General features: G+C 39.8%; 2 protein-coding genes across 2 annotated transcripts in view; both read right to left on the bottom strand.

Moving 5' to 3' along the window:
• Nucleotides 1–4,160: 4,160 nt before the first annotated feature.
• On the bottom strand, nt 4,161–44,221 carry GPR63 (G protein-coupled receptor 63). Its single transcript, XM_004455430.4, has 2 exons — nt 43,570–44,221; nt 4,161–9,763 (listed from the first exon to the last, which is right to left on the bottom strand). Exon 2 carries the CDS (start codon nt 9,611–9,613, stop codon nt 8,354–8,356), a length of 1,260 nt encoding a protein of 419 aa, XP_004455487.2. The 5' UTR covers nt 9,614–9,763; nt 43,570–44,221; the 3' UTR covers nt 4,161–8,353.
• Nucleotides 44,222–70,585: 26,364 nt separating this feature from the next.
• Nucleotides 70,586–72,089, bottom strand: part of LOC139439948 (endogenous retrovirus group K member 6 Gag polyprotein-like) — a 1,614-nt gene continuing 110 nt past the window's right edge. The window contains exon 1 of the mRNA XM_071218382.1: nt 70,586–72,089. This exon is cut by the window's right edge and continues 110 nt beyond it. Within this exon, the coding sequence (XP_071074483.1) occupies nt 70,586–72,089 (1,504 nt within the window).

The raw sequence follows: 72,089 nt of genomic DNA on the forward strand, positions 1-72,089 counted from the left end.
TAGGGAGGAGAGATACATGTATGAGATCAAGGGGAAGGTATGGGGTTTTGATCAAGATCTGATGTTATTTTTTTTTTTTTTGTCATTGTCATTGCTTCTCTAAGATTATGTTTCTATATTTTCATCCAATATGCACCTTATTTTACTTTATATTTGTTTTCATGAGAAGCCTTTTGCCCTTGAGAGATATCAAATAGACCCCATTGCTTGGCAATAGTCACCTTTATACAGATAAACATAAACTACTATGATATCTTGCAATCAAAGTTAATCATAGCTTTTGAGACTATGAATGCCTTTGGGGAAGTTGTACAAGAAAAATCCATCTTTCTTCTTGTCAGAGAGAGAAGTCTTCTGAGCCATGTGGGGTGGCATCTATTTACTTAGCTCATTTAATGGGTCCAGGAAGAGGTGAGAGCAGAAAGGACTTCTCTGGCTACTAACAGCTTCCCAAGGAGTCCCCAGCATCCATGAAGGAAAAGTTCTTCCAGTACCATTTCATAGGGGAGAGAAGAGATAGCAATACTGTCCAGAACAAGTAGCCTAGGTAGGTCCAGCATATGATCCTGTGGAGGTTTAAGTCCAGACTAAGAACAAACTGCTGGTTACGCTTTGGGAAGCAGTAATTTCCAGCCATGACACAATGACCTGCTCATATGCCTTTCTCCATGAGCTCAGCTTTTTCTTAGTAGTTCAGCTTGAGTGATGAACTCATAAGAATTTTCATTTTCTTAAAAATGCTCTCAAAATTCCATTATTTCTTCTTTCTACTTTTAAAAATGCTCATTATATTAAGATACTTTCCAGGCTCATGTATCTGTCCTCTGCTTCCTTGGTTACTGGCTTTTCCAAACCTTGCATCTTCACTATCCAGCCCCTTTTACTCTGACAGTAATATCTCACTGACTAAAGAAAGGTAAGGTGGAAAGAGCTCTTAAATTGGGAGCTGGCAAGCTGCGTTTGAATTGCAGCTCTGCTTCCTAATCGCTGTGAAAATTTGAGCAAGACATATAATTGCTCCAAAACTTTTTCCTCATTTGTTCATTAGTATATAATGCAGTCGAAATCTTCTAATAAATATACTGTCACAGAACAGGTGGTCAATAAGATAAATAATGCTATTTAAAAATACTGTTTCATTATTTTAAAAAATATACAATAACAAACTACAACAAAAATTTTTGGTACAGATTTTGTGTGTGTGCAAATGTTTCAGTTGAATAATAAGTCTAATTATTATACTGTGGTAGTTTGAAACTCTTTTATGAAGACCAAAAAGAGAACTAATCCGTTTCTGTGTGTATAAGACCCTTTTGACTAGATTATGCTGGTGACGCATGACTCAAGTTGAGTCTCCACCCTCTTGCTGGGTCTGATTAAAACTGAGACACAGAGAGACACACACAGGAAAGAGAAGCCGCCATTTTTTACCCTGCCATGTGACAGAAGATCACTTAAGCACGAAGCTCCCAAGAGGCTGGACCCACCGAGCAACTCAACAGGAGATGAGCCCTGCTATGCGTGACAGCTTACAGATGAACTCGGGGATGAAAGCGGAGGAGCCGACACTGATAAAGGAGGCGGGGAAAGAGACCAGCCCTATGCCTGGCTGCTCACAGCTAAGCTCAGGGACTGGACTCTGAGAAACAGTGCGCCCAGAACAGAAGGCTGAAACTTCAGCAGAAATCAGTGGCCTTGCTCTGTCACATGCCCAGACAATGGGATCAATAGTAGCTGACTTTGGTGAGAAAGCACCTTTTATGATGCCTCAGTTTGGACTTTTCATGGCTTTGGAACTGTAAGCTTTTACCACCAAATAAATCTCCTTTATAAAAGCCAACCCATTTTCTGGTACTTTGCATCTGCTGTCATTTGGCAAACTAAAACATATACCAATCATGAGTTGACAGTTGTCTTACAGCATTGCCATTTCCTGTCTGGCTAGAAGTGGTTTCAAGACACAACAGAGGCGTCAGACTTGGCTCAGTGGTTAGGGCGTTGGTCTACCACATAGGAGGTTCACAGTTCAAACCCCAGGCCTCCTTGACCTGTGTGGAGCTGGCCCATGCACAGTGCTGATGCACGCAATGAGTGCCCTGCCACGCAGGGGTGTCCCCCGCGTGGGGGAGCCCCATGCACCAGGAGTGCACCCCATAAGGAGAGCCGCCCAGCACGAAAGAAAGTGCAGCCTGCCCAGGAATGGCACCGCACACACAGAGAGCTGACACAACAAGATGATGCAACAAAAAGAAATACAGATTCCCGTGCCGCTGACAACAACAGAAGCGGGCAAAGAAGATGCAGCGAATAGACAACTGGGGTGGGGGTGGGTGAAGGGAAGGGAAATAAATAAATAAATCTTAAAAAAAAAAAAAAAGACACAACAGAAGCGTCAGAGCTGGTGCAAGGACCCCTGACACCCAGCTCAGTGCTCTAGGCTTAACTATCATCTTTGACAGTTAAACACTGATATTATTTATATTAATTTGTTTAATCAGTCTTATTTAGATAGATTAATTGTATACACACCAGTCCCTACTTATTACAAATTCCAAGTGGATGGTTTGTTACTATACTTAAATATAATAGGGATAGGTATTTATTGACAGAAAAGTCCCACTCGGTTAGCTTAGGTATAAAGATAACCTCATTTTGATTACCAAACATTGGTATCCTCTTAATGTCCAAATGCTGGTCTTCTCCTTCTCTCCAGCTATTGTTTAACAAAACAAGAGTTTCTTTACAATTATCGACTGAGTTCCTACCAAAGACCAGCATTGAGCTACACACTGGGTCTGTAGCAGTGTGCCTGCCGCAAGGGCTAGCTGTCAAAGTATTTTGAAGTTGTGCTAAAAGTCTATGATCAGTCCACTGTTAGGAGAGGAAATTATAGATAATCTTGGTGGGCCTGATTCAATCAATTGAAAGGCCTTAAAAGCAGAAGTGAGGCTTCCCTGATGAAGAAATTCCATCTTTGGAATTTCAGCTTGCTTTCTGAGTTCTAGCTTCCCCTTACTGATAGCATATCCTATGAATTTCAGATGTGTCTAGCCAGGCCCCACAATCACAAAAGCCAATTCTCTGCAGTAAATTCCTTTAACATATATATCTCCTACTGGTTCTGCTGCTCTGATTAAACCCTTACTGATACAGCCATGAAATTTTTACTTTTTGCATTATATCTGGTTGGCGGTACTTTAATATTTAAGGCTGAAATTGCTCCATAATGGTTCTCTTTATCATAGATGAGTTGAGTGGGGTCCATTATTTTCATGATAGATATGAAAGTGCATTTAATTCAACACATCCCTCTATTTTCCTTTATCTTTCATACCTTTACATTTCAGAAGGAAACATCAAATCATCAAATGTGGATTCAATGACAACTTTCTTTTGTAAATCAACCTTCTGTAACTTAAAGAATTATATTTTGCTACTGCGTGCATATGAAAAGGAAGAAGGAAAAAACCATGTCTATTTGACACAAAGTTGAAATCTTTGTATATGTATATGTATATGTAAATGTAAATCCTATGGATTTATAAGGGGATTTAAGATCTTAGATTTTAGAAATGGAAGTGCAGTATGAAAACATTTCATCAAAATAGAAGCAATGTGGCAGTCTAATCTTAAATGTATCAGCACTAAAAATCTTCATAACTCTCCTAGACAGAATGTCTTAAAATTGTTTCCTAATAGTCTTTTGCTAGGTTTCATTTCATCTAGAGCTACACCAAGAATCTCTAATACTAGACCGTAGTTAAGTTTTACTAGGCTTTGAGCACAAATCTGAAAATAAGAATCCAAAGAAAGCAGGATATGAAATTAAACTCACATTCTAATTTAACAGAAAGTATTATTCATGGCAAACTTTTCCAAGGCAAGACGCGATGTAAGAAAGAGAGAGAGAGAAGGAGGGAGGGAGGAAAGGAGGAAGAGGTGGAGGGAAGGAAGAAAGTCCACTGTAGAAATATTTACACAATTATTCACTTTCTTATTGGGAATTATTTTTCTGGTTGTAATAAGAATATGCATAAGTTACCATACTTTTGAAATTTAAACATTACAACCCAAAACTCAAGATTCTTTTTTTCCCATACAGGTCAAGTACTATTGTAAGATAAATTAATTTTAATTACAAAGGACTATTAATAACAATATGATATTTAAGAAATTTATTACAATTTACTTGCAATAACAAACATGTGCTTTGATATTTTTATTACAAAAACTGAGTTTTCAATGAAGGCAGTTTAGCAAGACCATAGTTGTGAAAATGAATTTGAATTTAGCAGTGTTTTAAACTTAAACTAAAAAGGACGGTAGAACAAAAAGTCAAGCAAGTGAAAATTTTTCTTTCATATATACATAAATATTTTTCATGTAAGCAGAAACAAAGATCAAGGAAAAATTAAATTAAATATCAAGGTCAACAACAGAAATATACAGATTTAAAAAGTCATTTTATTTTACTCATGCTTCCATTAAACATGACTGGTATAAGCAGAGCAAAAAGAATCAGATCAATCTTTACATTCTCCGCACACGCATTTCAGGAAATTACACACGATAAAGACATCTCTCTCTAGGAGAAAAGAAAATATTAGAGTAGTTAGGCTCCTGAAAGTTATGACCTTCAAATTTTAAGTCACTCTTTTTGCTCTATTATGAAACTATATGGTTTATCAGAATTTTGCCAGTCAAAAGAAGGTAAAGCTAACACTGGTGAAATCCAGCCCTATCACACTTGGCAGCAAATTAGGCACAATGATGAACAGATTTTCCTCTCAATGTGGATTAACCATGCTTTCAAAATAATCACTTCCAATGTGAAATATACCAGTTAAGTTAAAAGAGACAATATTTAAATGGCTATTCAAGGGTATTTCCTGACATGTGTCCCAAGGACTACCTGAACCAGAATCAGGCAGAGTACTTAAAACAACAAAAATGTGCATTCCTGGCTCAACCACAGACTCTGTGGGAAATGAATCATGGCCCCCATAAAAGGTATTTCAGGCCCCAGCCCCAGCCCTGTGAGGTTGACCCATCTTTCAAATATTACTTCAGTTAAGGCCTAACTGAATCAGGTTGCACTTTAATCTAGATTACTGGAGTCCTTTATAAACATAATGAAATTTAGACAGAGAGAGAAGCACAAGAGCAGCTTCTAAGCTGTAGGTCAATGGAACCCAGAAGAGAAAGAGACGATGCTGCCATGTGCATTGCCATGCGACAGAAAAGCCAAGGAATCTAAGGAATGCCAGGCAGACAGAAGATATCAACCCCAGGAAGAAGCAAGGCTTCTGGCCTCTGAAACCGTGAGCCAAAACTTCCTGTTATTAAATCAAACCATTGTTATGTTATTTGTTTTAGCAGGCAAGAAACTAAAAACTCTGGGAGCCCAGGAATCTGTATTATTAACAAGGGCCCCTGGGGATATTTATACTTATTAAAGTTTTAAAATTTACCATTCCCAACTATTTGGGATTTCTTTTGACCCTTTTTGTTTGATCACAAATATTTCATTATCTCTTTCATGCTTCTTCCTTATTAGCAAGAAGAAGAAAAAAAAAATCTGATTATGTCAGTCAGCAGTGATACGTAGCAGTGGTACTTTTTTCCCTCAAGAAAAATAGGCAACAGCTAAAGATTCTGCACCTAAACTGTCAAAGGTGCACCAAAGTAATTTCTTTAAAGCTCTCAAAATGTATACATAGTAAAAATATTTAAAACAATTTGTAAACTGTCATCTGATCAAGATTATCCAGTGTAATAAGAACAGCTGTTCGGTGTTGTTGCTGAATTCTCAGAAAGGCCCCACATGGTCTTCTTTCACAAACACCGAGCATCTCAGCAGGCAGTTCAGAGCTCTCACCAAATAATGCACTGCCTACTAAGTAGCACAAGAGTACCTAAGCAATGCTCATAAAAAAAAACAACAAAAAATCAACTCAATTTCAACTCCAACCACAAAAAGAGTTTAAGGTCTAGCCCCAATATGTAAGATGAATACAGATCATGCTGACTTTCCTTATAGAAAGTCTTAATTTCAAATATACATATTAGTATCTCCTTGAAATCAACTTTATATTGATAATGGAAAGCATGATACATTTCAATGTGACTGCTACTGGTATACACAACAGTGTTTATGTTCATAAGGTCCTATGGACAATAACAGCAGTACCTGTGAATAATATCAATTAGAAATTAAAGAGGTAGGTGAACTATCATCTTTAGATGATCCCAAAACAACATGCTGATTAATATGCTTGATTCCCAAAAGAATTCTTAAACTAGACAATGAGTTTCAACACCATCACAACTGCCTTAACTCGTTTACCCCAGTTTTTCCTGATGTTATCAACCCTTCAAATCCTAAATGCTGATACTGTAACATTCGGTTTTAAGAAAAGTTAATGAAGTCAATGTAAAGAAGTAATACTGGAGACCAAGGAGTGATGCTGGAGTCAGCTGGGCTCTTCAAAACTCTACCCTCTTCTAAGAAGGAAAGCACATGAGAGCTGGACAGGACCTCAGGGATTCATCTAATCCAACTCTGATTTTACCACTACAAAAATAGAGGCCCCTTCTTCCATTGGCTCACAAAGCATTACAATTCTGAAGAGATGCTATAAATCCAAAAGATATTCATGGTAAACTCACCACAAGGTATACTTTTAGCTCACATGGCCCTACCAGGTCGCACGGTCCTATCCCTGTGGGCTGTTGTATGAAGTGTGCCGGTGGTTACAAAGAGAAGCTGACCAGAGACCCTGGATGCACTAAGGGCAGATCATCAGTAAGAGAAAGATAATTTGAAAACTCAGACCTGCCCTATTAAAGTTTGCTCTGGCTCAGACCATGGCTTAACTTCCCTTATCAGTAAGAGCCACACCTCTAAGCACATTCAGGAACTCCAGCTTTGCTACTGGGGCAACGATGTTGTTCTGTCTAGCACATGTAGAAACAACACAGTTGGCCTATTAAAACATCCAAACCTATAAGGCCAAAACCTACATACTGTTGGATTGAACTTCTCAATAATTGCCGGTCACGTAAAACAAGTTTTGCCAATCAAAAATTTCCCTATTCCGTGATAGCCTAATTTACCTAAAACTTTTAAGTTTCTACTTTAAAAGGGTAGTACAGTTGTGAGAGGTTTTATTTTTTCTTTTCTATTTTCCAGACTCAGAAATGCTTTCATGTTTCTTTTGGTAGATAAAAATAATGATGCTATTTTAATATAAAAAAAAGGTTTTAGTCTGGAAAAGTTAAAGAGCACACAGAGTTCTTTCACCAATCAAACTTGAATGAGGTGTCTGTGTGGCACAGTGGAACAGCACAGTCTCAGGAATCTGACAGATTTTTGGATCCCAGGTAACCGTGGGTGGATTTTAACCTGAGACTTTTTCCCTTCATCTTTAAAAGAGGAAAAAATAATAACTACCTCAAAGATGCGGTGAGAATAAAATGATGCAAAATGCTGGCACATGGCAGGCGTCCAATAAATGCTAGCCCCTTCTCCCCACTACACTCAGTGAGCATCCTTGAGTGAAAATAATCCCCACAACCTGTACCAGCCACCCCCTTACTCCTTTCCCCTTTTAGATTTGCAAAGGTACTTTGCAGCCTTGATTGCTATTGTGCTTAGAAAAATTTTTACATTTTTATGTTCTCTCCTTTAAAACTGTACATGCATTTTTTAAAAAACTATCTTCCTAAAAATAATGCCAGTTTCCTAAAGCACATCATGTATAAAAACAATTCTGAAAAAACAAGACTGAATTTATACATTGTTTCTTAAAGTGCACCAAAGTAAATATTAATGACCTTTAAAATGTCACTGACCCCTTGGGTTATTTTTTTTAAGTAAAACTAAATATTTATCTATTGAGATATATGAGGTTTTGGCTCCAATGTGATGGCAAAAGCAGCAGTTTCTTCCAGAAAAAACAAGGATTGATAAACTCAATTAAGCATACCTTAGCAGCATACAAAATACCTACAATTAATTCAATGCAACTGTAGGTTCAATAAAACACAATCCTGATTCCTATTACAAAAATAAAATCAATCAAACAAAAAAAGCCCCATCTCCCTATCCTAAATGGAGGATTTCTCTTGAACCCTGGAGGTAACATTTGTGGTCATTTTCCTATTGCGTATCCTTGGTAACAGAATTATAACCAATAACCATTCTTTATTTGTACACTAATTATTCATTTTCACACTGCACACACATACCAATCCTATAAAAAACAAAGTGTATATAAGGAAGCCATGGGAAAGAAAACTGAAAGTCAGATAAAGAACAACCATAGGCCAAAATGTCAGACAGTCCCAATATTCACACCACCGTCCGATGTTCCCCACACACATAGACAGCACTGGGGCGTATTCGTCTCTTTGTATGACCCGGAAGCCGTGGTAAAAACTTGAAGGACTTAGGCATCATGTCCAGGCAGGCGTCGTGGAATTTCTTAATCCTCCAGTAGTAAATCAATGGGTTCAACGCAGACTTGAGGTAGCAGAGCCAGAGTAGCCAGGTGCTAATCTCAAAAAAGTTGTGCTTATAGTAAAAGTGCTGACTGAACGTTGCCACAAGGCTGTACGTGGTAAATGGGGCCCAGCAGACAATGAAGACCGCAAAAAGAATCAAAATGGTGGTGAAGGCACGCGTTTTAAAGCCCATGTCAATGCTCATCTGGAAGGGTCTCTGTAGACTCATGAGACCCAGTTTGCTGGCCTGCCTGAGGCATATTCCCTCAGGGTAGCTATGGATCCTCAAGGCATTGTGCCGAAGGGTATTGAGTATGCCCATAAAAGAATACAGTATCACTAGGAAGGGTATAAAGAAAGAAATGAGAGAAATCAAGACCACATAAGCCTGGTAACCAGGATTGGTTGTATACCCGAAGACACACTGGGGGGCTCGGGAGGGTATCTGCAGGTCAGGGTTTCCCACAGCCAAAGGAAAAGCTACACAAAAGGAAGTTGCCCAAGAAACAGCAATCAGAACCTTAGCCCTATATGGATTTAGTTTATCCTGCCTCTGGACTATAATAAGGAACCTATCAATACTAATGATAAGTAAAATGGCTACTCCCTCTATCACAAACAGCCAGAAAAACATAGCAGAAACCCTACAGAAGAATTTCCCAAAAATCCACCTTGTAGTAAGAATAGTGACCAGGGCAAAAGGCATGTTCAGCACTGCAAGCAACATGTCTGCAAATGCGAGGCTAGCAAGGAGGATGTTAATTGCAGATCGCATGGCAGCTTTTTGGTAAACCATGAGGCAAACAACCAAGTTCCCAAGAAAAGACACAAATAGAATAAATATCATTATAGCAGAAAGAATGATCTGGAGAGGCAAGTTTAGGCTCTTAAAATCTGCTGGTGTTGAGGGCACAGCTGTGCTATTCACTGTCAAAGAATTCATCCCAGTGGGAGCCATGGTTTCAAAGGTATACCTAAGAGGCAGATCGATGCCAGGATGCTGGAATAGTGGAGGAACCGTAACATTCATGTAGGTATTCTCATAGACTACAAACGTCGTATTGGATGCCCCAGTATGGGATGCAGTCAACACTGCCGAGAAAACCATGGTTTCGGTAGGATGGAAGGTGCAGGCAGAGAGGCAGGTGTTCTTCAAGCATTTCAACAGAGAGCAGCAGTATCACGTTCCATTGATGGGCTGGGAAGCACACTCTGGAAAACGGACAAAGTGTTCCATCTTCCAAAGGAGTTCTTCTGCCTGAGAACAAGTCCAAAACACAAAAAGGAAATGAGAAATGAACTTCATAAATAACATCTGACCGCTTAACTTTCATCATCAAGGACCAAGGTTTGCTCTTTTTAGCCCTTTAAAAATACTTTAGGCCCTTCCCGAGTCAACCCTAAAATATTGTGGGGCTGTTTTGTTTTGTTTTAGTCAAGCCTGGTGAAAATTTTACGGCATTCATATATAAAAGGAAAGTGAAAAGAATCTCAAAATGTATTTCCATCCTAAAGGTAAAATTTATAACCTGTTGTTAATATATATTATTTTTTTCAGTAGCATTATGGTCTTTTTTACAGTTACTATTAAAATCCCAGACTTTATTATCCCTTGAGAGGACTATTTTTTTCTAAGAGCTCTTTAACAGAAGGTGATATTCCATTTTTATATTAACATGAAACTGGTTGGTAAAGAACCCAGAACTTACAATATACTTTTTAACATATAATAAATACAACATTTCAATTCTAATATTCTTTTAAGTAGGTACCAGGTTATTTTCAATAAAAGTCTGAGCTATTATCCTTTCTTCTTAAGTATTTTCTCTTCAGATTCTACTACTATCCATACTAGAGAAGCCATTCAGAACAAGAATAATTACAAATAAAGTCTAGGTCATAATTTCATGATTTCTTTCCTATTCTTTTTCTAAATCCCTCTTTGCTTTACGTGCTCTCTTGTCTTCTAAGCCCACACACCTCCATGCTTTCTTTTCTGATATACTTCTATCTTCTCAATGTTTTCTCACTTAAAACCTACCTTATCTTGTGTTAGCAAGATTGACAGAAGTTGGGAACCAAATAATAAAGATAAGGATGATAAAGGGGTCTGCTAGAAAAATATTCAGGTACAAAGAATCTATTCCAGAAAACTTAAATATATTTTAGTACCTTGCTCCAAAGAGTTTATCACCTTTCTCTTACCCTTACCACCACAATCTTCTTAGTAATTTCTGCAACCCTAGAGTTATATGGAAGGGGCTTTCCTAATCTCTTAATTTACTATCTACTTTTGTAGAGTAAGTTCTTGCTTCTATGGTTTTTTACCAAAGTAACACCTTCAGTTACAAAGAACTCTCTGGATTTCTGAGTAAATTCCTTAAATAAATCCCTAAAGATTAGAAAATTTAAAACAGAGAAGCTTAAAACAACAATGTCATTTATTCACTATTTGGATGTAAATTAGTTATTGGTTTTAGAGATAATTGCCAAAAATTCATTTATTCATTTCTTAGGATATGGGAGTAGGGTACAACATCCTTTTTTGCTGAGATTCATGATCTGGCACTTGGATAAATCTTGGGCTGGCTATCATACTCGTCTATCTCTACAATCCCCACTCTCTTATCCAGAGCTGAATTTATAAAGAGAATACTGATCTCTGTTTGAAATATCAACTTTTCTACCTGCTCTCATCTTTATAGCTTAATTTCTTTGTACCTGCTAGATATTATCCATCTTCAGGTATTTATTTCACAATGTAAAACACTCCTGGATAAAATGCCACACGAAGCCAATGGATCCCAACTTTAGTAACCACAAAGGGGTCAAATGTGGAGGGGGTATAGCAGTTGGAAGGCTACACCCTATGATCACTATTGGTCTTTTTAAAACCCTAAATATACATAAAATTAAGAGTAAAAACTTTGCTTGCTATAAAAATCAGCCTTAATATGTCTACCTCCAGAGAAAATTTATAAATACACAAATGTGTACACTAAACCTACTGTAACAGCTATAATTGTGCCTCACCAAATAAACAAGCATATATCTACCCTGAAGTAATAAAAAACACTTTGCTTTCTTGACCATGTTTGAGAGAAGAAAATATAAAATGGAATGGAATTTAAACAAAACCATAACTTAAGATGCTTTTCAGATAGTTATACATGCCTACATATAGATAATAATTCTTCTGACATCAAAGACTCCCATTATTACAAAAATTCTAATAAAATTCATTCAACAGGGAAGCAGACTTGGCCCAATGGATAGGGCGTCTGCCTACCACATGGGAGGTCCGCGGTTCAAACCCCAGGCCTCCTTGACCCATGTGGAGCTGGCCCAAGCGCAGTGGTTATGCACTAGGAGGGCCACGACACGCAGGGGTGTCCCCTGCATAGGGGAGCCCCACGCGCAAGGAGTACACCCTGTAAGGAGAGCCGCCTAGCGCAAAAGAAATTTCAGCCTGCCCAGGAATGGCACCACACACACGAAGGGCTGACACAACAAAAAAGATACATAGATTCCCGTGCCGCTGACAACAACAGAAGCGGACAAAAAACACGCAGCAAATGGACACAGAGAACAGACAACCAGAATGGGGGTGGGGTGGGGGGGAGGGAGAAGGGGAGAGAAATAAAGTAAATTTAAAAAAAAAAATTCATTCAACTATTGATTCATCAGCTATTTATTTAAGGATATACTATGTGCCAGGCACTAAAAACACAGTGTTAAAAATAAAAATGATTTCTAGATTTCTGGTTAAATCTAGGAATTTCTGATTTAATGAAGATGGAGATGTGGTAACTGACTTAAGAACAGAGCAGAGGGGAGCAGACTTGGTCCAATGGATAGGGCATCTGCCTACTACATGGGAGGTCTGTGGTTCAAATCCCAGGCCTCCTTGACCCGTGTGGAGCTGGCCCACGCGCAGTGCTGATGCGCACAAGGAGTGCCGTACCATACAAGGGTGTCCCCCGCGGAGGGGAGCCCCATGCGCAAGGAGTGTGCCCCATAAGGAGAGCCGCCCAGCACAAAAGAAAGTGCAGCCTGCCCAAGAATGGCGCCACACACACAGAGAGCTGACACAACAAGAAGACGCAACAAAAAGAAACAGAGATTCCTGGTGCCGCTGATAAGGATAAAAGCCATCACAGAAGAACACATAGTGAATGGACACAGAGAGCAGACAACAGGGGGGAGGAGAGGAGGGGTTGGGAGGGGATGGGGAGAAAAATAAATTTAAAAAATTAATCTTTAAAAAAAAAGAACAGAGCAGAGAACTCTATCCTCAATACTTCAGGGGAATATACTTAGAAGAGTCTGAAATGCCTAATCCCCAGAGAGGACCTGGATTAGGAGACACTGGTTACCACAGAAAGTGTGGGTGGGACTGAAAACTAGAAAGTGACTGAAAATCTATATACAGAGCCACTGGCACCTGCCCTCCCCAGATTTCCTCCTCTCTTCTGATCAAATACATGAAAGCACACATCCCCATTCGTGTAGCCCAATTCTGTGGTGCCACGGTACCTGAGAGAAGCCAAACAAGATAATATCAGTGCAGAGCTGAAAGCAGGCCTGAGGACATGGATGTGGCTCAAGCAGTTGAGCAAACGCCTTCCATACAGGAGGTCCCGGGTTCAGTTCCCGGTGCCTCCTGAAAAAAACAAAAACAACCAACAAGCAAAACATCTAAAAAAAAAAACAACTCAGGGAAGCCAATGTGTCTCAGTGGTCGAGCACCAGCTTCCCACATACAAGGTCCGGGTTCAATTCCCAGACCCCAGTACTTAAAAAAACAAACAAACCAGGACTGAGCAATTGTCTGCATATTCAACATATGAACCTGTTCTCCTCCATGCTGTCCCCAGATTACCAGAGCCAGGCATACACTACCTGTGCAGAGGACTAAAGGGCTAGTCTTTTCCAGTAATGAAATATCCCTAGAGGAAAAACCTCTAGATGGAGTTACCACATCTCCATCTTCATTAAAAACAAATCCCTTATCTACTGATGTGTCTTTCAGTCATACCCTTTGTCCTTTTGGATTTATAAATTTTGTTTAAAAATCCTTTTACAGTTATTTCACATGTGATTTTGGGATGAAATGTCTATAGTCAGTCTGGCCTGTTTAACCAGAAATCTAGGAATCATTTTTATTTTTAACACTGTGTTTTTAGTGCCCGGCACATAGTGTATCCTTAAATAAATAGCTGATGAATTCAATAGTTGAATGAATTTTATTAGAATTTTTGTAATTTCACAACACCCAAGCAATATGACTACTCAGTTATATTTCTGAGTCATTTTGTATGCCCAATCCCTTTGTACAGAAGCCCACCCACTGCTAAGCCAGTCCATACACATAGAGCTTCTCTAACCAGCTTCTCAGAGCCTATAACATATAAACCGTCAATTTCCCTAATATATAGAGTCTACAAAGAAATTATACAAAAGCAATTTTACAGTTAAACATTAAAGAAAGAGCAAGAATTTGATATCAGGGAACAAAGGATGCATACATTTAATGCCTTTGCCCTTACATTTTTACAGAGCTCCCTACACTCTATTGTATCCTGGCTCACAAGAATTCCCTGCCTTCTTCCTGATTTTACTGACAGCATAATAACCAAGGCAGTTGCTTTTGCATTCTCACAGTAACTACATCAAAAGATTATTTCCTCTCAGGACTTCTCATCAAACACTTTTGTGACTTGAAGTTTCTCTGAATTTTAAATAAGATTAAATAAAAGCTGTAGTCTTCTAATTTACATTTCCATAGGAACAGGGACAGTGACAGCATGATAGCAGAAGACAATTAGGTTAGGTTGATTATATGTACACAACAGACCTCATGTTAATTTTCATTTAGAGCAGTCTTTATTTGGCATTTGTGGAAATTCTTCCTACCTTTTCCAAGTAAGAAAAACTTAAAATTGCAGGTGAATATGTGTTTATCTGTGTGTTTGTATATATATACTCACATATATGTATATAAAATATACCATAGAATGTCCACATGTAAAACTCCTGATACTTTAGGTACATATATTCGGTGTACATATACCCACACATATACATATATATACACATACAGGCATATGGCAGAAATGATTGAATTTATGATTCTCTCTTCATATAGCACCTACAGAAACAATGTTGGGGCTGTTAGGTTGATGATATAAATAGAGAGTTTTATGTTTGAATTATGCTGGAATGTCACAGTTACTGGAGCTTCAGTAGCTGGAATGGTCAGAGTATTCTCTTGGTCTGCTTCACTTAGACTCATCTGCTACTATAGTGATTTAGATACTTGCTTTATTCTGAAAAGATTGTATTTTCCTAGAGATTGATTTTATTTCATTGTTCCCTATGAATATCATACTTTGTATACAGTCCAATAAATATTTAATAAATTAAAGTCATTTGCACGGTGTTTTGTGAGGTTAGGACTTTTGTTTACTCATTTTAATATATATTTATATTATATATGCACATAATTTTCAAAATAATCAAATGAGTTCCAAAATGACACATAAGAAAACCCTGCCCCACCCTCACCACACTATCCCTGTTTTTAGAGATAGCCATTTTCAATTTTTTAACTTTTTTAAAGCATTTACTCTTTTTTATTTCTAAATAATATAAAGAAATGGCTATTCATGATTTTTCACTTTTATAGATTAACTCTTGGTTTCTGGTTAGAAAAGATGAGAATTTAGCTATCATAGCATCTTCCATATTAATTCTCCTCCCCTCATACTACCAATATCTGTATCTGAAATGTTTGAATTAAGGCAACCTGCTCTATAGTTATAGCAATATCTGTGTTATTTTGCTGGAATCTTTTTATTCTTTGGTTTATTTGTAAACAGAATAAAAGGAAGCTTTGAAGAAACTAACCAAAAAAGAACATGTAATAATCCAGTGGAGTGGAATGAGGTAAAGGTAGGGGGATGAGTTTATTTAAAGTATTTTTATAAAAAGAAAATCACCTTTGCTTCAAAATCTCATTTATTTTCAAGGTATATATAACTTAAAACCTATAAGCAATAAAGCTAAAAAGAAAAGCTGTTTATATGCACATTTTAAATATGAACCATAAGCAGTGTTCTATTTATAACAGTTCCATTCCTAATATATTTTTAATTCCAACCAGAATATTCACCACACAAAAAAAGAATTTTCTCACAAATGTTCAAAGGAACATTTAGTTCTTCCATGGGCATTTTAAAAATTAGGTTATTAAGCATAAGGATTAGTTTACATTCATGTTACTTCTCCCCACAAATACTAAGAAGAATTAAACTAAATATCAGTAAGGGCTCTGTTTCAGAGACAGAAACCCTAAGTGACTTGTGATGACAATTAAAACTGAAATTCAAGTGGCAAGAAAGGTTAGCGTTTAATAGAAGAGTAAATTCATTATAATTAAAAACTAGGAAATTGTATTTTTTAAAGTGGCTAATAGAAGATTAACCTTCTGGAACCTTTCTAGAAATGCAAAAAACAAAAGAGATTATGGGCTCCATCAGTGATGGGTTTTGTTCCTATTCCCTTTGTTTCCTAATTCTGTTTCTTATTCTTTAGCTCACATTCATCAGGCCATTGTTCTGCTGAGAATCTAAACCTTTACCTACCTGGAAACTACCGCTGGGGAAAAATGCAGGCCAATTTCATTTCATCAGCCTTTTTGAAGTGTTCAGACATATTTCTTATCCGCCAATGACATTCTCATAATGGTATTAGACTGTAGATTCAGGAAATACTAAGTCTTATTAAATAATAAACCCCAAATCTTTTTAAAAAAAGTCATAAGCCTGCCCTGATCTATCAATGCTATAGTAAAGCTTGAATATCATCCTTTATCACTTATAAACTCTTTGCATAGAACAAGGGTGAAAACAAGTTTAGTTTTTAATTTTTTTTCACTTACATGGGCATTCAGATTTAAATTCACATCCAAATTACCAATAACTTGTCAGAGGATAGGAATTTTTGTCTGGGCTATTGACAACTGTATTCCCAACACCTAAAACTGTACCTGCCATTAGGAGGTGTTCAATAAATATTTGCTAAATAATTAATAGCTTCTCCAACCCTATTCCCCTTCACCTTGGTCATTCTTACTCCTTCATCATTATTTCCCATTATATCCTCTGACGAAGCCACCTCCCTCCCCATTCTACTGTCCTATTTCAAGGTGTACTTCTGTCATCAGCAGTCATTTTACAGTTATCTGTTTGATTCTTTGATTCATACCCATCCCCAACCCCATCCTGACTGGAGTGTGAACTCCAGGAAAGAAGTGATGTGACTTTTTTTTGTTCAGCACCATATTCTTAAACCCAGTTCAGGGTTTGGCATATAGTATACACTCAACAAAAAGCTACTAAATTATTAACTTAAAAAATTCTGTCATCACAATTGTAATCCAATGTCCCCTTTTACTTCCTGCTTATAAAATCTTTAGGAGTTACAGCATTGGCTTTAAAATTTCTCATTAATTTTCTAATTTTCTAAATTAATTTTCTCATTAGCTATTGGCCTTCTAGACTTCTTTATCTAAACATTTGGTGAATCTTGTCTCTGTGGGAAGCAAGCTGCAAAGATTAGTATAGTAATATTCAGAGAATAGATGAAATCCAGTGCCTAGTGTGATTTGACCCTTAGGGCAGTTTTCTGTCTTCTAAGTAATGAGCCAGAGAGTAAACAGAGAGATATTAAACCCATAGCCTTAAAATGATCTGATCTAAATTGAGGCATCAGATTCATGAAAACTAGAGGGACATATGATTAAAACCTGACTAGTAATAAAATAAAACAGTATAAAAGAAATCAGTGCATTATAAAACTCTTACAGACTATACATCGGAAACCAGGAAAAGAGAACAGCATTGAGCAAAGTTGGGAAAATTCTTTGGACACTATTTCTCTATCTCCCCCCATTCACTCAGCACCACTTGCTACAAGGGCCTCCATAAGTCCCCCAGACCTAAGCTGCTTGCCTGAGCCTGACCCCAAAGAGCCAACCCACAATGGTTCTGGCTCCTCCAACCACTTCTCAAATTACTTGCCACACTGTGGGGCATGGGATCTGCCTTCCCAAGGGCTGCCCAGAGTGTCTGCTTAACCCAAACCGACAATAAGGATCAATACCCATGGTGCAAACTCCTGAACTGGGACAGACAGATGGAAAGAAGCTGGCAAACAAACACCTCTTCCTTCCTTCCCCTGACTGCCCGCCAGCCTGCAGATAAGTCTGTAAAGCCTATCTGGAAGACACCCCACATGAGCAAGTTGTGGCCAGATCAGGGACCAGCCTGTGGATAAGTCTGTAAAGCCTATCTGGAAGACACCCCATCTGATCAAGTTGTGGCCAGATCAGGGACCACCCTGCGAATAAGTCTGTAAAGCCTTTCTGGAAGACACCCCATATGATCAAGTTGTGGCAAGATCAGGGACAGGTCACCTTGTATTTATTTGCTTTTCCTCTCTTCCTATCCCTCTTCCCTTTTTCCCTAACTACCACTACCCTGAGACTGCAGGTCTCAAAATAGACTACTATGTTAGCTCTGCCTCAGGCTCTGGTTTCTAGGGAACCACAGCTAAGAGAGGGAAAAAGCACCAGAAAAGAAATACTCATCTAAAATGATAACTACTACTAATCTTCTTCAGTACTCCAAATGCAGTTAATAGCCTCACCCTTCATTTACTCCAATCTGAGTCAAACATATTTCTTCTTGTTCCTCTTCCAGCACACCAAACCAGTCACTCTATCCGGCCTATTTTATCTCCTAAATAGTACTTAAACTATTTCTCTTCTGTGGCCAAAGGCCCTAGTATAGGTGACAGCTTCCTAAATGATATCCCTTCCTCAGTCTTGCCCTCCCCTTTTAAGCCCACCCACCAAACAGTAGCCAGATGATTTTTAAAAATCACAATCTTAATCATGTTACCACTTCATGGATTTCCATCAACTACAGAAATGATGGTTGATCTTTTTTCTTCTTCAACACTTGAGGGACCCAACATGCTCTCAACTGATAAGAATTCAGGGGCCAAGGAGCCTGGAAGGATGATTACCCAAAAAATGGGTAAGATTTCTGAAGGATACATGTGTAGTTGGGAAACTCTTCCCTCCTCTCCTCTGCTCCAGATTTTAATATGCCCACCTATTTGTTTTTTTCTGACCAGCACCTCTTCTCCCATCATCTGATAAGGGCAGGACTCCTTTGCCATGGAAGAAGGACTCTCCAGCATTATACCTCCCTGCAATGACAGGTCTAAGAATGGGCTGTGGCCCTTGCTTATCCCTCTACCTACAAAGTCTTCCACATCTCCATGTCGGGTCACTCAAACTTCCTTTAAGACTGCTTTCAGACATAATTCTCTCCAGAAAATTATGCAGCTCAGACTAGGCCCCCTCTCTCTGTGCTCAAATGCACTCCATGCATACCTCCAGGTTAACACCTGGAGGAAAATTCTGCAGCTCAGACTAGGCCCCCTCTCTCTGTGCTCAAATGCACTCCATGCATACCTCCAGGTTAACACCACTGATATCCCTCCAGGAGCAAGGCACCGTTAGGGAGTTTTTATTATGTCTTCAACCAAGAATGGTAAGGAGGGAAGACTGATTTTAAATACAGTCCAGCAACCTGGGACTCCTTTTGGTTAAATGCATTCTGTTAAATTTAATTATCCATCTAGTAACATACCAATTGCACTGTGAATCCCCTTCCTGAAATAACACAGCTGTCTCACACTTTAAAAGATTTAAGGATAATTTTTAAATCACATCCAAAAAAAAAAAACTAAAGCAAAATCTACTAAAAAGAACATTTCCTTTTTTCTAGTCTTCCACCTCCACTTCCTATTTCCCCATATATATTCCAAATTCTGACAGCTCTTTAGAAAGTTTCAATCTAAATGACCAATATTTAGGAATCTAGTTAAATAACTTGATATGATTCATTCACTTTAAGTGTTAATTATTAAGACTGTAAAAAACATAAAGAAATGCCTAAATGCAGTGTTAAGTAATAAAAAACAGGATAGAACTTCGCATATATTGTATAATTACAACACTGTTAAACACATGTGCATGCACAGAGAGAGAGAGAAAAAAAAGTGAGAGAGAGAGAGAGAGAGAGAAACTGAGACTCAAGGGAAATAATTACCCAAATGCTGAAAATAAGGGTGGTAGCAATATGTGATTTTTCTTCTTTTTACTTTTTTTCTATATTTAAGTGGCTTTTATTATTTTTATTATATGAGAAAATAAAATAACCAAGTTGAAACTCAAGGAATAATTTCAATGTATTGAAAAGACAGTATAATACCTTGCCTCTTTGAAAACCTAATAATAAAACCTTATATAAGAAGTATTCTTTATAGCTGAGTGACCCCAATAACACTGGGATAATTTAACTTAATTATCTTTTTTGACAGACATATTTCGACAAGTATCATTCTCTTTCTTAACCTCTTTAATTATGCTGCCGTGTGCTTAGAGATACAGATAAGATGTGTAGGGCACAGGGCTGAAGGACTTAGCTTCATGGCTGGTCTACAGGTATTTATCTTGAGTGCTCCCAAAAGACGGCAAGGAGTTCTCAAGGATTTGCTTTCCTCAGCGGAAAACACAGTTGCCTCTGGGGGTTACTGAATTATATGTGAGGACCACATTGGGGCACACATTTCAAGGAGGTTCCCAATATCTGTGATCCCATAGACTAAAGTACAGAAGAGCAGGTAGCTGCTTTACTCCAGCTACCAACACCCAGCAGAGATATTCGAACATCTGTTCTTTGATCACTCCTCTTGCTTTGAGTGCATCTTCCACCCTCACTGTGCTTCCACTTTGGCAGAACAGGCAGCTGATGCTCTCAGAAGCACTTCTCCATGGCACCAGTTATCTTTCCTTTTTTCCCGTGCCATCTTCTATCTCCTAGTATGAAATACTCTGATTTGAATGAAAGGTAATGCCTTTAATATTAAGCCATTGCTATGTTCCTTGTCTTTGGAATGCCAAATCAAAAAATATAGCAAACCTTCGGTATTATCCTAGAATTTGCTACTCAAAGTGCAGCCTGTAGACCAGAAGTATCTGCATCACCTGGGAGGGTGACAGAAATGGAGACTATCAGGCCCCAAATCTACTGAATTAGAATCTGCATTTTAACAAATCCTCAGAAAATTCCTATGCACATTAAACAGAAACACTGTTTAAGTCATTTTTAGTTGCCCAGTCTCTATGGCTCTACTTACAGATTTAAAGTCATTGTAACCTACGGGAAAATGTATAAAACATGCCCTCTGTAGCAGTTTGATATGGTTTGTGAATTCCAAAAATAAATATTGGATTATGTTTGTAAACTGGTCTGTACTGGGCATGATTAATTATGATTAGGGCTTTGACTGGACCATATCAGTAGGGTGACATGTCAGATAAAAGACATGGAAAAGAACAGAGTTAGAGTTTTGATGTTAGAGTTTTGGTGTTGGAGTTCTAATATTGGAGTTTTGAGCTGGAGCCCGGGAAATAAACACACAGGAGAAGAACACAGAGGAACAGAGACAGAGCTTAGACCCAGAAGAAGCCCAGAGGAGAGAGACAGAGCCCTTTGCCTGCTAGTCTACAGCTGACCTTGTGGAGAAAACAGAGGAGCTGAGCCTGGGAGAAAGGAAACTCAGAAAGAGAGGAACCCAGGAAGCCTGAACCCCAGAAGATGTCAGCAGCCATCTTGCTCCAAGACATGGCAACAGACTTCGGTGAGGGAAGTAACTTACACTTTATGGCCTGGTAACTGTAAGCTTCTACCCCAAATAAACACCCTTTATAAAAATCAACCAGTTTCTGGTATTACATCCTCCCTTACCAATAAATCAGAAAGCATGGTCTTTATTGATCACGAAAATCTAGCAGTAGAGAGGGAGATATGTAGGCTGTCCAAATCTGTGCTTTCAGAAGCAGTGCATTCTCCAGGGACTGCTGAGTAAAGTCTCAACTAAGTTTAAATCAGCAGGCCTCTGCACTGGCCCAAACTTGTGAAAACTTAATAATAGCTACTATTTCTTAAAATGCTAGCTGCTTTCCAAAATCCACAAAAAACAAATTTTGCTCTATGCCTTTTTCTATATTCCTGAAGTGTTTAAATATATTTATCAAAATTCAGAAATCGGAGAAATTTAGGGGAAACATAATTGGATAAGAAAAACAATATTCTCATTGATTTGTTTATTGCCTCACCAGTTCCCAGGTTAGGTCAACCTGAAGGAAAAGTAAGTATTCTCCAATTTATGGTTCTTTACTAATTGATCCTTCACAAATCATCAAACCTTTCAGGTGGCCATATTAAATTAATTTTTAAAGCAATCATGGAATCTTTTTGTTCCCCCTTAAATACATCCTTTCTGGGACTTAGGATAACATTACCATTTATATTAGAATCTCAACTAGGCACCAAATTAAGCAACATCTATTTTCCCCATAACTCTATCTACTACTAAAAGGGCCTAGATGCCATGATATCCTGAAGCAATAAGTCACTACTACTCAGGTCTTGGTTTCTAAACACGATTCACCAATAAAAGAAACCAAGGTGCCTTAAAAAATGGCATGCTCCAGGTCTGGGTCAGGAAAATAGGAGATAGGAGATAAGACCTTGTGCCAAAAAGCAAGGATGTGATTAAAAATGAATGAGTTCTTGATGACCTTGCTTTTCTCTAGAAGCTTTTAGTTTCTTTTCTTTATCTTTACTATTCTTAAATTTTACAAGAATTAGTCTGCATTAGAGTTGTTTTCATCCATGTACTGAGTTATCAGAACTCTTCATTCTGAAGATTCAGAATATTTCCTAGACCACAAGAGGAGCTTCTGTTTTTCATTTGATATTTTTAACACTCTGTTTACTCTACTGTAGCTTCTGGAATTCTAAGTATTTGGATGTTAGAACAACTTGACTGAGCCTGTCTCTTAACCCTTCTTTCAAATCTTCTGCTTCTCTTTTGACACTGTATTCTTGGAGATTTCCTTACGGTTATCTTTCAAATTTCTCATTGAATTGTTTAATTTCAGCAGTCAAATGTTTAATTTCCAAGAATTTTTCCTCTTTTATTGTTTCTATTTTACTGTATCCTGTTCTGACTTTCCAGATGCCATCTTCTAGAATCTCTGGTAAAGTTTTCTTTTCTTTTATATTATCTCCTATTCCTTAATTAATCTGTGTTTCTTCTGGGGACATTTGTTATTTATTTTGTTTCCACTCTTTCATGATACCGTTTTTTCATGTCATCTATCTAGTACATATTCTGAATAGGGGACAGGGTAGCTTTTTCTCAATGGTTGCTGTGGGTTTCTTCTGCCACTGGACACATGACTGTGTTTTTCTATCAGTCTCCTATGATAGGCAGGTGGCAGGAAGCTCTCCGCTGGAGAGGTTGGAATTGTCAATTGACAGGTGTAGATTTACAAATAACAGGAAAGGAAGGACTTTATTTGGAGCACAAGCACTCCTATTAGCTACTCCAATTCTTTCTCAGTTTCTTTAATCTCTTGATAAAAGATGTCTCTAGTTTTTAGGGGGTAAAATTCTGGGCTGCTCTATTTTACCCTATTTTACAGGGTAGGGTTGCAAGTGGATGAAAAGTAGAGGGCAAATGTGGGGTACAACTTAGTTATCTGCTCTACCTCCTTCATTCATTGAGCTCTGACATCATTGTGAATATTTTTCTTAACTTAAAATACGTACTATGGCCAATAAAAGTTTGTAAAACAGGGTGTGGTGAGCTTTTTAAAAAATTCTGTCATAAAAATATTCTTAAAATTCACAGTAAAAAATTACAAAACCAAACCATCTGTTTTTACTGTCTCTTTTTTAAAACCTCTGTAAAATTTGATAGAGAGGGGAAAATTACATTACCATGAAAAACATATTTCTTTACTCATTTTATAGATTTGTCCATATTCTTAAGTCTCCCCTACAATTTTTTCCCCTTTGCAATGTCTTCTATTCTTTGATTTCTCTTTGAGCAGTAGCTATGGTTCATTAACCTAAGCATTAACTATGAGGTTGGCAATATAAGAACATCTGCATAAATCTATCAGATATTAATTCAGATTAAAACAAAGCCTTATTTGAAAATTGGCCTTACCTGAAATGTAAGGTATAAAAAGAAATTATTATAAAAATTCAACTTTTAAAGAAAACAACTCTGATACTTTTTATGCTAATTTAAGGCAAAAGAAAAGATAAAACATTTTACGCACTTGATGGTCATTCAGAAAAAAATACATAGACCCATTCAATTTCCAACATTATATCTGAAATGTACAGTACTATGTATATATATATATTATAATATATTTATTGCTTGATAGCTATAAACCAGAAGAGAAATGGTATGGTATTCCTTTGCTAGTTGAATTCTAAATGGAAGTATATTTTCCTCCTGAGCCACCTTCCTTTTCTATTTGTCTTTTTCCTGCTAACAGAGAAACATTCTCATGAGAACATTTCTCTGCAGGTTCTCATAAGAGTTGCTTAACAGTGAAAATCTCCACCATTTTGATATTCCTACTCATCAACAGCAGTTATCTAAATTTGTACAAGTTTCAGGGTTGCCCATTTTTATCTCACTAAACTTCTTTGTACCTATTTCTCTTATCTGTGGGTCCATCTTTTAACATACAACCATGTGGCCTTGATTAACATCTCCAATTACATTACCATTATTAAAAACAATTACCAATTAATATTGACTTTGAATGTTTCCTTTAATTTATCAAATATTTACCTAGTGCTTACACATAAGCCAGACACTATTCTAAGTACTTTACAAATATTAACGCAATTAACAACTCTAGAAGGCAGGCATCACGACTGACCTCATTTAGAGATGAGGGAGCTGAAGTACAGAGAATTTAGGTAACTCGTCCAAGATCACACAACTAGTAACAGAGCTAGGATTACCAGGCACCCTAGGTCCAGAGTATGTGAATCATCATTATATGGGGAGGAAGGAAGGGGGAACAAAAAATCAGTCTTATTCCGGAATAAGATAAATGTTTTAAGATGTACAGTTACAGCTACCATTTAAACACCCATCATGTGCCAGACCTTAACATAAATTATTGCTAATCCTGACAAACCAAACCAAACGTAGAAGTTACTTTCCCCATTTTTAAGATAAGGTTACTAAAGCCCAGAAGGTGACAGGCCTCCAGTCACACAGTAGGTGGGCAATGTGGAATTGGAACCCAGGGACCACCAACTCCAAAGTCGCTGTTCTTTCTAAAATGCTTTGCTGCCTCACTCATCATCCTTTTATTCCACTTAATACAGCAATTTGCAATGGTAAAAATGCAGTCCCTAGATCTGCTCCACACCCATGCATGGTCTAACACCTCAAGGATTGTATTTTTAGGCCAGCCTTCCCCAAAGGCGTCAGTTTTTCTTGAGAACACATCCACTGAGGGCCAAAAGCAGCATGAGAGCAGACATGGTGTTTTATGCAGAGTTGATGAAAAAAAAAATTTAAGTAAAAATAGCAGGGCAGGGACTAAAACAAGGACATTTCTGGAAGTAAAATTATATTTTCACAATTAAAAGAGCCCAAGTTTGCCTAACATAATAGGGAAAAATGGCACTACCCTCATCCTTGGATGCTATTTTCATAATGCTGACTCAAAATTAAACTGTCTCGATATCTTCAAATCCAAAGACTTGGTTATAGATGAATAAACTATGTGAATGGAGAATGCTTTAGATTTTTAAAATTTCTCTAAGCATGTGTTAGAACTGTGAGTTCAGTCCAACACTTTCTTACTCTAAACTCTTTCAAGATGCAACTAGTAAGGCTACTTAACTATTCAGCATTTATAGGATACTTCCAGAAATGAGACTAATTTACTTCATTTAAGGAAGGGAAGATGTATGGATTTCCCCTTTTTATCTGTGGAGAGTTATGCGATAGGTGTTGATCTCCAACAAATGTGGCACATCACAGAAGAGAATCTGATCTTAAATTAGTGATTTAGAAAGATGTGAGAAAGAATTAAATGGCATGCCTTATGTCCACAAACTTGATGCCATGCTCCTAAGTGAAATGTAAGTCAGTGACAAAATAACTTTTCACAGTGAATAATCACTGAACACAGCATGATATAACCCCTCAAAAGGCAAAGGACACTGTCTACAAGAACTTCCTGCTCCTATCCCGACCTTATTTTTTTTTTAAATGCCATCTGCTTCATGTTAACATGGACCCTACTGTGCAGCAATTATCAAAAAAGAATACAAAAGAAAAGAAACCACAATCTTTGCCATCAAAACTTGGAACATTAAAAAGATAATGGGAAGGCTGCTGATTCCATTAAAGTTCACTAAGGTAATAACCCTTTGTCTTCATATGCATAAATTCTTAGTTACTACTTCAGGAAATGTTACACAGTTCTTAAAAAGCAATGAAAAGTAATGGATATTAACAGGTAAATCATAAACAGAACATGGAAAAAGCAATCATCATTTGAAACTGTCTCACTAGAATAAAACTAAAATAAAAATGCAATGTTATTTTTTTGCCTAGCAAGTTTTCAAAGATTTTAAAAGACGAAAATAATTCTGACAAACTGATACTCCACAAAAGGAAATGCAACCTTACTGCAATTCAGCATGCTCTATAAACAGCCTTAAAAAACGTTTCTAGGGACTTTTGCTCCTGGCAAAGAAAGACATGTTTGTGGCAGACTAAGCCTCCCACCAAGAACAACCAGAAAAGCAGGATAATTTTATATTTCTTTAAAAGTTTCTAAGTGCTACTGTGACCGGATTTTATTTAGGTTCTTGGGTATGCTGCAGAAATGAATTTCAAGAGCAGGCTGGGTGAGTTAGGTCAGTAATTTATTCAGGTAAGGAGGGAAGAGAAATGGGAGAAAATAACAGAGCAGGGGTCCCGGGTAGAGAGGAAGGGGCTGAAAAGTGATAAAACGGCTGATTTACAGGCTACAATTCCCCATTTAGATTATAAATCCTCAGGTTTACTTGAGTGGCCACATAGCAGAGGAAAAATGGCAAGAGCAGCACGCAGAGGGTAGGAACGCAGAGGGTAGGAACGGGTCCAGAGGCAAGAGAGTGCACAAGAGACAGCAGTCTTTCAGGACACTGGGCTTTTTGAAATGCTAATTATTCCACCCCTTTGTTAAAGGCAGGGGAGGGGTTCCAGCTGTTTGCTGTTTAGATTGATTACCCTACCCATCAATTCCCCATGAAGGCCCCATGGTAAAGTTCCTAGGGAACATCCACGGGGGCTTCTCCTGGCTTCCAGAAGTCTTTGTTCTGAATAGCAGAGTCTTGGGGGTGGGGATCTTCCAGCAGCCATCTTGGGGGTTACTGATGTCCATGTGAACTTCTTTCCAGATTCCAGACCCATTTACTGATTCCCTATCTTACAAGCCCATTTCACTACCAAGGCAGAGAGGATTTGAGAGGCCAAGAGCTCAGAAAGAATGTAGATCTGGAAGGCTGAGTTCTGCATCCAGTGATACTCTTCCCCTGGAGGGATCTGCCAATTCTAAATAGTTCAGAGGTTGCCTCAGGGCAGCTGAGATGCTGAGGGCCTGAAAAGTGGCAGCTGAAAAACTTAAAAACAGCTGAGAAGCTTGAAAGCTGAGTTAAAGGGGCGGCTGAGAGGCTGAGAAACTGAGTAGAGAGAGCCCCCAACAGTCTCAAAGGGGATCCTGGAAGCTGGAACTTAGAACCCACTGAAGAAGAGGGGACATGGGAAGGGAGATAAGCATGACTTCTGAAGGACTTCACTCTAGAATGTGAGAGATGGAAAATCAAAGGAAGACCAAAGACCAGCTTCTAATCAGCTCCAGTTCAAGCTTTTTTAGTTTCCAAAACAAATTTATTTCCAAGATACAAACAGGATGTCAAATCATTAGCTATAAAGGAAAGATTGGTAAGTTGACCAACAGATATCATTACAAGGATGAAAAAGCAAGCCAAAAGGTAGAAGATGATATCTGAAATCACATCAACAAAGGACTCATATCCTGAATATGATTTTTTTTAAATGCCAATAAAGTTACAAGAAAAGTACAGGCAGCCAAGTTGAAGGATGAGCAAAGAAATCAAACGAGAACTTCACAAATGAAGATATCCAAATGGCAAAAAAAAAAATAAGATATTTAAAGATAAATCTCCCTCATTACTCATCAGGGAAATGCAAATAAAAACCACAGTGAAACACAAATCAAGCAGAATGGATAAAACTAAAAAGACAGAAAACAGCAAGTGTTGAGGATGTAGAGAAAATGGAACTTTCATGCACTGCTAGTGGGAGTGAAAACAGGTAACTCTCCATAGAAAACAATTTGGCATTTATAGTAAATTTGAAATTATACCTACTCTATGACCCAGCAATGCCACTCCTAGGTATATACATGCTCAAAAGAAATGCTCACTAATATGTACCAAAAGTCAAGTACAAGTACATTCATTGCAGCGCTATTGAACATAGCTAATTTATAGAGACAAAAAGTAGATTTGTGGTTGCCTAGGACTGGGGGTTGGAATGGGGAATAACTGTAAATAGGCAAGACTGACCTTACTGGGGGACTCAAATGTTCTAATATTGGATTACGGTGATGGTTGCACAACTCTGTAAATTTACTAAAAGTCTAATTATTAAGTACACACTTGAAATGGGCAAATTTCATGGTATATAAAATATACTTCAATATGGCTGTAAAAAATTTCATGTGCATGATAGCAAGGAATTAGTACCAACTCAAATGTTCAAAACAAGGAAACAGATACGTAAATCACATGATTTATATAATAACATGTTATATTGGCATTTAACTGTTTTTGAAGAGTAATTCATGACGCAAGAAAATAATTTGCTAGCATGTTGACTAAATAAAATACTACAAAACTTAATATATAGTTTCTTTTCACTATGCTTTAAAGTTTTTTTAAAAGAACTGGAAGGAAATACATCAAAATATTAACAGATGACTCTGACTAATTATGGGTAGTACATTTTTTTCTCACGTTTTTGAAATTTCTAATTCTTGCTCATATACATAGTTCTCTTATTTTCCAGAGAACATTTTTTTTGAAGAACAGTTCCATGTATTATAAACATATATTTTAATATATTCCTTTAATGATCATAAGACATATTCTTCAAAGGTTCCTCAGGCTCCTCATCAGAAAAAGAATTAATCATAGGGCATCTTATCTCATACAGTTGTTGAAAGGATTAAATGAGGCAGCACATATAAAACACACAGCTGCTGGCACACAGTCAGTGCTCAATAGATTTGAGCTAGCATTTTAATTTCAGACAGAAAAGAAATACACATCCTCCACAACACCTTCATGTACTTCAGTGACATTCAGGATTCTACTCCTTCACCCTTTGTGGCTGTTTTCTGTACCTAACCCCAAACTGAATTTAAACATGCCTCTCACCCGCAAGATTCTGCATGGGCTTTTATGTGCTGCCTTTATTCTTCTTCCTCTGAGCCTCTCCACTCCAGCTTCTGCGTTTTTCATTTCATTTCAGAAAAAAATCACTTTTAATAATCTTTCAGAATAAAAGAGATGCAGCTTTCTTTTGTTCTCTCATCACTTTAACATGGTGGAGGTCTATACATTCCTTCCTTTCTAGAGTTTCTAAAAACAGTCCAGTACAATCTTACTCAGCTTATTCCTGTATCTCTAGGTACAACTATAATAGAGTCTACTTGTTTTTCCTAATAGGTTTTTTTGTTGACTGGAGTTGTCCCTGAAAGTTCCAACCAAGTCAATTTAACAAAAATATTTGAGACATCAATTTTGTGCCAGGCACTGTGCTAGCTGTTGCGATTCATATATGAAATACTATGTGTCTAGTAAAAGCAAGTGGGGGACACATATGTATACACCATGATCTCCTCTTTCTTCCTTCACATCCAGAGGATGTCACTGCCTGAGATGGTTCAAGCATAAACTCTCAGCATGACAGACAAGTCTGTAAACAGACTCCCTACTCCACCACCCTACCTCACCTAATCAACCTAACACATCTTCTCCTATATTAATAGAAATTTCACAGAAGGTGGAATAAAAAGACCTTCACGAAATCACCAAAGACCTCAAATAACATCATGATTGTGTATATAGTACTCAATTTTATACATATATATCTTTTTAAAAAATCAAAGGACACTAAAATCCTTGGTCTTGTGGTGTATAAAGTAATCCATTACCTTAGCAAATTCTAGTAATGAACATGAGAAAATATGTAACTACTGATTTTTTTCTTGAGTGGGAAGCTAGAAAATAACACAAGAGAAACAGCATAGAATTAAAGATCACTCTGTATTCAGTATACCATTTCAAAATAGGATTACTGAAGAGCAGTGTTGACTCATGCTCAGAAATAATGGCAAATCTGTTCTGACCCTGACTCACTGCCATGATCAAAGTAATTCTGGTTAAATTGGGAAGGTTCTGAAAAATCCAAAGGTCATACTTAATATACTCAGGGTTCAAAATATATGAAGTAAGATTAGTTTTGCTATTAAAAGTGGCCAACAGACAAAGACAAAGGAAATGTCAAAGGACAGTCTGGAGAAGAAATTACTTTCACTTGCATTTCTTACCCTGATGCTCCATCTTCTATCATGCTATCCAAGTGTATTATATAAATCTTTGACATATACTTTTCAACTTGACTTCTGGAATTCATTTCCTTCCTTTTTCTCTTTAACAGTTATTAAGCACCTGCTATAAGACAGCTTTATCTAGCACTGCATACAATGAAGAACAAAACAGGTATGTGACAGTTTAAAGCTGGGTGGACCCCAGTAGATCATGTCTTTAGAGATAATCCATTCCTGTGCATGTAAAACTATTATAGGTGAGACCTTTAGATTAAATTACCTCAATTAATGGTCTCTGATAAGATGCATAACCCAGGGTGGCTCTTAATTCTCTTACTAGCATCCTTTATAAATAGAGGAATAAAGTCATAGATACAGAAAAAAGCTACAGAGACAGAGAAGAACCCAGAAGTTGAGAGAAGCCTGCAGGGACCAGAAGTTGGAATTAACAGAACACAGAGGCTGAGAAGAAGCTACTTTAGCCAGAAGCTGAAAGAGAAGAGGCCTGGAGGAGAGGGAGACAGTGGACACATCCTGATTGCTGAGTTCAGAGAAAGCATCTCTTCATGATGCCTTGATTTGGACACTTAAACAACATCAGAACTGCAAATTTTAACCTAATAAATTCTCACTGTAAAAGCCAACCCATTTCTTGTATATTGCTTTGACAACATATAGCAAACTAAGATAAGGTTTATTTCCTTCCCTAGTGTAACCTGCAAGTTTAGTTGGGGCAGGCTAATATCAGCGGGTTACACCAGGTGGTACATGCTATGGAAAAAAAAATCCAGGATGCGTCAAGAGTAGGAAACAGGGAAACGGACTTTGGCCCAGTGGTTAGGGCGTCCGTCTACCATATGGGAGGTCCGCAGTTCAAACCCCGGGCCTCCTCGACCCGTGTGGAGCTGGCCATGCGCAGTGCTGATGCGCGCAAGGAGTGCCCTGCCACGCAGGGGTGTCCCCCACGTGGGGGAGCCCCCACGCACAAGGAGTGCGCCCGTGAGGAAAGCCGCCCAGCGTGAAAAGAAAGTGCAGCCTGCCCAGGAATGGCGCCGCCCACACTTCCTGTGCCGCTGACGACAACAGAAGCGGACAAAGAAACAAAAGCAGACAAAGAAACAAGACGCAACAAATAGACACCAAGAACAGACAACCAGGGGAGGGGGGTAAATTAAATAAATAAATAAATCTTTAAAAAAAAAAAAAAAGAGTAGGAAACAGAAAACATAATTCCTCATTTACATGTGTCCATATTTTCTTGCAACTTTCTCTAAACCCCATACTTTATTACAGTATATTATCCACTAAAATGAATCCAAAAGTACTAAGCTGAAAATGTGTGTTTTGGTTTGAAATTATAGTTTGTTTGTTTGTTTGTTTGTTTGGTGGGGGGAGTGGGAAAGTGTGAGTCATGGGGCAAATGAGGGAAAAGAAAATAAACAAAGACCAAATTCAGAAATGTTTCATTGCAAAAATAGATAAAATTTTACAAAATGCATGTGATCCTGAAAAATATCTTCTAAAATCAAATTTTTGATAAATAACTGTTTAAATTCAATTTAAATCCAAGAAATTTAATGTTTCTTGTAACCTCCCTATTTGAAGGACTCTACTAACTCTTGTAGAAAGCAGAGTTCATCTATAAAAAGAGATATCTCCTCTAACCTAATCCCATGTCTCTTACTTCTAGTTTTAATTTTCCATCATCAAGTTGCTGTGCATCCAACAATTGGGTAAGAGCTCTCCAAATGGAAAGAACTACAAATGCATCATTCTAAATCCAAAGTGCTGCATATTGCCTCCCAGCAACCATCCTGCTCCCCACAAAAAAATATCTTAGCAAAGAAATTTTGTAAAAGATAATCCTCAATACTCATTTCTAAGTTTCAGAAATGAAAAAGAATTGAGGTGATGAAATGGCTGTGTTCTAAACACCAAAGAACAATCTCTCATCATGCATCACCAAATCACAAGGGAGAAGGGTCCCAAGGGAAACCATGGTGTTTTGTTCAATCCTGGGTTTCCCACTGATAGTGTCACAAGTGATGCTGCTGTTCAGTACAACAGCTGACACTAATCCTTTGCTCAAAGATTCAAGCATCAGTAAAAGCTTTTAAGTTCACAAAGTGCTGATGCAACTGATATATGACTGGAAAGACCAAGTACCTACAGGGAATTTACTGGCCCAATGTCAACTGCACACATAGTCAGAATTGCAAATTCTGGATTTCCTCTTACATAAAAATGAGAGGGAAAGAAAAACACCAAGTACCGGTATATTAAAATTACTACTTATACTTACGTGCAGTTTTCTAATTTTACTATACTTCACTAATCCCCAATTCTCACTTGATTTCATCAAACAGATATGGCCTATGAGAGAGTGACTGACCCCAGAGTGAGGTGCCCAAGCATGCATGTGCATGAGGGTGTGTGTACTCGATAAACATTCAATAACGACAAGAACCATTGCACTAGAATTAGATGGTTCACATTTAAATTTTGTTTAACAACTGACAGAACAAATGTAAAAATACTTCTTAATGCAGAATACTTATTATGCTGGAATTGAGTAGCACAAGCAGAATTTAACATATGCTCCAGCAGAGAAAGGATTCAGTGAAATAATCACTCTAAATCTCAAATTTCTATTACATGAAAAAGAAAATTCCCCTTCCTAGAAGGGACACAAACTAAATAGATGCTTTATGTAACATGGCTTTTGATATGAGTGTCCCCCATCTTCTCAATGAAAAATCAATGATTAGAACAACATTTTCTCCAACCTAGAATGTAGATTTGAACAAAATCCTCACCAGAGTAAGATTCTAGACTGTGAGCTTCAGAGATTATTTCTAATCCAGTGCCTCTATATGCAAAATGAAGACAAATTAGTAGGGCAAATTGTCTTTAAAGCTCAGAATGCAAGGAATTATTTCAGAAAAAGAGCACAGAAAAAAGTAAAAGCTTAAATTTATAACATGCATAATCATCACCTGAAGAATGGTATAATTATCCAAATATAATCAAACTAATTACATTAGTCTTTTCCACTTACAGCTTCATTTTATCAGTGTACTGAACTTTTTATTGTTAATTCACAGTAATTGAGTCCTGAGAGATATAAATGCTGACGTTCTTAAACTCTATTGTAATTGTTCATCACAACCAAGGCTCACCCACCTACCCATATCATGTAGGATTGAAAGGAAAAGTTTGATGATCCTTTAATAGCAAGAGAGGAAAACTAAATGTTTCTTAGAAATGTTAGTAATAGGGAAAACTGCATGTGTTGGGGGAAGTATATGAGAACTCTACTTTCTGCTTATTTTTCTGTAAACCTACAACTGCTCAAATAAAGAAGAAAAAATATTTACCAAGATGTAGCCTTTTAAATAAATGTGAAATAATTATTCCTTTTCAAAAGCGAACTACAGAAGAACCCTGAAGTGTGCTATCTTTAACTTGTTTTTGAGAGTATAAAGTCAATGCAACCCAGGAGTGGCTTCTTAACTTTCCCTACTAGAGTCACTTTAAAGGCAAAGTCCAGAAATCCTATGTAACAGCGAGCTAAGTGTAGCTGGCAAAGTCTTTTAAGTTCAAAGGTGAACTTAATAAGGTCACCTTTAGGTGAACTAAATAAGATGCCTGAACTAACTTCTAAAAAACAAAATATAAAACTAAATACGTAATGACTGTGAACAAGATAAAGTTTGGGGCTTAGGAAAAGAAAGTGCTAATGCTGATATCCTATACAGAAATTTCAAATTTACCAGCAAAGCAAAATGAAAAATTGTAAAATTGGTATTAAAATGAAAAAAGAAAAGTAAGCATCCTATATCATTTCTTGACACATTGTCTGCTTTTACTTTTCAAAAGCTAACACCCTACAGTAGTTAGTAAAGGTTTATTCATTAACCTAAATTACAAAGATATCCTATTTTCTACATATCTATATTCTCAGAAACAAAATAGTTTCTTTAGGATAAATAAACTTAGATCATTTGAGTTGGGATTATAAAATTATACCATTTGCCAGAAGACCCTAACAGCAGCTAGGAACTTTATAGGGCCTCATTTGCTATGCTAAAAATGAACAAGAAATAAACTCTACCATGTAGAAATGGACAGCAATAAAAATTGCAGAACTTGACCCTGATACTATATGGATGGAGGGGAAAAAATCTCCCGAGTACCTGCAATCCCAGCTAGCTCTGTAATTTTCAAAAAGTTAAGCAGAAATCTTATTTAAATGTACCCATACCAGTAGAGCTAGCAGTTTAAGCAATTTTATTTCTCCATTATATTTTCCCTCTTGAGGAACTACTTTCAACCCCAGCTTGAAAGAATTATGGATAACAGTTCCAAGGAAAGTGAGCTGCTCAAAGTCAAACATCACAAAACCTCAAAATGGTCTGAGCAACATAAATGATTAAAAGTGGGAAGTGGAGGAGTGGCTGGGGAGCAGATGTAGCTCTACTGTTTGAATGCCTGCTTCCCATATACCAGGTCCTAGGTTCAATCCCTGGTACCCCGAAAAAAAAAACAAGGGGAGAAAAAAAGGCAAAGGAGATCCACAAAAAGACATCAGGTATTAAAATTATTAGACAAAGTACAATAATTGTTTAATATATTTAATATATTTAATAAAATAAGATGATTGAAATTATGAGCAAGAGACATGCATACATGATAAAGAACCAAATATCTAAAAATGAAAAGTACTATAACTGACATTAAGAGCTAAGTCAACAAGTGGTACATTAGACATAGCTAAAGTGGATTCATTATAATAGAAGTTAGAACAGAAGAAATTTTCCAGAAGCAATCAAGAAAAACATGAAAGATAAGAAACAAAAGAGATGGGATAAGGAAAACAAATATAGACGATCTAACAAACATGTAACTTGAGTTCCAAAGGGAGATCATAAAATTCTTAGATCTTAGAAGCAACCAGAAGGGAAAAACAGATCCCTCAAAAAGGAAAACAAAATAGCTCTGACTACTGGATTCTCAACAGCAACGATAAATTTCAGAGAACAATGGATATAATGAAAGAAAAACTGTGAAACTAGAACTAAATATTCAGGGAGGTGATCTTTCAAGAAAGAAGGTGAATTAAAAGGATTGTCACACACAAACAAAAATGGAATCTCTTTCTCTCTCTCTCACTCTCACATACACACAAACATGCACATAAGATAATATTTAGGCTACAACTAAAAATACTCAACATCAATAGCATGTAAGTTGGAAGTGGGTATCATAAGAGATTTTAAAAAGTTTTTAGGGAAACAGACTTGGCCCAGTGGTTAGGGCATCCATTACCACATGGGAGGTCCGCGGTTCAAACCCCGGGCCTCCTTGACCCGTGTGGAGCTGGCCCATGCGCAGTGCTGATGCGCTCAAGGAGTGCCCTGCCATGCAGGGGTGTCCCCCGCATAGGGGAGCCCCACGCACAATGAGTGCGCCCCGTAAGGAGAGCCGCCCAGGGCGAAAGAAAGTGCAGCCTGCCCAGGAATGGCGCCACCCACACTTCCCGTGCTGCTGATGACAACAGAATGGACAAAGAAACAAGATGCAGCAAATAGACACAGAGAACAGACAACTGGGGGAGGGGGGAAATTAAATAAATAAATAAATCTTTAAAAAAAATAAAAAGTTTTTAGGTATTCATACTTTTTTGTGAGGAGGGCAAAGATACTGATTAACTTTAGACTAGATTAAGGTAAGTATGCATGGTAAATTTGTGTAATCATTCAAAGAATAAACACAGAGCTTATACCCCTATCCACATCAAAATAAGTAAAACAAAAAATAGTTAAAAAATGGAAAAGTCAATCTATCTAAAAGAAGATGGAAAAAAACAAAAAAAAATCAGAATATAATATACATAATAGTATGATAAACAAATCCGACTACATTATTATTCATTCTAAATATAAACAAACTAAACTCTGCAGTTAAAAAGCATGGATATCTAGGGTACATAAAAATGTTTGGATATTTTCATAGTGGTTACAATTAAAAACAAAAACTGACAGAGTGCTGAGTTCCTAGCCAGGGGAGCTCTATCACAGTCCCTAAAGGAACAGCAACAATCCCCCAAGTGCAACGGCAAAGACCAAAAAAGAAGGAAGGTCCAACAATGAGCCCTTGATACTAATGACTATGCTTGTAAGCCTGTGCACCCGAAATAAGACAAGGCCTAGAGCTGCAGGGTGCCTAAGAGTTACCTCCTGAGAGCCTCCGTGTTGCTCAAATGTGGCCAGGCTAAAAGCCAAACTCAGCATGTAAATGTGTTGCCTTCCCCACAGCGTGGGACATGACTCCCAGGGATGAGCCTCCCTGGTGCCAAGGAATTACTACCAAGTACCAGCTGATGATGTAACTAGAAAATGACCTTGAATAAAAGGGTCAACTCGGACCATCAGAATATCTCAGTCTACATGTAATACCAGGAGTTAAAAATGCTTTTCAACCTGAATAAAAGGGGGAAATGGAAAGGACAAATGAGTTTATATGGCTATGAGTCTCCAAAAAGAGCCGGGAGGTTATCAGAGGGGTTGCCCTTATGCACACCTGAGCAGAGTCCCAAAGACAGATAAAGTAGATACAACCCCAGGTACTGGTTCTTCTGAGGGCTACAGAGACCCACACGTTCTATGGTCATGGCAGATGAACTTCAGTGCCATGTCAGTTGGCCCCACTTTGGAGTTTGTGTTTCTGTGTGATAGAGCTGGACTCAGGTGTGATCTTTGCCCACAAGCCTCTCCTGTTACTTTTACTGAACTGTAGTTGGTGCTGGGGTTTAATGTATACCCAGGGGACCTGAATCTCTGGACTGACCATATGATACCCAGGCCCTGAGCCTCAACAGACTTGCAACGCCTACACTCTTGTTTATTGGACTTACCCCATGGAGGTGAAGAAGGCCAACCACCACACCAGGGAGCCAAGAGTGCCTACAACTGAAAGCAGGAGAATTGCATCCAGCATCCACGTGCAATCTAAGCCCCCTCTTGATATAGATGTGGAGTGGACACAACCATTCTAAGGTCCACAGGATGGAGGAATAGAGTATGGATGAGAGTGGCTTACTGATATTCTATTCATGAACTATTGTGATTAGTAATCAAAGAAAATGTGGCATTGGTGTGGAGAAAGTGGCCATGGTGGCTGCTGGGGGTAGGGAGTGAGAGGAAGAGATGTGATGTGGGGGCATCTTTGGGAATTGGAGTTGTCCTGGGTGGTACTGCAGGGACAGTTATCGGACACTGTATGTCTTCCTATGGCCCACTGGATAGACTGGGAGAGTGTGGGCTATGGTGTGGACCACTGACCATGTTGTGCAACAGTGCTCAGAGATGTATTCCCCAAATGCAATGAATGTCTCATGATGATGGAGGAGGTTGTTATGGGGGAAGGAGTTGGGGGGGGGGTATATGGGGACCTCATATTTTTTTAATGTAACTTTAAAAAAATAAAGACAAAAAAAAAAACACACCAAAAATAAAAGTATTTATTGAATTAATAAAAGATACAAAATGTATGCAAAATTTAAAAAAAAAGCATGGATATAAACAGTTTATAAGAGATGCATCTAAAAACATAAAGATACAGGTCCACTCTGAAAGCCAAAGAGTAGAAAGTTATTACGGTTAGGTTTATTTTTGGCTATAAAAATGAAGGGAATTTTTCTCTCTACGTTTATCTATTAGTCCCTAAGTTTTCTCATAGGTTCTTCTCTTGGTTTTTGCCAACTTATGCCCATAGTTTTTTGTTCCTCATAATAACCATGTTTTTATGGTAGCTACAGTGATTCCGCTAGTTTTAAAATATAACTTCTGGCTAAGGTGAAGTTTTGTATTATTGACAGAAAGGGAGAAAGACATAAGACATAGACAAGATGTAAAGAAATTGATGTGTGTGTAATTGTGTGTATTTATCAAAACTAAACCTTATAAATTCAAACCTTTCAAATGATTTTCCTAAATATTAGGAGTTTAGGAGTTAGCAGCAAAGTACAAAAGACAGGATATTTTTAATTTTAGAGGTGATTACACAAGAAACAATATTCACTCTATCATACAGCTATTATGTATGCACCCAAAAATGGGCTCAGGAGGGCAGATGGTAATATAGTAGTGCTGTAAAATTGACTAAGAGAAAACATTCTCAGGGAACATTACCAACTGTTGTACCTATGTAGTTGGAAATAGCACCTGTAGCTATGACTGAGCACTAATAGATGGTCCAAGGTTGAGACTGGGTCTTACGCTAAATCTTTATAAACATCTAGAGTTATTTCCTTTAGATAAAGCCCTACTCAGTCAGGCCTGGGTTCAAATCTATTTGATTTAAGTGTTTCATATCACACTAGTAAAAAAACAGCATAAAATAGAAAAGGTGTATAGATTTTATATTAGGAATAATAAAGTATCTTGGTTTAATGGGGAAAAAAATCAATGCCCTTGAACCATACCCAAAAATTCTACTCCTCTTAGAGGTTTACTCAAAGGGAATAACCATTGATATGCACAAAGATTGAGTTATAAGATATTCACTGCTTTGTAGCAGCCAAATAAAAAAAGGAAACAACCTGTCTGATATTGTGGTATGTCCTTAATAAATTATGATATATCTATAGAATAAAATACTACTCAATATTCAAAACATGTAACAAAAGATTATTCCACATGGAAAGTAGTTCAACTTTACGTGAAAATTACAAAGTAACACATATAGTAAAATGCCTGTTTCAGAAATAAAAGTATTATAGTGTTTTCTATATGTAAATAAAATATACATAAAAATGTTAATAAATAGTTATCTCTGAATATAATTATTTTCTTCTTTTTGCTTGTCTGGGTTTTCTAAGTTTTCTACAATGAACGTGTCATATCCATAATAAGGTAAAATATGTATTTCACAGCATATGTATAAAGAATAAGGATTTGAATCCCCCCAATGGCAACTATACATGAAAGATAGAAATACAGAAATAAAATAAAAAGTTCCCAACATCATTATGCCTTTAAGTGGGAGCAAATTACCCAAGGAAAAGTGGAGGAACCTTAAATTCAAAACTCATGTATCATTGAACTACAAAATTCAAAAGTTAGAAGTAGTGAGTGGTAATGAGTAAAAGAACTCAACAGACTTTCTGCTAGTACTGGACAGCATAAAACTTTGGAAGGCATTGCCATCTGTGCAAGGTTAATCAAAATGAAGCAGAAAGACTGCTGCATATACAGACCGGAAGAAATGAAAAAAAACAAGCTAAAATTATTTAATGAATGGATTTTATTAGAAGTACACACTTGGGCATTTTTCTCTCTAAAAAACAGTGACTGCTATATCCAGAACAGTCCCTCCCATTCAACCCCCTTTGTATCTCTATCCTCCTATGCCAAACTTTAGAGTTAAAAAAAAGTACAGTCGTTACTCCCAGCCAGATACAGTACCAATTACCAGACAATGATGTTAATTCATTCTTAGGTAATTTTTAGTTGAAACATTTATTCTGATCAAAGCATCAAGCACTTTTAAATACCTGCAAATGTTCTTTCTCTAAAATTACCTACACATTTGTTTTAGTTAAAAAAAAAAAAAAAAAAAACAGGGGATGCCATAAAGATGCCTCCCTGTAGAAGGTCAAGGCCAGAAGACAGTCATGTCTCTTTTTGTACCACATCCACAAGGCTGAGCCACAGAAGCATCCACCCAAAAAAAAGAACGTGTCTAAAAATTTTTCCAAATTATTTTAATGACATAACTGAGTCAATTCACCTGAAAGAAAGATGTTTAAACTAAGAAGCTTTGGTCAAAGTCCCCCATCACAACTGCATGTAAAGCTTTTAAGTTAAAATGGTATTTAAGGGTTTCAACTATAAATTACCTTTCTCAGGTAATTATCAATATATATGCTCAGTGACTGGCACATTATTTGGCTGGGAGCGTCCTCTGCAAGTTTCATGATATAAATTGAGCTTGGAAGAATATAATTTCTTTAGCATGATCACCTGGAGGGAATACTCACAATAATAATATTATTATTAGTTTCAATAGGTAACAACTAAATTTCTTTATCTGCCAATATGCAAATGCTCTTATGCCCAAGTTATGTTAAAACCCAACCTTTCTAACTCTTCATTAAGTTTTTAATGACCATGAAGGAGCTTTCCAATGTATTAAGCTAGAGTTTCATGCTTGAGTTTTAGAATCTTCTGCCACACAGACTGAAGAGGGCACAAACTACTTTCACCAATCCTGTCCATACTGATTGGCATAGTGGCTAAAAGACATTTTATCCTATATATTAAACTCGAAGACTGAATCTTAGCTTGCTTCAGAAATCATTTTTTATATGCATGGCACGCTGCCTCAAGCCAACTAAACACTAAAGTATGTTGGGAAGCCCACAATGCAAATTATTTGGAATGTTCCCTGTGTTTTGTGGTTGCAAAAGTGCCTATTCTGTGGATTATCCAGTTCAAATTAGGGGCACATCTGACCGTAAACAGAAAATTCCCATGAAACAAGCTATAATCAAGATCCATCCTTTTAGAGAGTCTGTGATCGCAGGCTAATAATCAAACTTTTCCAGTGTTATTTTTTTTTAAAGGCTAAAGAGAAACACAGTAAACTGTGAAGCATGTTTGTGTTCAAGTAAACACTAAGAACTCACACTATATACACATTTTTCAGCATGGAAAAAAAAAGGGGGGAGGGGGCTCTGACCTGAAACAAAGTAGAGTATTCGTAATACATACGAGTAAATGCCTATCAAATTAATGCAAAGTCAGTCTAAAAGATCATTTCACTTCAAATTTTCATACAAACGCTGAAATAAAGCAGTACTGACTATGGAATATAATAAGTATTCTAAAGACAGACAAGATAATTATGCTTGTAGTGACTGGAATGTTGTATTTTGGGTATTATTTCCCCAAGTATTAACAGGTTCCTCTCTCAAATCAAATATGTGTGACCTTTATTTTTTCACAAAATGGAGACCCAGAACTTCCCCAAGGCTTGCCCCCCATGCCATTGAGATCTACTCTCTAAGTCCCAGACCTATGGAGACTGTCCTGAAGGTAATTTTTGAAGTGTTAGAAGAAAACATTACAATAACAAGCTAAATTTTATCTAGGGATTTGCCTGCTGAAGAAAAATTACTGAAGCTTAAGAAATGCCTGGTTGAATCATCCCTTGGTGGGATAATTCAGAACATTTTATAATAGATAAATATGTGGTTCGGATCATTGACACAAGGCTCTCTTATTCAAGCCTTTTGAGAGAGCATGTTGGAAATACACAAAAGTTTTAAAAATAACTGATATTGACTAAAATGCTGAAGAGATAGCTAGCAAACCCTAAAAGGAAGTATTAGCCTCTGATCTTTAGACCTCCTGTTCTTAGCACATGCATTGTCAAGTCCCTGAAGAGTTGCCCGTTAAACATGGGCAGACATACACACACACACAATATGTACATATATATGTACATATATACTTTACTTTATTTTAAAAGTTTTTAAAAGAATCATTCATGAAACAATCATCCCAAATCGAATAAACCATAAGCAAAATCTCAAGGTACTCACAGTAATCTTAAGGATGGTAATCCTAGAATTGTGTTCTAGGAACTAAATCACATCCACCTCAGAACTCCAAATTCTTATTTAATGCAGTACTTTCTTGCCTAGAGTGCAGCAAACTTAAGGTAAGATAACTGTAGTTGAAGTTTAAAGCATGTGACTTTTCTCAGTAATTTTTCCCATGAAAATTTAATTTGCTGTAAGTTTTCAGGATACGAGTGAGATGTTGAGTTTTTGGAAGTTTCAGTTCTCATATATCTGACAGCAGAATGACAAAATTGTTCTCAGAGATGAAAATCTATATCCCAAACAAAATGTTACAATATTAATGGTTATTCTGTAATGATTTTCTTCAAAACTTCCCTATTGCAAGCATATTTTTCACAACACAGACTTACATATAATTTTTTATGTAATTATATAGTAATATATAAAACCTATACCTGAGATATTACCTTAAATATTTCATGGCAGTTTTCTTTTAAATAAGCCCCCTTCTATTTTCATTGTTCAAAATATCTGGATTATATAATCAATCATGTCACCAAAATTTTGCCTAAGCAACACCTCACAAAATAAAGTGACTCTTCAACAGCACCTCTGATTTGTAGCTGACATCATATGTACATAAAGTGAGTGGAGACGACAGAAACAGGAATAGACAGGTGTAGCAGAGACCCAGGGATGTGAGAAAACCAGGCTTCCTTCACCCATAGGATACATGAAAAAAGAAACCTCACCCATTTGGTTCAGAAATGCATTTATATATTAAGTTTCATCAAATAATTACATACATCACATACCTCATCCAAGAGTAAAATTGAAGCAATGTCAGATTATGCAAGAAATATCAGGTTTTATTTATGATTCTTAGAAATGCTGCTCCTAAGATTAATTGGAGTCTTCTTATTCTAAGATATAATGTAAGCCGAAATCACCAATAAATAAATCAATAAACAGGAGAAAATCCAATTAAAGAATATATAGTTGAAGCCCCGTCCAACTTCACTGAAAAACTGCATCCTACCTGAATTTCCTAAGTGTCGAGATTGAGTATAAATATTTAATCAGACACAAATGATCAACTTTGAAAATCTGGGCCCATCCTGGGTTGGAGGAAGGGGTGGGAGGAGATGGAATAAAGATATGTTTGGTTTTTGTGTGTTGTTTTCTGAAAGCAGCTTGAGCCTCTAGGATTCTTCCCCTTCAAATATTAATAATAAAGAATGTCTGCAAAAAAGGAGCGGGGGAGGAGGTACAAAGGCTTAACCACAGGCAAGAGGCAACTGTCGGAGCTCGCAAGGAGCCTTCCCACTTCGGCAAACGCTGCGAATTTCTCCCCCCAAAGAGTGAAGAGACCACAGGGTAAAAGTTCACGAGGATTCCATCCCTTCTTCTCACTCGCAGCACTTAGCTTCTCTAGGAGAGAAGGCCGGAATTCGGTGCCAAGCTGCAGCCGACCGGTTCCTAGAAGGCCTAACAGCTTCGGGGGCAGGGGATGGGGGCAGGGGATGGGGGCGGGCGCGGCGGGGCGGCTCCCCGCGGGCGGCACCGGAGAAACCGAGTCCCGGCCCGGCGCCACCGCGCGGCGCTGGCTGCAGAAATAACTCCAGCCCAGCTGCTTTTATTCTGCAAGAGCTGCCCGAAAACCCCAAGCTTCGCCCGCACAACTTCAGAAGGAGCAGCCTGACGCTCGGCCACACACTCCGCCCAGCCTCAGACCCTTCCCCACGCCGCGGATCAAAGGCTCGCCCGGGGCGCTACCTGTCCCGGGGAGCCCGAGGACCCCAAGTCTCACCTCACACAAAGGGGAACGCGCGGGCGCCGGCAGCAGAGCCCAGGGAGCATGGCCCCATCCAATGCCTCCCGGAACTTTCCTGACATAGCACTTCTCTCCTCCGCGGCAGAAAACAACCTTCGAAACCGAGAGGAAGGAGGAGAAAGAAGAGGAGGAGGTGGTGGCGGCGGCGGCGGCGGCGGGAGCTCGAGCTGGAAGTGAGGAGCATCGCGGACCTGCCGCCGCCTCCCGAGCTGCCGAGGGGTTCCGCCCCCAGGGCCACCAGAGCGCCCTCTTAAAGGCGCCGGCCCATTTTTAGGACTGGGGGCGAAAAGAAGGAGGGGGACGTGGGGGAAGGGACAAGAGGGAGGTGGCAAGCTGAGTCGGAGAGATTCTGGGAGGCAGAGAGCTGGCCCTTTTCCAGCCTTCCCCCGACCCCTCCCCGCCTACCGGGCCTGGCCACCCCTCTACCTGGGCAAAAGCACCCACAGCAGGGCAAGTGCTCGGGGCCCGACCGTAGGGACCTCCGCCGCTGGCCTGTGCCCCAGCATGGTCCGAGGCCCCTTCTCCTACTGCCTACGTCCCTTTTAGGGTCTCAGCTTCCTGCCGTCCCCGCCCCCGCCTGCGCCCCCAAAGCCTGTGCGCGCGGTTAGCGACTGCCCAGTGATACTGCGATTCCGGAGGCTCCCTGCGTTTCCTCGCTTGCTTCCTGCTTATTCTTTCTCTATTCTGTGCACAGTGGTGAGGGTTTCACCCAGGAGCGCAGAAGACTGAACAACTAAGTGCAGGGAAACCCCTAGACTGACCTCCGAAGTGCTCGCTGATGGACGGCATGGAAGGCTCGGAAGACTTGCCATACAGCCCGGCTTTACCGCGGCCGGTGTTCTCCTCCAGTGGCCAGTTGCCAAGTGGCCTCCAACGGGATTTCGTGGACTAATGACTCATCACCAAAAATTGGAGTTTCTTTTCCAATGTAAAACTCGCCGAACTGCCCTCATGGAGGCCCTCCAGAAGACGTGACCACCTTAAGATCTAAAGGCTAATGAGAGATGCTGCTGTCCGATGACAAGGAAAAAAGGAACCTCATATTGTTTTCTGGGTATCACTGAATATGCATTGTTATTGCTGAGACCACAGCCACCAGTGGGGATGCCCAGAAGCCAGAGCTGCAAGGCATCAGCAGATATCTTTACCCCACCCACCACAGAAACTGTGGGTGTGAGCAGCAGAGGGCTTGCTGCCTGTCTAAGGACCTGTTTTTCTACCTCATCGCTCCAAACTTTGCTGCTTTGTGTGAAGGGGACCCAGCGTGGTGTTGTGCTGTTTGTACCCTGCACTGGGTTCCCTGGCTGAGGTGCGGGGCGGCAGGCAATTTGGGATTTGAGCCAGCCTGGGTGCCAAAGCATAGGTCCAATCATGGGGCTACATTTGCTCAGCGGGAGTGCCATTTCCTCATCCACACAAAGGCACTTGTATCGGCCATCAGTGCCAACTGAGACTGAAGCTGAACATCTGAGCCACCTGCAGCTGTGGAGCAAGAACATCTTGAACTTCTGAAAGAAGAGGTCAGGGAGAGAATATACAGAAAATTGGAGCAACTTGTGTTACCAGATAAGAGAAGCCTTGGGCCCTTTTAAGTAGAAGACAAAGTTCTTCTGCAGCCAGACATTAAGAGAGTAGGCTGAAAGTGAGTCAGATGAAGAAATCCTCCTTTTATGATAAACTCCTGTGTAGTCAGGACAGTGAGATGTGGCAAGCACCCAACTAAAACTGACTTAAGAAAACCCCGAGGATGGGGAGTTGGAAATGGTTGGTTCATAGGCTTTTAAATCCTAAGAGCAGAGTTAGCAAAATACATATGATTTTTTAAAATATTTTTTCCCCCTCCAGTGCTCAAAGTGTGTCAAGACACAGTTTCTCCCCAGTTCCTTTGCACTAGTTTTATTTTCTCTAAGCAAGGAGGGGGGGAGGGGGGAATGGCCACCTTCAGCCCCAGGCAATATTCATTCCCTTTGTTCCATATATACTCAAACTGCTAGGATTTAATTGAAGTGGTTCCCCAAAGGAAAAGAAAAGTATTAACAAAGAAGGAGGATGAATATTGATCAGGTAAAAACCATAGATGTCCACTATAACCCCTCCAACAGGCACACACACATACCCACTACCAAATAGACTCACTACCCCCTCTGTTTCTTCCACCAGTAACCTTGGAATTAGAAGAAAGCTGATGATCATGAGGTTGCAAATACTTGAACACACAAAACCAGCCATATCTATGGCCTGGGAAGCCACAGGGAAGGTCTTCAGCAATGTTTAGCAAACCACTTGCAAACAAACAATATATAAAACCTAATTTTATTAACTGAATTTTTTACTAAATCACATTAATTCTGCCTCTGCAAGCCCCAACCACACATTCAGTGCTAAGCCTTGTATTATATAATCAATGCAACTTGAAAGATGCCCATGGAAACTTCTTGTCGCATATATATTCATTCAACTTGAAAAGATGCATAAACCCATTTCAGTATCCAAATGTCACAGAGCCCAACTTCAATTTTAAACTTTAATAAATTATTCTTTATCTTTTAGTAGATAAAGAGTTTATATTTTGCCTTACAAGAATGCCGAACAGTTTCGATCTTTTCCTTCTCAAACAAGAACTTTTCCTGTAGTGGCTAATAAAAATTTTCATATTTTCTTCCTTCGTTTATGCATTTTATACAAGTACTTGGATATCCTAGAAACATAGATTCCTAAACCTGGAAGAGATTCTAGAAATAACCTTAGCCCCTTCATCTTAGGGATGAAGACATGAAAGCTGAGGGAATGACTTGTCTAGGGTCACATAGCTGTTTTTAGCATCGGTAATGTGCTTAGCTCTGTGCTAGACATTGTGAAGTGTATAGAAAGAAAAAGCATAGAACATGGTCACCGCCCTCAAAGAGACTGAATTTAGTTAAGAAGACATAACTATCTAATACATAAAACAATTACAGGCATCACAATAAAGCATATACTTCAGTATAATTTTTTTTTTAATTGTAATTAGCCCTGTGTATTAACTACAGGCATTGGAAAAAAGAACCATAGACTGGAGTAGTCCTGAGAAAATATTTTCACAAAGAAGCATTTGGTGGCCTTTAAAAAATGCAGGGAAAAAGAAGAGGCTTTCCAGGTGAGAAAATAAAATGAGATAACATTGTTGGGAGAAAGATCTTGCCATGTGTAGGAATAGAAAGGAAATCTGTACTGTCATGATTTAGAAGAGTGTTTCAAACTGCAGGTCATGAAATCAAATTACTGGTTGATAACCAGATTGTTGTTTTTGCTTTTTTTAAATTAAATAAAGCAGAAATATTAGAGTACATCAAACTTGACTAGGTTAAGTATTGTTTGTTAAACTTGCATTTCATCATCTTGTGCATTCTGAATTACAGTGTAAATTCTACCATGTCTTACTTTAGGTCATTGTTAAAAAAGTTCAAAATGCCCTGGTTTAGAGACAGGTTCTGAAGCCAGACAGACTGGATGTGAAACTGCTTTTTGGCAAGATATAAGCAAATAACTTCTCTCTAAGAATCAATATCCTTTTGTGCAAGAGGTTTTTAGCACAGTCAAGCCTATAAATGGTTCCTCTTATTTGCTAACTAGATTGGAGGTTTTGAGCCCCTGACTGCACATTAGAATCAGAACTTTTTAAAGATACCAATGCGTAGGACTCACCCTCAGAGACCTGGATATCATTCTGGCATGGGTTATGGGCATCGGTGATTTTAAAAGGTCCCCAGATGGATTCCAATGTAAAGTTAAGATTGAGAACCTCTGGCTGGACCCATAGTAGAACACATCTAGCATCTGAGGAGCTTGAAGATGGACTCTCTTTTGGGGGGTTCACATTGATCTTCATTATTTATGTTTTTATTTCTTCTTAGCAAGGAACAGATAGCAAGCTAGGTAATCAGCAGAATTCTACTTTTTGCGTTGCTCCTGAAAATCTTCAACTGTAGTACAAACTGCTCGTGGTTTATCTTATTCAGGAGCATAGTATGGATCCTAAGTCATAATCTCTTATGTGTCTTTCCACATATACAATTTATTGTCAGTTATGACCATAACAGTAGTTTCTGGAGGTATTAAAATGCAGTAAAATACCATCCAAAACAGCCTAACAAAGAGGAAAAGGACCAGAAGCCAATAGCACTAGAAATCCAAAACTGAACAATTAGCAAATGACTCATTAAATATCAGCTATTTTTACCTCGACTTTTAATATTGTAACTTCTAAATATGGTAACTAGTGATGTGCTTTATGTAACTTGTGTTCAATAATTCCTCTTAAGTGTTCTTGATAACTTGTACATTTTTTTCCCTCTTCAGTCAATTCTTTTATGTATAAAGCGGGAGAAACTTCTTCAAATACAAATTGTCAAAGAGACTTTTTAGAACAACTGATATTTTGCTTGGTAATTTTGTCTATGTAAATCCAGACTTTAGTAAATTTCATTTGGGGAAAATTGATAAATGTGGCATAATTTTTAATCTCCCCAGTGAGACAGAGCAACTAAGATAGGAAAAAAAAATTAAAACCTAAAAGTCCTGCTATCAGATATTATGTGCTTTTCAATATGACAAAATCAAAAAGTGCCCAGAATCACTATGATGTCTTCTTGCCTAGGAAATTGAATCTGAATCTAATCAAACATCAAACAGAAAATACAAGGGACAAAGATCAAGTTTAAAAAAAGTTTTTTAAATCCCTACGAAGCAATCAGTCAAATGGAAAAAAAAGAACATTCAATACGACAAATGACCTGATTTCTCTATAAAAACAACAGCATAAAAAATAATAGTAATAAACCCAGCAGGCAGATTATAAAAAAATAAAAGAGATTTAACAATCATATTAATGAAATGCAATATGTGAACTTTGCATCTTGTTTTGAACAAACCACCTGTAAAAAGAACTCTCGGAACAATCAAGGAAACCAAAATATGTACTAGGTATGAGACATTATAAACAAATTATAGTTAATTTCATTTGATGTGATAATATCATGGGGGTATATAAAAAACAAAATATCATCAGAGATGCATACAGAGGAATTTTACAATCCTGAAAAAAATGGAAGGAATAGATGAAAAAAAATTGATAATTTTTGAAACTTAGGGTTTACTATTATATATTCCCTATTACAGTATATGTTTGGATGTAACTTAAATATGCCCTTTTAAGTTATTATGAATTATAAAATATAACTATCACATCAAACTCATGACAGATAATCGTTCTTCAGATTGGTCTAGTTTAAAAAATTAAGTCCATTTATAAAAATATTAAGTGAATAAAAGTACAGACATTTTGAGGATATGGCAAAATTTACAAAGGTGTTTCATATATGATTGTAGGAATAGAAAGAGGGCTCACAGCTCACACACAGCTAGCCCAGTTCAGCAGGGGCTTAACAGGAGATGCAAGATAGCATGGTAGTTAAATAAATATTTGATGTTTGAGAATCCTGAGTTCTTCTTCTAGCTCTACTATGACTGAGGTACCTTAGGTAGTTAGTTACTTAACCTCCCCAAGCCTCTGTTTCCTCATCTGTAAAATGGGAATAAGAATGAAGGTCCTGTGAGAATTAAATAAGGCATACATCTGAAAACACTTAACACAGTCTCTGCAAAGAAAATGCCATGGCATGTTATCACTAACACCATTTGCATTTTTCTGGGATTTTTTAAAAATCCTACTCTGCTTTTAAAAGTTGTAGAATGGTAGGCAGCTGATTTGAAAAACTGAATATTTGAAATTCTAACCATCTTCTTTTACATTAAGAAATACAGCTAACAATATTCAATATCGGTGTCACCGGCTGTGAAGTTTTTTCAGCATGAACTTTTTTCTGAAGTGAGTTACCCCACTGATAGTGTTTTATCACCTTTTATCTCTTTTTTAATCACTCATTTTCACACAATTTGAATTGTAATCACAACTATAACTGGCCCTATAAAAAGTATTGCTTCAAGAAGGTTTAAAGAATATTTAGAAGTTATAAAATCTCAGTAATTTTGGCAATTTTTAAGGAAGATAATAAATAAATATTTAAGTTGAAAATAACTGTTCAAATTATGTGGTTTCTTGGAAGTCATAAGTCAAAATTCTCCATTTTAGAATTAAAATCACTAAGAGAAAATCATCAGCATTCTCAAAATTACCATGTTAAGTCATTTTTCAAATTCCTTATTATAGTTACTTGGCTTATAATATTCACCTTCTAAAAAGTTTCTGTTGATCTTAGATAAATCATTATTTATATAGATAATAGAAAAATAATAAATCAATATACCAAAGAAAGGAAAGTGCTGAATTATATGGAAGCCCAGTGTGATGATCATTAAAATGTATGACTCAGCTGTTCCACTGTAGGGAGCCCAAATGACTGCCTGCTGCCCTAAAGAACCACCAGTGCACTGAACCAAGCCCACACATCCCTCAGGCTACTTCTAGTCAATGACTGAGAATGGCTGGGATGCTAGCGCTGGCCCATTACTGCAGACTCAGGACTCCTATAACAGGTGACTTTGGCTGGAGTGCTTCCCAACGGCTTGGCCAAAACTTTTTTAGCACCGTCTGCACTTGAGTGTCTTCTTACCCAACTGCTCTTCCTTCCCTCTCTCCTTCCACAGATAAGAGACCTGCATCTCTGAAGGCTTTCCCTACCTATACCTTCCTCCCCTTTTTCTTCATGAACGTTTCCACAATGTATCTGTTACACATCTTATCTCATCTTTGTTCTGCTTCTTAGCAGGCTCAGACAAACAAATGCCGGTAACATGAATTTGACAACTGGGGGAGGCAATAAGAGTGCAATTGGTATTTGATTAGAAACAGGAGGCAGGTTATTAGAGACATAGCTCATCTAGAGAAGCTGTGAGGAGTTAGTATACACTTCTTTTCTCAATAGAGAAACACATCTTTGAAGGCCCATCACATGCATCATCTGTAGAACACTGAGAAGTTACGTTAAGAAGTAACTTTAAGAAGGATGAAGCATGGCCACAATGAGGCAGGGACCAGCAATAAGAGAAAACTAAAGATATTAATCGTATGAGGAGAAAAAGAAAAACCTAAATATATATATGACATATATCATATTTATATTTATATATGCAGCAGTAGGATTTTGCCCCTGTTAGGGAGAAGTAGGAACTGGAAAGTGAAATAACTGATCTAGGAATCTTATTTTGGTTAAGTCAAAAAGATGACAGCAGTGCCCACTAGAGGAAGAGAAAAGAAAAACCTATTTCTAACACTCTTGGGAGAGGAAGAGGTTGGGTAGCTGAGCAACCACCACAGGAAATCTTTTTAAGGGGGAAAGTGTCACTGTTTGGGAGAATAAATTGATGGGGTCACTTGAAATATTACAAGACCTTTAAGGCTTACATGACAGCCATGTGCCAAAACATTACAGAAGGTTGACGCTGGTTCACATGAAAAAGAGGCAGGGATTGGGTGTTACTGTTCCTGAGAGTAGCAAGGGTAGAGGGAAGTGAAGAGTGAAAAAGAAGGAGAAGAAGAGAGGAAGAAAACCCAAGACTAGGTGAGGAGAAGAATCAGATAAACTCCTCAGTGGTGGGGTCCCCAAAGGACATCATAAGAAGTGCTCTACTTGTGGTTATTTGTGTTACTATAATTCAAATCATTTCCCTATCTTCTCTCAAGAAATTCATTAAAGTCTGAACAAACTTACAAATATGTTTTGGAAGTCGCTTTTGTTTGTTTTCATTTTTTAGGAGATTTCAAAGTACTTGAGATCTCTATCTAGATCTGAATGTTGCAGACTGGAGTATCTATCTAAAGAAGCAGAAGCCCAAGAAGTAAATGTGACCAGAAAAGCATAAGTCCCTCAGGAATTTGCAGAACTCTTGAGGAGTCTTTGGGCTTCCATGCCCATGAAATTGGGGGTACAAATGTTGAGATCTTTTTATCAGGCTCCTAAAGGGCAAAAAGGTCCCAGCTGATGTCTGGATTACAGTCAATATTGTATAAAAGAATCATAGAACTTTTAGAAGTCGTTTCATACAACACCTTTGATTTCCACATTTAAGAAATATGAGATACATGAAGAATCCTAGTTCCCCTGGAAGAAAATCCTGAGACAATGATTGGAGTGCAAGTATTTAATTTAGCAAGTAGGAAAATGGCACAAGGAAGGAAGAAAGTCAATAAAGAATGTGTTATCAAGCAAGTTTCTACTGTGTGCAACTGGATTTAATGCTGCTGAAGAACTCTGGAGCCAATACAGAGAAGCACCTCAGAGTTGTCCTGCCCATGGGTGAGGGAGTTGGGGTATTACACCAATTCCCATCAATTAGAAGTTGAGTGTTGCTTCTGGCAGGAAGGAGGTAATTTCCTGACATGTTTTTACTATCATGTGCGGGGACAGAACTGACTGCAGAGGCGAGAGAGAGCCCTCAGTCAGAGACACAGATGCTTATAGTCAGAAGTGACATTTACATGCATCAAAATATGCAGTGCCAAGGAGTTTGGGCAGGAAAATGACAGCATCTGCTACAGGAAGGTAAAGAGACTTACCTGGAACCTCACAAAGGAACATATGGGAGAGGGCGGTTGAGGTGGGGAGCTGAGAAAGGATGTGATTAAGAGTAAGCAGGGAAGCAGATTTGGCTCAACTGATAGGGCAACTGCCTACCAAATGGGAGGTCCAGGGTTCAAACCCAAAGCCTCCTCATCTGTGTGGTGAGCTGGCCCACACACAGTGCTGATGCACGCAAGGAATGCAGTGCCATGCAGGTGTGTCCCCCGTGTAGGGGAGCCCCACGTGCAAGAAGTGCACCCCATAAAGAGAGCCACTGTGCACAAAAAAAGTGCAGCCTGCCCAGGAGTGGCGCCACACACACAGAGAGCTGATGCAGCAAGATGACGCAACAAAAAGAGACATATATTTCCAGTGCCGCTGACAAGAATACAAGCGGACACAGAAGAACACACAGTGGATGGACACAGAGAGCAGACAACTGGGGGGCGGGAAGGGGAGAGAAATAAATAAAAAATAAATCTTTAAAAAAATTTTTTAAAGAGAAAGAGTAAGCAGGGCTGAGTTTGAATCCTAGCCTTGTGCTCTGTTTTATATGCAAAATATGATAATTTACTTAACTATTCTGAACTTCAGTTGTCTTATCTGTAAAATGGAAATAGTGGTTAGCTTTTAGGGTTGATGAAATTTTTGCAAAGGAAACAGAACAGAGAAGACACACAGTAAATGGATACCATCATTAATAATAATTATCATTATTTTATTAAATGATCTGAACTTAAGACTGGTACAAATGGGGTACAAGTAGTCTTTTTCCTCTATCTTCTGCCTTCAGTCATCCTTTGTGGAATCTCCTATCCTCATCCCTATAGGATATGTCATGTAGAGCCCTATGTGCTGTGGTTACTTTTGTTGATAACATATTTTACAGATTCTGGGATAAATTAGTGGGAAATCAAGGTATGTCTTGCAATCTAATGAAACTTAGACTAGATGTGGTATAGGAAACAGGACTCATTTTGGTAATTAAGACACATTTTCATATATTTAAAAGTCTAATCCAAGGATAATACAATGTTGATAGATGTGGAAAGTAGAGAATCAGTATATGGGATTTATTATATTATTCTACTTTGGTATGTGTTTGAAAACTTTCATAATTCAAAGGTTTCTCAAAGGTATTCCAGATCAATTTAAAAGTTTGACCTCACATCCAATGCTTCTTAAAATTACAAATCAGAAAAGTAAAAACAAATTTTCATAAGTTACTTTTTTTTTTAAAGATTTATTTATTTATTTATTTATTTCTCTCCCCTTCCACCCTCCCCCCCGCCCCAGTTGTCTGTTCTGTGTGTCTATTTGCTGCATCTTCTTTGTCCGCTTCTGTTGTTGTCAGCAGCACGGGAATCTGTTTCTTTTTGTTGCATCATCTTGTCGTGTCAGCTCTCCATGTGGGTGGCACCATTCCTGGGCAGGCTACACTTTCTTTCACACTGGGCAGCTCTCCCTACGGGGAACACTCCTTGCGTGTGGGGCTCCCCTATGCGGGGGACACCCCTGTGTGGCAGGGCACTCCTTGCACATCAGCACTGTGCATGGGCCAGCTCCACACGGGTCAAGGAGGCCCAGGGTCTGAACCTCGGACCTCCCATGTGGTAGACAGTTGCCCTGACCACTGGGCCAACTCCGCTGCCATAAGGTACTTTTAAAGGCGAGGTGATCCCATGGCCCACTGGATGAAACGTGGGAGAGTGTGGGCTATGCTGTGGACCATAGGCCATGGGGTGCAGCGATGCCCAGAGATGTACTCACCAGATGCAATGGATGTATCATGATGATGGGGGAGAGTGTTATTGTGGGGGTAGTAGTGGGGTGGGGGAGGTGGGGGTGAATGGGGACCTCATATTTTTTAAATGTAATATTTTTTTAAAAAATGAATAAATAAAATAAAATTTTAAAAAATAAAATAAATAAAGGCGAGGTGAAATTAAAATTGTTGTCTTATTTTCATCTTTATTTTTTTCAGTTTTTATAATGTTAGGTTTGTTATGACATACATATATACAAGCACAAATGAGCACAATTTAATTAAATTATATTTAAATTACATTTGACTAAAATTTAGTAACTAAGCATTTAACATAGGATGGGGAAAGAGGGATAGGGAGAAGGTATGTTTTTTTAGCATAGGACCTTTGTTAAGGATTTATTTCTGTGATAAATCAATACTAAAAGTGACAATGTGAGGGAAAGTATGAACTTATGCTCAAAATGGAAAGTTCTTAGGCTTATGTCTGAGTATATTATACATGTCTTTTCTTTTCAGACCTGAGCACTCTCTAGTCCAAAGGATAATGTGAAATACTTACCAATAAGAATATTATAATTGTTTCAAATTTTAAAGTTATTGCATATTATCCCTTTTAATATCACATAACAACTCCTCTAGATCAATTCATTCTCCAATCATTTATTCAGTGCCATGTGCTGTTGAAGCTGGAAATTCAGCAGTGAACAAAGCAGTCAAAACTCCTGCCTTCGTGGGCTTACATTCTATTGGGGGAGACAGACAACAAACATAATAAATAAGTAAAATATGTGGTCTGTTAGAAAGTGATAAATACTAACGAGAAACATTAAGCAGGGAAGTGAGATAGAGTGTTATAGGAGCACTTAACAATAAAATCCCTGTAAGATGGTCAGAAAGAGCTTATCTGGGGCAAGAGTATCCCAGGGAGAATTACAACAAGGACAAAGCTTCTTAGTGAGAACTGCAACAATCAAAGGACAACAAGGACACCTGTGTGGCTGGAACAGAAAGAGAAGGGGGACAAGCAGCAGGAGATGACTCAGTGTTTCTTAAAGAGTGCTCCAATGGAACATTAGTCCCTTACTCAATCTGCTTGGGAAATACTGTAATCTATGCCCTCTTGGAGAATCATGATGCCAACTGCACATTAAAAACTCTAAGAAATCCTGCCCACCTGCCCAAAGGCACCTGTTTAATATGATAACCAAGCATTTCTCAGACTTTCCCCACCACAGATCTCTTCTAGGTGGAACATCTGTTTTTTTGGAACATACCTTTTGAGAAAGATTGTTCTAGATTGTGAACTTTTGGAAGATGAAAGGGCCATATTCCTCTTTGTGTCTGGTTAAATAATTCTCAGTAAATATTTGCTAAATGGATCACTATTAAGCCACAATTAACTGTGCAGGATTATTGTGTTGTAAAGGAAGGAACCAAACCATTCACTTCTCTCAGGACCTGTTCCTGTGTGCAGTATATAAACTTTCAGCCTCCTGCGGACATGTTTCAGGCCTTCAGACCTGGACAGGCTCCTCTGCTCACCTCTCCTGTCCTTTACTGGGGAAGGTAGGGAGGCCCAGCAGTATGGAAATCCTCACCCTGGCTTAGGAAATTCCATTTTCACTACAAACTTGGACTGAAGTGTCAGATACGTTCCTGCTATTAATAAGTGAACTAGTCTTTGTTTCACAGTTGGCTTAGTCCCTGTAAATGCCACTCTATCAGCAAGGGAACCCCAGGGAGGGGGAAAGGATTGATTGGTGGGATTTGGAAACTTCACACAACAGTCAGGCTTCATTCTTCTGCTTGACACATAGGTATAAATAGAGAGTTAACCTAAGTGTACAAGATAGCCACACAGTGCATAATTTATAATAAAACTAAAAGTGTTTACAAAAGACCTTTGGAGTATATATATTGTTTTCATTTTTAAAGACATTGAACATTTGCTTCTGAATAGTTAAGAGAGTCACAAAATAACAGATGCCAATAAGTCATGAAGAATGATCTGTTCTTGAGATAACAATTAACTCATAAATATTCTTAAAGCATCTACTGCTAGCCCACAGTTCTGTCCCAGGCAAATGGTTATATATTTACTAAGATTATGCTATTACCAGCCAGCTAGGGAATTTACCTCCCAACAGGGAAGTGCACTCTTCAGCTGGTTTCAGGTGTACGTAGTTTATAGGGAAAGCATCAATACTGACCCCAGTAGAAAATATAGCTATTACAACTTGACACTTCTGTGACTTTTTCTTGGTTTCAACACAAATACCAAGAAAAATGGAGAATAAAAAGAAGCTGAGAAAGAAGAAAAATAATCAAAATGTTAGGGGAAATCTATCCTATCTAATTCTCACGCCAAAAAAAGTGTATTTGCCTTTGAATGTTAGTTAATCCATCCCTCAAAATGCAGCAGTATCATAACACTATGGCAGTTCTTCCTTAACCCCTTAACTTATGATTACAATACCTCTTTATTGATTGAGAAGATATTCAATAAACTGATTTGGTAAATGGGAAAAAAAATCAGAAATTTTAGTGTTTAAAACAGAAGCTGAAAATAACTGAAAAGAGTTATTAAATTTCAGAGTAAGGGGAAGTTCCAGGAAGATGGTGTCAGAGTGGGCAGGCAGGGCTCAACTTACTCACAAAAACAGTGGAGAAAGGGCCAAAAGCTGTCCATGCGACCTGCTTTGGGGGTCAGCAGACCAGGACAGTACAAGGCAACTCCCAGGATGGTGAGGGGCAGAGAGACTGAAGAACCCAAAACAACAAATGTGAATTACTAACTGCCCCCTGGCAGGCCAGAAAGGGCTCCCATCCCCCATTTCAAGATATTAAGCCTGGATAAAATCTCTAGCTGATAGCAGCTGACTGCATAAGTTAACTCTCTATTACCTATGTGTTAAGCAGAAGAATGTGGCAAGACTGTCATGTGAGGTTTCCCCAAATCTTACCACTCATCCCTTTCTCTCTCCCTGAGGTTCCCTTGCTGATGGAGTAGTATATACTAGAACTAAGCCAACTGGGAAACAAAGATCAGTGCACTTATTAAGATCAGAGCATATGCCAGAAGAAGAAGAGAATGGAAAGGGGGTAGAAAGAAAATTTGAGGAAATAATGACTGAAAACTTCCCAAACCTTATAAAAAACATAAATATAAATATCCATGAAGGACAACACACCCCAAACAAAATAAACCCAAATAGACATACTCTGAGACACCTATTATTCAGAATGATAAATATCAGAGATAAAAAGAGGATTCTGAAAGCAGCTAGAGAAAAGCAAAGCATCACATACAAGGGAACCTCAGTAAGATTAAATGCCAACCTCTCATCAGAAACCTTGGAGGCAAGAAGAAAGTGGTATGATGTATTTAAGATACTGAAAGAGAAAAAGTGCCATCCAAAAACTCTGTACCCAGCAAAACTATCCTTCAAAAATGATGGTGAGTTAAAAATCTTCAAAGAAAAACAAATATTGAGAGAGTATGTTACCAAAAGACAAGAATTATAAGAGCTACTAAAGGGAGTGTGCCTCCTGAAAGGGGAAAAAAAAACAAAGGTGAGAGATTTGGAGAAGAGTTTAGAAAAGAAGATTTTTAGGAAGGGTAAATTAAAGGGTAAAAAGACAGACAATAGTAAGATATGACAACAGAAAGCTAAAGGATAAAATGGACAAAGTAAGTAGAGCCTTTACAGTAATAACACTGAATGTTAATGCTTGAACTGCCAATCAAAAGACATAGACTAATTGGGAAGCATATGTAGCTCCAGCAACTGGGCTCCTGCCTATCACATTGGAGGTCTGGGTTCAGTTCCTGGAGCCTCCTGGAGAAGACAAGCAAGATGGCAAGCTGGTGTGATGGGTTGGTGTGATGGCCTGGCGCTTGAGCTGATGCAACAAAATGACACAACAAGATCATGCCACCAAAATGATGTAGTAAAGTGATGTAACCAAGAGATACAGCAAGGAAACACAATGAGAGATGCCACTAAGCAGGGAGCAGAGGTGGCTCAGGCAATTAGGCACCTCCCTACCACATGGGAGGTCCCAGGTTCAGCTCCCGGTGCCTCCTCAAAAGAGAAGACCTGCACACAACAAATGGACACAGCGCATACAAACAATGAGTGGGTGGGGAGAAACAAATAAATTAATTAAATCTTTAAAAAAAGATATAGACTGATAGAATGGATAAAAATATAAGTCATTTATATGATGTCTATAAGAGACTCACCTCAGATGTAAGGACACACCAGATTGAAAGTGAAAGGGTGGAAAAAGATATTCCACACAAATAGTAACCAAAAAAAGAGCTGGAGTAGTGATACTAATATAGGACAAAATAGATTTTCAATGCAAAACTATTATAAGGGATTAAGAAGATCATTATATATTAATAAAAAGGGAAATCCACCAAGAAGAAATAACTATAATAAATATTTATGCACCTAACATGGGTGCCCCAAGATACATGACACACACACTAGCACATCTGAAGGGAGAAATAGATGTCTCTGCAGTAATAGTTGGAGACTTCAATACACCAGTTATTTTCAGCTTCTGTTTCAAACACTAAAACTTTAACTATTTGCTGATGACATGATCCTATATCTGGAAAATCCTGAAAAATCTACAACAAACCTAATAGAACTAATAGATGAGCTCAGCAAAGTGACAGGATACAAGATGAATATGTACAAATCAATAGTGTTTCTATACATTACTGATGTGCAATCTGAGGAGGAAATCAGGGGGAAAAATTCCATTTATAATAGTGTCTAAAGGAGTAAATATTTAAGAATAAATGTAACCAAGGACATGAAGGACCTGTATTCAGAAAACTATGAAACAGTGCTAAAAGAAACTGAAGATGACTTAAATAAATGGAAGGATATTCTGTGTTCATGAACTGGAAGACTAAATATCGTTAAGATGTCAATTATAGCCAAACTGATTTACAGATTCAATACAATCCCAATAAAAATCCCAGCAGCCTTTTTGGCAGAATAGAAAAGCCAATTATCAAATGTATTTGGAAAGGTAAAGGGTCCCAAATAGTAAAAAACATTTTTAAAAAGAAGAACAAATTTGGAAGGCTCTCACTTACTGGATTTAAAGCATATTACTTAGCTACAGTGGTTAAAAAATTTTTTTTAATTAAAAATAAATCAAAACATGGTACTGGCATTAAGACAGATTAAGATTGACCAATGGAACTGGATTGAGAACTCAGAAATAAACCCTCAAATCTACGGTCAAGTGATTTTTGAGAAAGCTGTCAAGCCCTCCCAGCTGGGCCAGATGAGTCTATTCAATAAATGGTCCTGGGAGAACTGGATACCCATATCAAAAGAAAGAAAGAGGACCCCTGACTCACACCTTATACAAAAATTAATTCCAAATGGATCAAGGACCTAGATATAAAAGAGACAATCATAGAACTCCTAGAAGAAAATGTAGGAAAACATCTTCAATATCTGGTGGTGGGTAGTTGCTTCTTAAACCTTATACCCAAAGCACCGGCAACAAAAGAAAAAAATAGATAAATGGAACCTCCTCAAAATTAAACACTTTTGCACCTCAAAGGACTTTGTCAAAAGGGAGAAAAGTCAGCTGACTCAATGGGAGAAAATATTTGGAAAAACATATCTTATAAGGGTTTATCCATGATGAAATACTATAACTCAACAATAAGGCAAACTACTTGATTTTTTTAAAATGAGCAAAAGACTTGAATATACAATTGTCCAAAGAAGAAATGCAAATGGCAAAAAAAGCATGAAAAATTTTTCAACATCACTAATGATAAGGAAAATGCAAATCAAAACTTGAACAAAACATCATTTTATCATTAGAATGGTCACAATTTAAAAAGTTGGAAAACTACAAGTGTTGGAAAAGATGTGAGGAAAGATAAGAACACTTCATCATTGCTGGCAGGAATGTAGAATGGCACAAACACTATGGAAGACTGTTTGGCAGTTCCTATGGAAGTTCAAGATAGATTTACCCTGTGACTCGGCAATACCACTCACTACTAGATATATATACAGAAGAACTGAGAGCAGTGACAAGAACAGACATCTGAACACCAGTGTTCATAGCGGCGTTATTCACGATTGCCAAAAGATGGAAACCACCCAATCAATGAATGGATAATCAAACTGTGGTGTATTCACACAATGGAATATTATGCAGCTGTAAGAAGAAATGAAGTTGTGAAGTATATGACAACAGGGATGAACCTAGATGACGTTATGTTGAGTGAAGCAAGTCAGACACAAAAGGACAAAAACTGTATGATTGTGCTATTATAAACAAAACACATTGTGAAAACTCATTAAGTTAATAATTAGATTATAGATTACCAGAAAATAGAGGGTAAAAAATGGAAAGCTGATAATTGATCTGTGCAGAATTGGTGTATTAGACAACCAAATGGGTACTGATGCAAAATACCAGAAATCTGTTGACTTTTATAAAGGGTATTTATTTGGGGTAGAAGCTTACAGTTACCAGGCCATAAAGTATAAGTTACTTCCCTCACTAAAGTCTATTGCCACATGCTGGAGCAAGATAGTTGCCAATGTCTGCAAGGATTCAGGCTTCCTGGGTTCCTCTCTTTCCAGGGCTTGTTTCTTTCTGGGTTCAGCTGCTCTGCTTTCTCCACAAGCCAGTTGAAGACTTTCAGGGAAACAACTCACCTCTCTTCCTGGGGCCTCTGCCATGTCTAACTGAGACTTCTCTCTGCGCCTCTGTGTGCTTACTTCCTGGGCTCAAGCATTAAAACTCCAACTCTGTTCTCTGTCATGTCTTTTCTCTGTGAGTCCTCACCCACCAAGGGGGTGGGGATGCAATGTTCCACTAACGTGGCCCAATCAAAGCCTTAATCATTATTTAATCAAGTAAAAGTGAAACCTCTGAATCCAATATAATCTAAAATGCCTGGAGGACAGACCAGTTTACAAACATAAGCCAGTATCTATTTTTGGAATTCATAAACAGTATCAAACTGCAACAATTGGTAAAAAAAAGTTGTTTGTAAGTCTTTGGAAATGAATAGAAATTGTGAAAGCACATCATAGTGTTTGTAACTAGCAGAGCTATTATATGGGTATGACAGTGGTTGAAAGGGAAAGCATATATATTACTAGAAGGGAAACTAAAAAAATGTAACATTGGACGGTATAGCATAGTATAACCTCATATGAAATATGAATATGGATAATATTGCATGTATAAGACTGCTTTTACAAAATATAAATACAAACAGTTTTCAGAGAAACAGAATAGCTATGTATGGCAGGGGAAGCAGAGAGAGATGGAGAGGTGATAATTTTTTTGTCAATTTTTTTGTTTATTATTATTATTACTATTGGAATAATGAAAATGTTCTAATAGTGATTGAAGTGATGAATGCACAACTATGTGATTGTACCAAATACCATTGACTGTACACTTTGGATGGATTCATGCTTTATTAATATTTATCAATACAATTGATTTGTTTAAAAAATTTCAGAATAAGAAAACTGCTACAATAAAACAGAGGTTGTGTGTCATATCTTTAATAAATTTTTACCATAGCTTATACTACTTTCATTTTTCAAGAGATTTATACTTTAAAGATTAATAATTTACCCCTGGCTGCATGTTAACAAAAGAATGTTCAATTTCAGAATTTCAGACTTATGTGTTACATGTGTGAGTGTGAAATCCATAATTTTTTAAAAAATTAATACTTTTTAATTTTTTAAAAAGATACTTAGATTACATAAATGTTACATAAAAAATATAGGGGATTCCCATATGCCCTGCTCCCTACCACTCCCACATTTTTCCACATTAACAACATCTTTCATTTGTGTGTTACATTTGTTATACAATCGATGAATACATTTTGGAGCATTGTCACCTAAGGTGGCTTATAGTTTACATTGTTGTTTATACTCTGTCCCACACAATTTTGTAAGTTATGAAAAGATATATAATGGTCAGTATCTTTTGCTGCAATGTCATTCAGGACAATTCCCAAGTCGAAAAATGCCCCCATATTACATCTATTATTCCTCTTCCTCTCCTCAGAATCTCCAGTGGCCACTACCTCTACATTAATGATGAAAGTTCTTCCATTCCTGGAATCACAATAAGTCTATAGTAGAATAACTGTAAATCTACTCTAGTCCATCGTTCATTCCCCAATCCTGAGGATTCTGGAATGGTGAAGCCCACTCCGCCTCTAATTGAGAGGGGTCTTATTTCCCATGGGACAGATGGATGGGACTATCTTGCCTGTAGTTGCAGATTCTCTCTGTTCCTTGGGACAGTCATTGTCCATCATCATCTCCTTGTTAATTGCTCTGGGTGAGTCCAATGAACTGGAGAGTAGGTGCTACAACTCTGTTGAGATTCAGGACCCAACTGGCACATGGATAGCCCAAATATTTAACTCTCTTTGACATACTCCTATAACTCTAGTACTAACTATAGGTTCCAACAGAAGGGTCAGAAGAGTCATGTGTAGGAAAACCACAACTGAGTCCAATTCTGTCACACTGGGGAACATAAATTCCAAAGTAGGGCCCACTGGCAGGCACCAATCCCCTGAGCTGTCTGTCACATCTATAGTACTTACTATTATTATTATTATTATTATTAATATTATTGTGTCTGTATGTATCCAGAGCCCTCAGGAGTCCCTCTATTCGAGTCAATATTTACATTGATAGTGAATGAGACCCTGCTGACACGTGCACAAGCATAACCTTTAGAATGACCTCCTGACTCACTTTGTCTCTTAGCCATATATTTTTGTCTTTACCCTTTCAACCCTTTTGGTCAAGGTCTTTTTACATTGCATTGCCTGTTGGCACTTGGTGCCAGGGAGGCTTTCACTGGGAGTCATGGACCACACCAGGGGGGACAATAATACATTGATATGCTGAGTTTGGCTTAGACAAAGGGCACATTTGAGCAACAAGGATGCTGTCTTAGGCACCCTGTAATCTAGGCCATTTCAAAAGTAAAGGACCATACGTACAGTCATCAATATCAAGGGCCCATCAATGGTCCATTCTCCTTCAGTAGTCACTGCCCCTGTACTCAGGGGATTCTTGCTGTCACATTAGAGAATGTGGCAGAGCTCCCCAGGATGGGAATTTGATATTCTTTTGGTTATTGTGTGAATCTCCACCCACCATGACAATGCCCCATGAACACTTAAACACATTCATATGCCTTATATACATACGTCCCAGGTGAACTTCCTCCCATGCATATTTCATCACTGACACCTTGCTACAATGATTCTCTCCTCCCACAGTTATAACCCTCCTATGATTTAAAACTTCTTCAAAATGAAGTCAGCAAAATAACCAAATACAATTAATAATAAAATGAAAATAATGACAGTTTCAAAAATAACAAATAGAATACTAAAAACTTTTAAATAATAAAAATATAAAATTTTTTAAAAATTTTACATTGTCTTTCATCACTGTAAGATCTGTTGTCTTGTATGTACAATGACATTTTCTTCCATATATTCCCCCAGTGTCTTATTTTTTTTTTCATTTTGTCTTCAAAGAAGCTTGTGGTTACAGATAAGTCATGTACAGAATACAAGGGATTCCCATATACCCAACATCCTCCCCCTTGTCCCCTTTCCCCTATTAATAACATTTTGCATGTGATGGTACATTTGTTACAATTAATGTACATATATTAAAATATTGCTGCCAACCATGGTCAATGATTTACATTATGGTTCACATTTTGGACTGTACACTTATAAATTTTAATGAAATTTAACATGACCTGTATCCATCATTGCAAGATCATGTAGAACACTTTCATCACCCCCAAAATGCTCCCGTTCCATCTATTCTATTCCTCCCTCCACCTTCACTTGGCACCCACAGCAACCACCAAGCTTTACTCCTTGAAGAACAAGATTCATAGTTAGTTGCAAGAAAATTGAAAGCTTGAGATATTGGCCTGTCCTCCAATATTAGAGAGGACTGACCTTTGCTCTCAAGAGACTATACTCTTGAGAGACTCTGCCTATGCTCTGCCTATGGTCTCGAGAGACTCCCACCCCTCTATTTGAAAACATACCAGGACTCCCCGGGATGGGAGTCCAACACCTTCCCACTCATTAAGTGGGTCTCCACCCCCTAATACAACCCATGATGACAAGATGAACATTCACACACTCCCTAGAAGCCTGCCCCAGTTGCACCCTGTCCCAAGAGCCCCCACATCCAACACTGTAAACTGCCATATTTGCCAAAATAACATTTCCAACATTGTAGTTTCAACCACATATCTGAAAATTCCCAGAGTTTACTTGTTCCCTTCCCCAACCCTCCCACCCAGTTCCATGGACAGTCCAATTCACCCTCCCCACCCTACCCCCCTCAACAGATAAGCACTGCCTAGCCACATAGCATCACTGCACACTGTCTTGCCCATCCTCTGCACAACTACACCCTTCTACCTTATCATAGATTTTTCCCATATGGGCATTGGCTCACTGTTGCTGAGCAGGGAGTTTCCCACCTCGCTCAGGCCCTAGCGTGGGGGGGGGTGGGGCTGCTCCAGTCGAACCGCCGGCGGGGGTTGCTCTGGGGGAGCAACGGCTCTCCAGGTGTGGGGGACGCGCGGTTGATAGAAAGAACCACGGAGACTGCCTGAGCGCAGGAACAAGTCTGCTTTATTGCGGAAGTACACTTGGTTATATAGGGTTGGGTAGAGGGAGGGGTAGGAGCTAGGGTGGGCTAGCTACGGGGTGGTAGAGGATAGGTGGAAGTGGGCAGATGGCTGTGAGGTAAGCAGTGTCTAAGGAAGGAGGCAGATAATGTGCTGGCAATGTGGGCGGGACTGGCGGGAAGGACCGCAAGGGCTGGAGGGGGAAGATAACAACGGCTGGGAGAAGGGGTGGAGAGAGGCAGTAACAATTGCTCTCCTTTTGATTTTAAGGAGGAAATAATGAGGGGAAAGGGGAATAGGCTGGGGAAGGCGAGGGGTAAGGGGGCAAAACCGGCTGGCCATGGACGAATGACATAGCATCTGGCCAGGATGCATGTATTAGCCCTCAGGGTCGGTGCGTGCCGGCGCTAGACGCACACCAAGCCTTGCCAGCGAAGCGGCCTTGCGATGCCCTAGAACCCCCATTAGAGGGGAAGGAAATGACAGGGAGCGGCTAGAGTAGGTCTCGCGGGCGGAGAGGGCGAAGAGGACAGTGGGGAGGGGGCTCATCGGTGGCGAGGCGTTGGTAATGGACCTGCACGAAGGAGCTGAACACAGCATTGGACACAGCCTTGGCTTGATCTTTGGCAATACTGAGCACCCTCTTGATGCCCCAGGGGCCCACAGTGAGAATCAAAATGACGACAATGAGCGGGCCCAGGAATGGAAGGAGGTAAGGGAGGAGGGCATGGAAAAGGTTGGAAGAATAGTTCGCGTTTTCTCGCTCTTTGCGGCGTTTCTCTAGTCCCTCTTGGACTTTTCTCAGATTGTCCTCGACTAGGCCAGTGGAGTTGGCGTATACACAGCATTCTTCTCCAAGAGTGGCACAAAGACCTCCCTCTTTGAGAAGGAGGAGGTCGAGGCCGCGGCGGTTCTGTAGGACTACTTCGGAGAGAGAATTAAGAGACTCTTTTAGATATTTTACAGCTTCGCGAAGATAGGTGATGTCTTCATCAACGGCCTGTCTGAGAGATGAGAGGGCAGAAGACTGCGTGGCGAGGGCAGCGATTCCTGTGCCTGCCCCGCGAGACCCAGAAGGGAAGCAACAGTTACGACTGCAGTGATTGGTTCTCTTTTTAGTAGGTGGAGAGAGGTCTGTTTGCGCAGCAAACGGCGGAAAAAGTCAGTGTCAGAGTGGTAGAGGACTCGAGGGGTGAGAAAGATAAGCACACAAGTTTCATTATTAGCATCGAGGGTGGCGACGTTGAGGCAAGGGGTTAGTCCAGTGGAGGTACAAAGCCATTGAGAGGTGTTATGAGGAATTAAAAATCTGGTAGTAGTGTCGGGAGAGGAGTAATCAGAGCAAACACTAAGGGAGGGGTGAGGGCCCTGACGAGAATGAACACAGTGTCCTGTGGAGGAAACAGACTGAAAGGTTAGGGGGACAGAGGAGGCGTTCCAATTGCATTCGGCGGGATTCCGTTCAGAGGACTCGCTGAAGGAGAGGTTGGTGGCGACAGGTTCATAGAGAGGAAGGGAGGGGGAGAGGCAGAGCCAACAGTTCCGAGTGAGGTTGGGGTAAGATGTGTTTAGGGAGGTGTATGAGGCATTGATTAGTTTGATGAGGGGACTGGAGTACTGAGTAGGGAGCAAGTGAGGCTTAGGAGCATGGGAGCTGAGGGAGGCAGTGGTAAGAGGGGTACCAGGTGAGGGAGTGGGCGAGGTGGAGCGGAGCGGGGGTGGAGAAGGAGGAGGAGGCGGTGCCTTAGGAAGGTTGAGAACTCGATTTGGGCCTATTGCAGAGGGACGTGTTGCAGTGGTTGCATGGCGCTTTTGTATGGTGAAGAGGCTGCCGTGGTGGTAGCCGTGTGCATATAGGCGAGCTCCCCACGTGCGGCCAGTCAACCATTGGTCATCATTGGGATTTTTGATTGAAAACGTGATGCTGGCGGCCAGGTTGGTTTGCAGGGGGGTGGTGCTTAAGAGAGAGAGATGGGAGTCTCGGTTAGGAGGATTTCGCCAGCCGTAGGCTATAGTTTCACAGCCCCAGGAGGGGCAGAAGAAATTTGTTGGGTCTTGGCAGCCAATGGCGGAAGCTGGGCAGATATAGAAACCAGTGGCGGTTGAGACTATAGTCTCTTCGCGAGTGGGGCCAGGTTTTTCGCAATTGACAAAGGAGCGCAGGTTTGCTGTTTGATACTTGGGCTGGAAGCCGGCGAGCTGGCAAAAGGGCAGGGTAAAGGAGGGGGCACCTGCAGTTACGTTGAAGGAGATGAGTTTGTCAAACTGAGAAAGAGTCCAGTTGAAAGGTCGGTGATTCTGATTGGCAGCGGCTGAGAGGGCGAAGAAGGCCAGGGTGCAGGGAATGGCCATGAAGCTGTAGAGAGGCATCACTTGATGAGGCAGCATCTGTGGAGATAAAAGAAAAGAAAACTCCTATCTCTCCACTCATGGCGAGCGGGTGACATGAGGGGGATAAAGGGGGTGAGGTAAGGGTTAGACGCATTTTATGAGGGGGCGTCTCCAGATGATGGCTGGTGCTGGATCTGGGCGAATGGGGCGACATCTGGGCCACATCCACTGTCAATGTTATCTCTCACTGAGGGCATAGGGTGCTGATCGTTTGCTGGGACTAATGGGTCAGTGGCAGGTCGGATGCAGCGCCCAGGAATCCAGAGAGGTTGCGGCTCAGAATCTGGAAAGACACAAGCAAAGCCTCTCCCCTGTGCTAGGAGGGGAGCGGGATCTTGCCAACGATTGGTGGCAGGGTCTTTCCAATGGACTTGCGAAGGCTGCCACATTGGCCCCCAGTGCTTGTGGGTGGGAGAAAGTCCTTGATTGTCAAAGGTTAGAAGATTGTGGTGAATGAGGCAGGCAGTCACAACATCCGTTGGGGCCTTGTGGGGGGAGGAGGCTCTCTCTTTCTGAATGAGCAGTTTGAGCTGTTGATGAGTACGTTCGACGATCCCTTGTCCTTGTGGATTATACGGAATGCCGAAGTGATGTGTGATGTGATACATTTGCACGAAGCTGGCAAAGGCAGCACTATGATATGCTGGCCCGTTATCTGTTTTGAGATCCCATGGGACCCCCATGAACAGAATAGCTTGGCGGAGCGCTTTGATGCAATGCTTGGCGCTTTCCCCTGCGAGGGGGACTGCATAGCACAGATGCGAAAAGGTGTTAATTGCTACGTGAAGATATTTGAGGCGGCCGAAGGGGCTGACATGAGTGACATCTAATTGCCATCTTGAGTTTGGGCGGAGGCCGCGGGGGTTGACGCCCTGAGGCTGCAAAGGTCCAAGTGGCAGCAAAGGCGCACAAGTCCGGCACGCATGCACAAGGTGCTTGCAGGTTTCAATAGGTATATCTGGAAAGAGTTTCTGGATGGACCGTGCAGAGAAGTGAAACTGGGAATGTAGAAGCTTGGCTTGGTTGACAAAGTCTCCAAGTCGCGGTTTATAGGTGGAGTCTTCTCGAAAAGTGACTGGGTTTATCTGATGGGTGGACACGGAAGCGTCAGCGAGGTTATTTCCCTGAGTCAGAGGCCCTGGTAGGCCAGAATGGCTTCTAATGTGAGCGATGAACCAGGGCTGTTGCCGCTCTTCAAGCAGTCGCTGCACAAAGGCGAGTGCCCGATCGATGTTTGATTCACTTGGCAAGAAAGTGGCAAGTGGAAGGCTACGACACACTTGAAGAGTGTATAGGCTGTCAGTAAAGATGTTGAGAGGCTGATCTGGGTGGAGATTGAGGACTGCAGCGACAGCTAGAAGTTCGCCTACTTGAACAGAAAAGTCATTTGCGAACAGCAGTTGCCGTGGCTCAGAAATTTTAGGAGTGTATATGATGGCTGCAAATGCCGTTTTTGAGGCATCTGTGAAGGCAGTGATGGCTGAAGGGATTGGGTTCCGTGCGGGCAATGGACGGAACGGGTTGGAAAATGCCAATTGAGACATTCCCTGCAGCAATCGGTGATGAGGATAGTGGTTGTCAAAGGAGCCGCGAAAGAGCTCTACCAGGCTTTGCATTTGGGCATTGTTCATGATGAGGGAGGTAACTTCCTTGGCATCTAAAGGCCAAACAATGGTGTGTGGCGGGATGCCATACGTTTGTATGGAGAGAAGTACTAAGTCAGTGGCCAGCGCGATCCAGGCCCTTGTAAAAGGGCAGATTTTCGGGAGTTTGCTCTTTGACGTATGCAGAAAAAGGAGAGGGCCATCTTGCCACAAGAGGCCTGTGGGAGTGATTGGCGTTGGCAGGACTAAAGCTAAAATTGGAAGGTCGGGGGAGAAGCGCTCTAGGCGGCATTGTTGGAGAGCGGCACTGACCTGTTGGACGGCTTCTCGGGCAGCGGGGGTGATGGTGACGCTGCGAGTGGCTGCAGTTGGTGGGCTATCCTTGGTCTGCAAGAGCTCGAAGAGGGGCTGCATTTGTGCTGTTGTGATGGGAAGCACCGAGCGAAGCCAATTAATTTGTCCACAAAGCCGTTGGAGCTCAGTGAGTGTCATCTTGTGAGAGATGTGAATTTTTGGACTCGCAGGTTGAATGGACTGGTGAAAATGAAAACCCAAGAACTGAAAGGGAGGCTGGAGATTGATTTTGTCTGATTGCACTGCAAGCCCGAGGTTGGAGAGGCTTGTTATGGTTGTTGAGAGTAGATCATTGAGGAGCGCATGGGAGCTTGCTGCCAAAAGGAGGTCATCCATGTAGTGAAGGATGTATGTGTGCTCTGGGTTGAACTTGGAGCGCAGTGGCTCCACGGCGTGGTTGACATACAATTGGCATATAGTAGGACTGTTGCGCATGCCTTGAGATAGCACTTTCCATTGAAATCGCTGCGCTGCACCTTGGTTGTTGATGCGCGGAACTGTGAACGTAAACCTTGGACAGTCCCGGGGATAGAGGGGGATAGAAAAAAAACAGTCTTTGATGTCGATGGTTGCTGCATGAAAATGTTGAGGGACTGCGGTGGGATGCGGGCATCCTGGCTGAGGTGATCCCATTGGCTTAATATGCTTGTTGATTTCTCGGAGGTCGTGGAGAAGGCAGAACTTGCCTGTGTTTTTCTTGTTAATGACGAAGATTGGCGAATTGTAGGGACTGGTGGACGGCTCAATATGCCCTGCTTGTAATTGCTCTTCGACAAGGGCAGAGAGAGCTTGTAGCTTGTGAGCTGGCAAGGGCCACTGCTCGACCCAGATGGGCTCCTCTGTGTCCCATTCCAGAGGGATAGGGTCAGGTCTTGAGATGGGAGCAGTGGCCCCTATAAGGGGGGGGGGCAGCGCAGCTGAGAAGGCTTCTGTGGTGATTCGAGCTTTTAGCTGGCTGAGGACATCTCTCCCCCACAGGATGGTTTGGACTGAAGAAAGGACGAGTGGGCGAATTTGGCCTTCGTGACCTTCTCGGTCGCTCCAATGAAGAGGCTGGGATGTTTTCCAGGAGGTAGCGGCTCCCGTGGCGCCAATGACTTGAGGGCCAGTCTCGAGGGGCCAGTGATTGAATGCAGCGACTTCGAAGGGAATACAGGAGACTTCAGTGCCAGAATCTAAGAGTCCATCGAGCCATTGCCCATTTATCTTAAGCTCTAATGAGGGTTTTTGATGACGCGAGATAGGCATTGTCCACATTATGGCTTGGGAGTCTTCCCGAGGACCTCTTGCGGGCGGGGCTGAGGCCTGCCCCGCTGGGAGTTTAAAGGCTGCTGGTAGTTTTGGATGGCACGGCAGTCACGAGCCCAGTGATATCCTTTTCCACAGTGTGGACACGGCGTAGAAGGGCCTCTCGGTCTTCGCGGTGGCAGGGCGGAGCGGGGTGCTGGGCCTGGCTGAGGGCACTTGCGGATGAAATGGCCGGACTGACCGCACCGAAAGCAGACGGAGGTGGGAGTAGATGAAACGGCCATGGCAGAAGCAAAGGCAGCAGTGAGCGTTTTGACTTGCGGGTCAACGTCGCGGCAGGCGAGAACCTATTCGTGGATATCTTTATCACGTATGGGGAGGACCACAGCCCGGAAGGGCGCAAGGCATCCATCAATGATGAGCTCTTTGGCGAGTGCGAACTGAGCATCTTCACTAGAAATTTTTCGCTGGCAAGCTTCCAGGACGTGGGCGACGGATGCTGGGAAAGTTTCATTGGAGTCTTGAAGCAGTTGTGCGAGCTTGGTGGGCTGCTTGGTGGAGACCAGAGAAAAGGACCGGTGGACGAGGAATTTTACCCGGTGCCAAAATCCTGGGTCAATGTGTAGATATGGACGAGGGTCCGCGTAGTTGTTGATCCCCGTATACGCATCAGGTGGATCTAAGACGCCAGCTCGGGCATTTTCCACTACCTGCCGGTCAACGGCTGCTTGGTAGTGAGCTCGCCATTCAAGAAATTGACCTGGCGTTAAGATGGTGCGGGCTAGGGAAATCCAGTCGTATGGGAGAACGAGTTGAGTTGCCAGCTCTTCAAGGAGCTGCGTTACATAAGGGCTGCCGACTCCATCTTCTTTAACAGCTTTGCGGAGGGTCTTAACTTCTTCCGCTGTGAAGGGCAGCCAAGTTTGAGGTCGTTGCGGCGTAGGCTGCAGATTCAGTGGGTAAAGCTGGGGGGTATGAGAGGGTACCTCGCTAGGAGTAGGTGGAGGGCTACTGCCATACGGTGGTGGCGAGGGATAAGCGGAAAACAAGTGAGAAAATTGCGGCCGGGCAGCATTTTGACGACAACAAAATGGCAGCGGGGCACTTCCGGGCCAAGATGGCGGGGAGGCCGCGTCATTTCCGGGCGCCGGCCAAGATGGCGGAGTAACTGCGTCACTCCCGGGCACCGGCCAAGATGGCGGAGTAACTGCGTCACTTCCGGGCGCCGGCCGAGATGGCGGAGTAACTGTGTCACTTCCGGGCGCCGGCCGAGATGGCGGAATAACTGCATCCGGTTGTGACCAAAATGGCGCGGGGGAAGTTTCCGGTTTAGCGGAAGATGGCGACCGTACAGTTTCCGGGGCAGAGCTGGATGCTGACAGGGCAGGAAGAGGCGGGTAAAGGCGGGAAGAAGCGCCTTTGTTCCCGCCGGCGGGCTCCGGTCCCGGTGAAGAAGAAGCCGGAAGTGCGCCATTTTGGGCAGAGGTGGAGGAAGAAGGTGGAAGTTCGCTATTTTGGGGAGCCGCAGGAGCGGTCTCTGTGTGCTGCGGGGAGCTCGGACGGGGGGGCTCATGCTCGAGGGCGGCCGCAAGTTGGTCAGACAGAGAGTCAGTGTCGGCGGACTCATTGGGATCACAGTCTAGAGGCTGCTTGGGAGAAGCCTCATGAATAGTCTCGGATGGGGCACCGAGGAGACAGGCACGGATGGCGACGAGAACGGGTAAGAGGCCTGGCGGGAAGGAGCGTTTTTCATGCTCCATTGCAGAGGCGACTCGATCTATGAGTCGCGAGTATGTGTCCGGGCTCCAGAGTTGGCAAGTGGCGAGCCACGGATTAAAGGGGAGCAGAAGG

Source organism: Dasypus novemcinctus, chromosome 11 (assembly GCF_030445035.2).
Source record: "Dasypus novemcinctus isolate mDasNov1 chromosome 11, mDasNov1.1.hap2, whole genome shotgun sequence".
In the NCBI taxonomy this organism is placed as follows: domain Eukaryota; kingdom Metazoa; phylum Chordata; class Mammalia; order Cingulata; family Dasypodidae; genus Dasypus; species Dasypus novemcinctus.

Excerpts from the sequence above, each read along its gene's own strand:
- GPR63 (XM_004455430.4), bottom strand. The coding sequence starts at position 9,613 with ATGGTTTTCTCGGCAGTGTTGACTGCATCCCATACTGGGGCATCCAAT.